The 67,215-nt window shown below is 56.7% G+C and overlaps 6 protein-coding genes across 8 annotated transcripts in view; 4 read left to right on the top strand and 2 right to left on the bottom strand.

The window, feature by feature from the left end:
- ZCCHC7 (zinc finger CCHC-type containing 7) overlaps window positions 1-311 on the top strand; it is a 90,767-nt gene extending 90,456 nt beyond the window's left edge. For both annotated transcript variants that reach the window (XM_068175623.1, XM_068175624.1), the window contains exon 9: window positions 1-311. This exon is cut by the window's left edge and continues 995 nt beyond it. The gene's annotated coding sequence lies outside the window, so the exon portion shown is untranslated.
- A 14,638-nt stretch (window positions 312-14,949) lies between these two features.
- GRHPR (glyoxylate and hydroxypyruvate reductase) lies at window positions 14,950-19,510 on the top strand. Its single transcript, XM_068177488.1, has 9 exons — window positions 14,950-15,075; window positions 15,320-15,450; window positions 15,531-15,603; window positions 16,005-16,121; window positions 16,285-16,373; window positions 16,990-17,094; window positions 17,652-17,787; window positions 18,132-18,262; window positions 19,368-19,510. The coding sequence occupies exons 1-9, from the start codon at window positions 15,011-15,013 to the stop codon at window positions 19,487-19,489; spliced, it is 969 nt and encodes a 322-aa protein (XP_068033589.1). The 5' UTR covers window positions 14,950-15,010; the 3' UTR covers window positions 19,490-19,510.
- Window positions 19,511-22,706: 3,196 nt separating this feature from the next.
- On the bottom strand, window positions 22,707-28,952 carry ZBTB5 (zinc finger and BTB domain containing 5). The gene is made up of 2 exons (XM_068175616.1): window positions 28,841-28,952; window positions 22,707-26,849 (listed from the first exon to the last, which is right to left on the bottom strand). The coding sequence occupies exon 2, from the start codon at window positions 26,843-26,845 to the stop codon at window positions 24,821-24,823; it is 2,025 nt and encodes a 674-aa protein (XP_068031717.1). The 5' UTR covers window positions 26,846-26,849; window positions 28,841-28,952; the 3' UTR covers window positions 22,707-24,820.
- A 202-nt stretch (window positions 28,953-29,154) lies between these two features.
- POLR1E (RNA polymerase I subunit E) lies at window positions 29,155-37,492 on the top strand. The gene is made up of 12 exons (XM_068175798.1): window positions 29,155-29,286; window positions 29,381-29,484; window positions 30,832-30,908; window positions 32,323-32,408; window positions 32,979-33,034; window positions 33,400-33,544; window positions 34,413-34,520; window positions 34,912-35,008; window positions 35,200-35,333; window positions 36,053-36,134; window positions 36,260-36,391; window positions 37,145-37,492. The coding sequence occupies exons 1-12, from the start codon at window positions 29,226-29,228 to the stop codon at window positions 37,302-37,304; spliced, it is 1,242 nt and encodes a 413-aa protein (XP_068031899.1). The 5' UTR covers window positions 29,155-29,225; the 3' UTR covers window positions 37,305-37,492.
- Window positions 37,493-52,200: 14,708 nt separating this feature from the next.
- DCAF10 (DDB1 and CUL4 associated factor 10) overlaps window positions 52,201-67,215 on the bottom strand; it is a 15,064-nt gene continuing 49 nt past the window's right edge. Inside the window, exons 1-8 of one of the 2 annotated variants that reach the window (XM_068176563.1) lie at window positions 66,942-67,215; window positions 66,352-66,465; window positions 64,764-64,961; window positions 63,363-63,565; window positions 63,134-63,244; window positions 62,081-62,226; window positions 60,490-60,834; window positions 52,201-52,212 (exon numbers count right to left, since the gene is read on the bottom strand). The exon at window positions 66,942-67,215 is cut by the window's right edge and continues 49 nt beyond it. In XM_068176563.1, the coding sequence (XP_068032664.1) occupies window positions 60,490-60,834; window positions 62,081-62,226; window positions 63,134-63,244; window positions 63,363-63,565; window positions 64,764-64,961; window positions 66,352-66,465; window positions 66,942-67,215 (1,391 nt within the window). In that variant the 3' untranslated portion in view covers window positions 52,201-52,212. Of the gene's footprint in view, window positions 52,213-60,489; window positions 60,859-62,080; window positions 62,227-63,133; window positions 63,245-63,362; window positions 63,566-64,763; window positions 64,962-66,351; window positions 66,466-66,941 lie in introns of both variants that reach the window. The other variant, XM_068176562.1, reaches the window with a different exon arrangement.
- SLC25A51 (solute carrier family 25 member 51) lies at window positions 53,475-56,780 on the top strand. Its single transcript, XM_068176564.1, has one exon. It carries the CDS (start codon window positions 53,510-53,512, stop codon window positions 54,350-54,352), a length of 843 nt encoding a protein of 280 aa, XP_068032665.1. The 5' UTR covers window positions 53,475-53,509; the 3' UTR covers window positions 54,353-56,780.

The following is a 67,215-nucleotide window of genomic DNA, read 5'->3' as shown; positions in this document are numbered from 1 at the left end:
GCTCAGCTTTTGGGGCTCCATCCTCTCCTTACCAGCTGGTCAGCAGAGCAGGAGTGAGCAGCTGGGCCTGGAACAGAGTTTACATCTCACGCTAAATCTGTCCTTGTTCCTTTTGATGTGCTGGAAGAAACAGGAGTGGAGTCTGAAGAACATACTTGGTTCCAGTCACACTGTGCTAAAATTTAATTTTTTTTAAAGACAGTTATTTTTATACACTGGAATTCAGCATGTTGTTTTAAGGTTTGTAAGAACAAAATGCTTTATCAAAGGACTAACACAAATAAAACTTTACATGAGAAATATTAAAAGAATGGATTTGTTCCTCATTTCCTTGCATTCCAAACATAATTGAAAACAGCATCGTGATCTCTTTCCTGGCTGCATCACCACTGGCAAGAGTAAAGGAAAAAAGTAATGCATTCGTACTGCACTGTTGTCAAAAGGAAATTATCCATACCCTGCTGCTCTGTGACGTGCTCTGTGCTGTACCACTCTCCTGGTAACAGCACAGTGTCACTGAGCTGCAGCTCCTCTCCTCCTGCAGCAGTCCTGTGTTAAAATCAGAGACATTTATACCCTGCAAGGGTAGCTGGAAAGGGATATGGGCACCCAAGAAAAACTTGAGGACTCTGATTATGGCTGTGTTATCCCATGCCAGTACTCTCTAAAGTCATCAGGTTTTTGTTTAGCAAACTCAACAGTGAGAACACAGGTGTTCTGGTGACCGTGTCATCCTGTTTCAGAGGTATTTGTGATATACACCTGCATAGCATTTGCAAACCTAATGTCTAGCTTTGCTTCAGCATGTTTTTGGCAACAAAAATTAAGTTTTGCTTAACTTCATTTATTGCTTGATTGAAAAATTCCTGATGATACTGAAAAGAAAATCAGTTTTAGCCCTATGGAAAAAAATATTAAGTTAATTAACATCTCTTTTCCCAGATGCTGTGTTGTACATCCCTTTTCAGTTTTGAATTCTGTGTTTCCTGTGAGCAAAAGTCAGCACTGGCCTGTAGCCAAAGCAGCACAAACCTGGCAGACAGGGAGGAGGGTTGTTTTCAGTGTCTGCTTTGGTCATCTGGCCAGGTAAGTGTCTTGAGGTGAGTGCATTTCCTGCACCTCAGAGAGGTGCCTGTCGGTCATCCATGTGCAGTGCCCGAGGGTGGAGCAGGTCAGAGTTCTTCCTACTCCTCCCCTGAGCGCCAGGTCCCTGCCAGCGAGGCAGGAGCCAGACCAGGGGGAGCCCCTGCCTCTTTCTCTGCTGCTCAGTGGACTCAGACAGGAATATTTCACCTTGGACATGGCTGTGGGGTCGTTCCAAGCCTGCTGTGCGCTGCGGGCAGAGCCTGCCTGCCTTGGGCAGGTGAGGGCCGGCAGTTCAGGCACAGTGACTCACACTGGTGGGACCACGGAGGTCTGGCTGCCCACTGTAGCTCCTGCCTGTTGCCTGCTGCCAGCACCAGCAGTGACTTGTGGTGGATCTGCCTCTGGACGTCACCCCGAGTCCTGCAGGTACCCCGCAGAGCCTTTGTAGATGTCTGCAGCTTGTGATTACTTCCAGTGAGTAAAAGATGGAGGCAGCATGATTTTCAGGACCGTGGGAAGGGAAAAAAAGGAAAGCAGTGACCCTGGAAGCAGACAGGGTGAGGGAGCATCCTCCAGGCCCCAGGCCAGTGTCTGGCAGGTGGGCAGCAGCATTGGCACTGGGGGTAAAGAAACAAGATCCTGCAGTGGCACATCTGGCCTGGGGCATCCAGGGGGTGAGTTTGGGTCCTGGCAGGGAACAGCATCAGCTCCAGGACTGTCCAGTGTCAGGCTTTGCACAAATCTGCACCCAGCAGGGCATTCAGGGGAAACTGGCAGGTCTGGATAGTGCCACCAGTGAGGAAAGAGGGACAGGGACAAGGCTGGCTTGTTGCTGGAAAACACCTGGGTGTGACATAAACTGGTGGCTGCAGCTCTGGCTGGTACCACTCAGAGCAAAGCGGGTTGTGTCCAGCACCAGCTGTCACCAGCAGCCAGTGCCACCCAGCACACCCTGTAAGGCTTCTGTGGGCAGCTGATGGATCTTAGAGAGTTCAGCACGAGAATAAAGCTGAGGAGACTGTTTACGTTCAGTGAGGAGGAGAGGACAAGTAAAATGGCAAAAAGGGCTGGATTTCCCAGCATCATCAATATCAGCGCGTCAGGTGCTGTGAAAGGGCAGTGCTGTGTTGGAATCCTGCGCCAGGCCTGGCAACTGGCACACTGAGCTGCTTCAATCGAGCTCTGCTTTATTCCATTGAACCACAGTGTTCCTCAGCCTGTCACTCCTCCCGCCTGCTTCCCCCCCTCCTTTAGAGAACTGTCAGTCCTTACTCCAGAGATGCCTGGGACTGAAAAACATGCTCATCCCAGGAGAGGACGGTGTCTCGAGGTCGCAGTTGATGTGCACTGGTGAGGCAGCATGAGGAAACCTACATTGCGTGAATAAATAAAGGGCCGCAGCTCAGACCCAGCACTGCAGAGGAGACAAGATGGATGGATCAGAAGGTCACAGTCTTGTTGGGTAATGGGGGCAGGTGTCCCAGGAGTGAAGAGGGGAGAAGAGAGTATCGGGTCCATCATTTGTTGCAGCCACTACACAGAGAGGTTGAGGAAAGAAGGAGTGCTGTGATTCGAGGTGTCTGTGTCCATGGCACACCTGTGGGAGGGAATTGGATGTGTCTTCATGACATGGCACAGGTCTGGATTTTCCTTGAAGTGTTCCTTTCCCCAAAGTCTGCCTCAAATCATCAGTCTCTCTGTGCAACTGCTGTTCAGCCTGCAGGGATCATCACTTAACCACAGGTGTTCAGGGCCACACCGTAGCCAGCACCAGCAGCCCGTGGTGGCGACACCGACCCGCGTGCCCAGGTAGGGCTCAGTCCCACTGGCAGACCTTGTGTCACCTCAGGTGTCACTGAGCAGCTGCTTGAGGCGCTGAGCAAAGCTGGGTTCACTCACCCCAACAGGCAGGCACTGACACAGGAGCTGCTAGCAAGGATGGGCACTGCCATGCTGCACCTTCGAGATGGGACAGGGGGTGACAAGGGCAGAGCGGGGTCAGTGACAGGCGACCGTGGCACCACAGGGCACAGCAGCCAGTAATGGCACGTTTTTTGCATTGCAAAATGATTATTAGCACCTCAGTTCATTATCAGAGCAAATTTAATTTTTCAATGTAAAGGAGCCAGTTGTATTTATAAAGGAAACACTGTTGATACAGCCGGAAAAAATTAATTCATGACAAATGTAAGGAAAACTAATAGTCTTTAACCAGGGCAATATTTGACTGTGTCTAATTGTGCTTTGCGAGGTTTGAAAAGTCCTGGCAGAAATTCTTGCAGAGGCATTTTGCACTTCACTTGATGAAACTGCATTTAAACATTGGGGGTTTTTTGGTTTTTGTTTTTTTTTTTTAATTAACCTTGTGCCAGTCTGGTCAAATTATAGAAATACTGCTGTGGAAAGCTGGTATTCTCTGGTGTATTTGTGCACTGGCAGGGGCGTTGTGTGCATTTGGGAAGGTCCTGTCTAATCCAAATCCATTCAGACAGAAAACAAGAGGGAGCAGAGGCAAGGCCAAGTGGCCGCAGGGAGCTGCCAGGCAGGAGGTGCTCGGGCTCAGCACGGCCCGTGGAGCCTGCAGGCAGGAGTGCCCACAGCCAGAAGAGGAAGGTTTAGCAGGCACCAGGGCGTTTGGGATGGGGGAGGTTTCAGAGACACGTTCTCCTCTGTTCACTGGCAAGAACACACAGACGCAGGTAACCTTTGGAGCTATGGGCTAATTGCACGTGGCCGGAGCAAGTCCAGCACAAGAGGGACAAGCCCAGCTGAGGCTTCAGCTGTTTCCTGGTTGGGTCAGAGCTCCAGGGGGCTGTTCCTGCTGGATTCTCCAGAGGTGTCCACATCCCAGTTGTGCCCCAGCCCCACTATGGCACCAGCCACGTCCTTTGTGTGAAAGGCTGCAGCTCTTCCAGCCGACAGCAGCAGGAGACCCGCCTCCTCCGTGCGCTGAAATCCCGGGTGCAGGCAGGCCCAGGCGGGGCACAGGCTGGGGAGCACTGCCACGTCTGAGCTGGGGGCTCTCGAGCAGCTGGCTCCAGCACCTGCAGTCCCACTGCTGCGGGAGGGCAAACCAGAGGGTCCCAGTTAGTGAAAGCACTGGGCAGGACGGCCCCGGCTGTTTTCCTGGAGGGGTGCAGGTGTTGCAAAGGGGACATTGCCCCTGTAGTGTCCTCCCCCTTCAGCCCTGCGGACGGTCCCAGCCTCTCGCCCTCCCACCGCACTCGGCTCTCCTCAGGACAGCTTGCAAATGCGCCATCTCCTCAACTCAGCTGCCAACTTGAAGCCAATTTGCATTGGATAATTATTTTCAATTAAGTGATAACAATCGTGTTCTGAACAGAAATAATCTTGTCCAAAGGCCAAACCGTTTATCCCGTCTCGGAGATGAGGCTGCCGCTCCGTGCGGCCCCGGCAGCGCCGTTATCGCCCGCGGCGCGGGGGCTCGGCGGGCGCCCAGGGCGGCCCCGCTGGCCCCGGGGGCGGGTGCGCCCCGCTCCCCGCGGGCTCCTGCTCTGCACCCGCGGACGGGTCCCCCGAGGAGCCGAGAGGCGCTGCCGCCCGTGTGGCTCCGTGGCAGAGGAGCGGTTCTGGTGCGGAGCTCAGCCCCGCACGGTCCCGGCCGCTCCGCGCTCGGCGGGCACGCACTCGGCACGGCGGGGCCAGCCAGGGCAGCCGAGGCTGGCCGCAGCTCCTGCCAGCCGCTCCCGCACACGAGACGCCAGCAGGCTGGCACCTCCGCTCAGCATCCTCCCTGGCGAGGAGCCCGGCCCCTGCGGGAGCCACGGGCGTGCCCCGGCTCCGGCCGCTGCGTGCCGCGTCTGTGCTGCCTGTGCCGGCGTTCCTCGCTCTCCAAAGCAGCGCCAGCCACTGAGGGTCCCTCGTGCGCAGGCAGGGGTGAGTGTGGGCTGGTGACAGTCCCTGCAGAGCCTGTCAGCCATCAGTCTGTGACTGCTGCCACTGGAAAGAGCAAGCGGCGCTGCTGCCGCACAGCGCCGCGTCAGCCAGAGCCTCTTGTGCCCCCGGGGAGGAAAGGACCCCCCCAGCCACGGCACCTGTGGTCCCACAGGAGCCGCATTAGTTCGACACTGGAACTGGGAGGCTCTGGCCAGCTCCAGCACGAGAGAGAGGAGCAGTGCTGGAGGCAGCTGCCGCCCTTAGAGGCTCCAGCTGCAGCAGGACGCGCAGCGGCTGGAGCAGAAGCCAGGCTCTGCCAGCATGGCCCACCCCGGAGGGCTGCCCCACGGCCTCCTGCCGCTCGCCCCCACAGCGCTGCACGGAGAGGTGGCGCTGGTGGCTGCCCTCAGAGCCACCAGAGCCAGCCCTGGCCAGCGGTGGGGCGGCTGGGCTCGCATGGACTCATGCTGCACTTTCCTGGAGTTTTCAATACGCCAAAGCCCTGTCAGTTGGGAAGATTGGACTCCGGAGCTCCTGCAAGTGAAAAATAGCAAATCCAATATCTTTTTAGTGGTGTTTTTATATTCAAATTAGACATAATCTCCATGAATAAAATTACTGTTCCCAAAGGGATCATGCCCAATTTAAATGTATAAAATGTCATTAAAAGGGTGCTGGCTTGCTATTAAAATTTAACTCCAGCAAACCCCCAATGTCATTTGTATTATAGTTTTACAATTAAGCCAGAGATGTTGGAAATAATAGTTTTGATGTACAATCTGTTACCATACAGTAGGAGCACATTGTTCCTCAGAAGCTGCAGCCGGACCTATCGCTGGCACCACGGCCACCAGCCGTGGCTCCTGGGGACAGGGCACAGCCCTGGCCCTGCCGAGTGCCAGCAGGTCCCTGCCCCTCCCTGCCACTCGCAGGGCCACCATAATGAAACGCAGATGAAAAATCAAAACTTTACAATTCTAATCAAGATTTGTAGAGACAGTATCTTTTTATTGCAGCTGGACGCATGTGAGGGATATTTCTCTTTTAAAGGACATGCGTGCTTCTGAGAACTCTCAAATTTTTTTTATTACTTTTAACGAATTTTTACGTGCATAGAATTTTACAATAGATTCATGCGTATTTATTCTGCTGATTTTGTGTTACACTTATAGCTAGTTACACTTGTACTCAGTTTTTGTTAGAAAGTACAGAAAGAACTCTTAGGTCACTTTGTGCTGTTTGTTTCAAGGTCTGAAGAGTTTTTCTTATCTTTTATTTTTTTAGTTTGGAAATTTGTATTTTTTCTCTTTAGTTAGGGTAGCTTTGTTAGTGTTGTAGCTACTAGACTAAACAGTATATTTTACTTATGTTAGTAAGTTCAAAGCGGTACATTTCACTTAAATCTAAATGGATTTTTACTCTGTTAAATTTTTACTCTTGTTTCATTAACAGCTGCAGGGATGTGGGTCTGCTGGCAGGATGCACACGTGGGGCTGCATCCTCCTTTGTTTTGGGACCATGCCAGACGGAGGATGTGGATCCCTTTCCCCTTCCCCAGCTCTGCTCTGGGTTTGCCCCAGCTCTGTCCCACCAGAGCTGTGTGCCGTGGGCTGCTTCTGTGGGGAGCTCAGCACCATTCTCCAGGGCAGTGATCCCCACAGGGACCATCCTGGGGGCTGCTTCACCCTCACAGACGTGGGCACTTGTGAAGATCAGCAGCTGTGGGGTGCTGGCCTGCACATCCCAGGTGAGTGCTCTCCCTTCAGGTGAGGGCTCCAGAAGCAGCTGGGAGCAGCAGCAGGAGGAAGGGATGCAGCAGAAAAATGTCTGCTTGGGGCCCTGATGCCCTGTGCCTGGTCATTATTTCATCTTTAACCCAGCACCAGTTCAGCTGGTGGGAGCTGTGGGCTGTTTTCCACATGGCAGGGCAGGGAGATCAGGGAGATCAGATTTACTGGGTGCTCTGATCATGGCTGGTGAGCTTTCAAACACTCTGGATGTCCCTCAGTTATCAAGAGACCTGGCAGAGTCTGTTGCCTCTCTCCCTTAGGGCTGGAGGCCTGTTGGTCCCTCAGTGTCGTGTGTCACCGCCCAAAAGCAGAACCAGGTGATCCTAGGAGGTGGCAGCCACCAGAGCAATGGCCTGTCCTGTGCTGCCCCAAACCCTCACGGTTCTTCCCCAAACACTGGTGGTCCTGCTCCCCTCAGCTGGCAGGCTTCTCAGCTTTTACAGCTGAGACGATGTTTCCTAAATGTTTCCTACAAACACCAAGAACACAGAGACCTGGTGAAGGCTGGCAGGAGCCGAGCATTTGGTCGGAGTCTGGAACCTGTGCTGCCCCTGTGTCCCTGACTGAAAGGCAAGATGTATTCCATTTCCCATCTGTATGGCAATTGTCTTCTGTTAAATGCACTGTTTTCTGTGGCAGGCACATTATTCTCCCTCTCAGGATTTTTTCACAGAGGAGCACAGAGAGAAGAAAGAGAAAACAATTTCTATTTTTGCTCCTTGGAATGTGTTTGGAGAATTGTTTACCTGGGGTGATTGCTTGGTTCTGGTGAGGATTTTTTAAGCTGATGGCCAATCCAACCCACCTGTGGCTGCACTCTCAGAGAGGATCACGAGTTGTGAGGAGTTAGATATGGTAGTTAGAACAAGTAGGTTTGTAGTTTTAGTATCTCCTTTAAACAGTATATTAATGCATTATAGCATAGTTATAATAAAGAAATCATTCAGCCTCTGAGCTGGAGTCACACACCAGCATTTCTCCCCACCAGGTTCACCTGCATTTACAATAGTTTTCCTTATGTCTTCCATAACCAGTCCTCTCTCAGAGAGACATCTGCTGATAATGGGCCGTTGAATGTCACCGGTGACTGGTAAGAACTGTAACAGCCCAATGTGAGCTGCTCCGCCCAGAGGGAGGAGCCAAGCATTCCTACCTGGATATAATCTTGAGTTTCTGGAACACCAGCACGGCTCTTCCTGCTTTGGATTTCCCAGAGGAACAGCTGCCTCTTCCCCTGCAGGAAGACTGCACCCTTTTCTACAGGATCACTGCTCCAACAGAAAACACCTGCCCCTCCAGGAGGGCTGCAGCCACAATTCCAGTTGGGCTGCTGCCAACACCCTGACCCACAGGGTGTCAGGTTGTGTTCTGACTCTGCCAGTGTTGTTTTGGTCCACTGCATTGTTTATTTTATATTATTTTCCTCCCTAATAAAGAACTGTTATTCCTGTTCCCATATTTCTACCTGTCCAAATTTATAACAATTCAGAGGGATGGGGGGGGGTCTACTTTTTTTTTTTTTTTTTTTTTTTTTTTTTTTTTGCATTTCAGGGGAGGCTCCTGCCTTCCTTAGCAGACACCTGGCTTTCCAAACCAAGCCACCCTGGACAGCTGAAACTGGGCCTCTTCAGCTGGGATCTGCCAGGGAGAAGGAAACTGGAGCAAGCTGCTGGAGCATTCCCAGCTGGCGCTGGCAGTCACCCCGAGTACACGAGCTCCCTCGGAGCAGGGCTGCTCCCACGGCCCAGAGCTGGCACCAAGCGCCCCTGCAGCCCCCACAAAAACCTGCTCCTGGCTCAGGAACAGCCTGTATAATGCACCGAATAATTACTGTGCATTAAAGGGTATAATGCATATTCAAACGTGCATTTGACTTTCAGAGCAAGCAGGTGAGTGAACACGCATGTTATAAAATACACATATTTAAGTAATGTGCAATTAATGGGGCAAAACAGTCAAAACTATTTATTACTTCTGGGAACAGAACAACTTTCCGAGCATTTTAATTACTGCAGCATTATTTTGAAAACAAAGATAGCATTCAGTCTTTCACATTCTCTCTCTTTTCCCCTAAAGAACAGAAAAACTGTGTTAGAATCTATCGCTCCTGTGTGTAGGAGGGAAACACTGAGGAAAAAAAAAAGTATGCAGACCCCTGGGAAGGTTGTGACGGCACAAATTCCTGCAGCAGGAGAGCAATAAATAACTCTACAAAATAGATCTTACATATGTAATATATATTGCATTGTATTATATATATATATAATGCAGAATTTGTAAAAACCAACTCCAGGTTCTATACCCACTCTGGCAAGCTGGAGCTGCGCCCTGAGGGATGTGCAGAGATTGCTGTGGGGAGCAGTGCCAGGGCAGCAGTGCCACAAGGACTCTGCACAGCACCGCCACTGGGACTCGCCAGGGGTGGCACTGCCCCAGCTTGCCCTCCTGGCCAGGTTGCTGGCCACCCCCAGGCAGTGAGAGGTCCCAGCCACATGCCACATGGCACCCACAGTGGCACACCACGGCGTGGGGCCCTGCCAGCCTCCTGTCCTGTGGCCCATATGTCCTTGTCCCAGGTCCTTCCTGGGGCTGCTGGCCCACGTGTCCATGTCCCAGGTCCTTCCTGGGGCTGCTGGCCCACGTGTCCGTGTCCCAGGTCCTTCCTGGGGCTGCTGGCCCACGTGTCCGTGTCCCAGGTCCTTCCTGGGGCTGCTGGCCCACGTGTCCGTGTCCCAGGTCCTTCCTGGGGCTGCTGGCCCACGTGCCCGTGTCCCAGGTCCTTCCTGGGGCTGCTGGCCCACGTGTCCGTGTCCCAGGTCCTTCCTGGGGCTGCTGGCCCACGTGTCCGTGTCCCAGGTCCTTCCTGGGGCTGCTGGCCCACGTGTCCGTGTCCCAGGTCCTTCCTGGGGCTGCTGGCACAGCCCTCAGCCTGCAGAATGGGGAGCACACCTTGGGAGCTGCTCCAGCACCCCCATGTCCCCATGTCTGTGAGGCTGAAGGGGCTCCTTGGCACCACAGTTCCTTCCATGAGCTGTGGCATGGAGAGGCTGCTGGAGGGGACAAGGAAAATGCTGCTTCAGTGCACGACTGAGCTGCACGGGCCAAACAAAAGGGACAGGCTGTGCCCTGGGTGATTCCTACCTGGATTTCCATGCTGAAGCACAAGAATATAATAAAATAATAATAAAATCTTTGTTTAATATGTAATAAAATCTTTTTTTTCTTCCCACACCTTGATGCTGTCACTGCTGGACCCTTTTCAGGCCCAACCTCGCAGCACCCTGGGGACCTGTATCCCACTGCAGACTGTGGGGAGCTTCCCATGCCACACTGTTCTGTCCTCGCTGCCCTTCCCTCCTGCACAGGGACACAGGGCCCAGCCAGCACTCTGGCACCTGCAGCAGGGCCAGCAGCCCAGGGAGGGCAGCCTGTGTCTCCCCAGGCTTCCCCAGTTGTGCAGAGCTGCTCCACACTGCTCCTGCCTGCGCCCAGAGACCCAAATCCCCCTCGCGCTGCGCCGCCCCAAGCACCTTCTGCACAGCCCATGCACGGAGGGAGCTTGGCTTGCACCAGCAGGGAAAAGCAGACACTTAATTAAATAAATTTCTTTTCATTTTCAAGGAGCTTTCTAAATTTATGCTAATAGCTGAGTGCTTCTGAGTCGTAGGCTGACAACACACCAGGTCATATTTTGCATTAAAATACATGAATCCAAAATGAAAATATAGGCAGATTTGGCATCTAGCAATCCAGTGGGGAAATGCCCTACCCAGGCACCTCCAACAGTATATTGCATCTAGAGCAGGTCAGAGTGTGGGCCTGGCTGCTCACACAGCACATGGCCACATGGAAAAGGTCCCTTTTAATTCTTAAAAGAAAAGCAGTTTAATCATTGTGAGGAGCTATACCTTCAGGGTATCATTTCAAAAATACAGGCAGAGATTAGCAGGGATTTGTGAGATTGTGTTTATTCCCAATTTAAGTGCTTTCCATAAATTAATTATAAAAGCAAGCCCAAACCAGTCAGAAGTACACTGGGAAATTCTCAGAGTGCTAGTCATTTTCATGCACTAATATTCATGCCATCTGCCTCCCTTTTTCCTGCATTTTGTCTGAACACTCAGTGGTTATCCCCATCCTGCTTTCCTTTGCTGTGCCCTGTCCCTCTCCCCGCTGCCCGCTGCAGATGCTGCCCCAAGTGCTGCCCTAAGTGCTCTCCCTGAGAGCGTTTCAAAGAGGAAGTTGTGTTTTGGCAATTGGAAAGTTGTCACCCTGCAGGCACAGGCTGTGGGCTCATTCCCATTTACAGGATTCACCAGAACTCCTTGTCACCTGTGGGGTGACAAGCTCTCACCCCACAAGCTGCATGGGGCACTAAGGTTGATATGTCCACTGTGAATTCACTCCAGGCAGAGCTTAGAGCCTTCTTTCAAAGACCTCTTCTAGGAGAGAATTAAAGTATCTCTCCTAGAACAGCATCATTTCAGTTGCTCCCAGGTACAAAATCCCAGCTATGCCTTAAGGAGGATTAAAGAAACCAATGTGGTTGGAATCCCCAGTGGGAACAGTAAGATTTTCCTGTCTACAGGAAACCTCTGAAAATGCTTTAAATAGAACCTTGTAGCAGCAGTCTGACAGCTCAAGCACACTCCTGGACCAGAGGGAAGGGGGGATTTCACCTGGCTGATGGGATTCTGAGCACCACAGGGACACGGGGTCCAGCAGGGACACGGGCACAGCGGGGACGTGGGCACAGCAAGGGGAGAGGGGCACAGGGACACCAAGGACACAGGGGGACGTGGGCACAGCAAGGGGGAGAAGGACAGCAAGGACACAGGGACGTGGGCACAGCAAGGGGGAGAAGGACAGCAAGGACACGGGAGAAGGCCAGCAAGGACACAGGGACATGGGCACAGCAAGGGGGAGAAGGGCACCAAGGACACAGGGACGTGGGCACAGCAAGGGGGAGAAGGACAGCAAGGACACAGGGACATGGGCACAGCAAGGGGGAGAAGGGCACCAAGGACACAGGGATGTGGGCACAGCAAGGGGGAGAAGGACAGCAAGGACACAGGGATGTGGGCACAGCAAGGGGGAGAAGGACAGCAAGGACACAGGGACGTGGGCACAACAAGGGGGAGAAGGACAGCAAGGACACAGGGACGTGGGCACAGCAAGGCCAGCAGGAAGCCCTGGCTGGGACAGGGTGGGAAGAGCCAGGCTCCTGGGACTTTGGGGCCCGGGTGGGCAGCTGCTCCCCCGGCTGCTCTGAGTCCCTCTCCCAGTTTGTGGTGGGTGGTGGAGCCGGGGGGGGTGGCAGGACTGCCCCAGCACTGCCAGTGGCAGTCCCTGTGGCACACAGTGGGACCCGGGGGCTCTGCCAGCCTCACGGGCAAGGAAGGAAAGTCTGCCAGGGAGCGGGGCCGTGCCGGGACAGTGGAGGGTGAGGCACTGCCAGGGCTGAAGGAGGAAGCCCCAGTGCTGGGATGCGCTGTGGTGCTGCCAGGCTGGCTGGCTCAGCTCAGAGCGGCCCCTCCAGCCAAAGACTGCTGGTTTTGCCAGGAATAAACCAGGCAGGGGTCACATGGCCCTGCCCAGCCAGCACCCCTGCCACGCCTCTCGCTGCACCAGGAGCCCGATCTGGGAGCAGGTGGGCAGGAGGGACACAGACACCTGTATTTTTGGGTGTGAAAGGTGCTGCAGGGAGCAGCAGCACAACCAGCCCCCGCCCGTGGTGTGGGGGATGGCTGAAGGGCACAGGAGGGACACCCGCCCAGACCCACCCATGGGGTGAGGGCACACGGAGCCATGGCACAGCCCTGCCGGCCCCACTCCTGCTGCCAGCAGCACTGCTGGCACAAGGGGCACACACGGGGACACCTGTCCTGGGCATATACCACGGGAGGACAGGCTCTCCAGTAACCAGGTGGGTCCCAGCAAATGGGCTCTGGACAACGAACTGGGCACCAGTCCTCAGGGCTCCTCCTGGCCGGCTGCATAAATCCCCAGGGAGCCAACCTCCATCACTGCACTCCTGGAGAGCCACAGCTCCTCCTCAGAGCCCAGAGAGGGTGGGACAGGAGGGATGGGATGGGATGGGATGGGATGGGATGGGATGGGATGGGATGGGATGGGATGGGATGGGATGGGATGGGATGGGATGGGATGGGATGGGATGGGCAGACACCCAGCCATTCTCTGGCTTTTTGCAAGAGACTGCCACACCTGCACGCTCCTGTATCCTCTGGAGAGCTGCCCTCTCTGCCTGGGGTGGCTGGTGTTTCCCTCCAGAAAGGGAGGCTGGTGGCTTCTTCTGTCCCACCCTGACACTGGTCAAACTCCAGCGGTACCAGAGAGCGTGGCATTCCCAACTCTGCCACTGTCCTTCCCACCAGGCAGCAGGAGGGGCGTATGGGAGTGTGGAGGTGTGGCAGCCCACACCTGCGTGGTAGAGATGTGTGGGAGCATAGTGGGTGTCCCTCCACCCACTCCTCTCCCTCTCTTACAGCCCTCTTTGAAAGGTTTTCAGTTTCCCAGAGGTGGGACAGCCAGGTCTGCCTGCAACAAATCACAAGGTGCAAACAGAATTACGCATTTGCCTGAGTGTGTGGGTTTTATCCAGAAACCCCCAAAATGGGAAACAAGGGATGTTACCCAGAGCCAGGGTGACCCTGTGGCTCTGCTGCCAAGGGCCCCCAAGAGATGCAGAGCAGGAGCACAGCACCACCACCTCCCCTTCAAGGGGGACCAGGAAGGGCTGAGGAACTCCACACCTGAAGTCATGGTAAAGGAGACCATTTACAGGTGCCTTTAATGGGTAAAAACACGTTGTGGCCAGAATTGTGCACTTTGTTTTGTAAATAAACCCTCTCTGGGGCCTCTGTCTCTCTGGTGCCACTGGGAGCACTGCCACAGAGCTTGGAGGTTGCTGCAGTGTCTGGGGGGGTGACTCCACCACATCCACTGGGACTGGGAAGCGGGAGCTGGAAAACCCCAGCAGGATGAGCCTGGAGGAGTCACACTGGAGAGCAGTACTCCCGACACTAATCCAGACTGATCAGGGAGGCAGATAAGGTGTCAGCTGGAATGATACCCAGCTCGGCAGCATAAAACAAACTTTCAAGCAATTATTAAAAAGTAAAACCAATTCTGTTGGCATAATCTGACAACATGCTGATGGTGCATCATGATAAAGGGAAATCCCACCTGGAGCAGCAGAATGAATCCCACATGGAGCAATATTCTGGTGTATGGACCTCAAACTCCATGTTTCCTCTGCCCGCAAATGTGTTGTCTTTACCTGTCTGCCTCTGTGCTCATTCCAAGAGACAGCACAGCTCTGTTAGCTACCGAGATCACCATTCCCTTGGGCTCCCCTGCCCCGTACTGCAGTCTCAGAACACCTTCGAATCAGGTCTCCAGACAATTTAAATCTGGGCTAATTAATGAGCAGTTTCACAGCGTAGTGAGAGGGGGCAGTTGCCCATCCGTAGCCTCTGGGACGCCCCAAAGCTGCCACTAGAGGCTGTGGGGGGGAATTCACGCCAAAGGAGCTCTAAGGATGCTCAAAGGAGCACCCGATGTGGTGTGTGTGTGTGGGAATGTCCACACCTGTATGTGCAGGTGGGTACAGGTGTGTGCACACAGACCTGTGTGTGAGTGTGTGTGCACAGGTGTGTGCATGCAAGTGGATGTCACAGCACCAGCGGATCCACCGGGCTGCACAAGAACTCCGGCACCACGGACCCCCACCTTGTCCCCAGCCCAGAGCTCTGAGTACCACCTCCAGGAATTCCCGGGACACCTCCAGGGACACCTCCCTGGGCAGTTCCAAGGCCTGAGCTCCCTTTCCATGGGGGAATTTCTGCTGCTGCCCACCCTGAGCCTGCCCTGGCCCGGCCTGAGGCCGTTCCCTCTCCTCCTGTCCCTGTTCCCTGGGATGATCCCAAATCTCCCCGGCTGTCCCCTCCTGGCAGGAGCTGTGCAGAGCCACAACGTCCCCCCTGCGCCTCCTTCTCCTGTGCAGGGATGTCCCCACGCCCGTGGGTGGCCACACCTGCCCGCTCAGGTACGGGCGGCCGAACGCAGGGCGCGACCCCGCGGGAGGCGGGCCCGGGGCGGAGCGGCGCCGGGGCGGCGGGCGGGCTGTTCCGGTGTGCCCGGGCTGCTCGGGGCTGTTCCGGTGTGCCCGGGCCGTTCGGGGCTGTCCGGCGCTGGCGGCGGCGGTGGCAGCGGCCATGTCGGTGTTCGTGACGCGGCGGATCCCGGCCGAGGGGCTGCGGGTGCTGTCCCAGGCGAGCGGGTGAGCGCGGGGCGCGGCGAGCCCCGCCGCAGCGGCAGCGCCAGCGGCGGTCGGTGGCCGTGCCGCCGCGGGGCCCGGAGCCGGTCCCGCTGCGGGCTCTGGTGCCGGTCTCGGTGCGGCGCCGGGTCCCGGTGCGGGTTCCGGTGCCGGTCCCGATGCCGGCGCAGGTCTCGGTCCCGGTCCCGGTCGGTGCCGGTGCCGGTGCCGGCGCCGGTGGGTGACGGGGCCGGTGCCGGTGCCGCAGGTGCCGTGTGCAGCAGTGGGACTCGGAGGAGCCGGTGCCGCGGGCCGAGCTGCTGGCGGGCGTGGCGGGGGCTCGCGGGCTGCTCTGCCTGCTCTCGGACCGCATCGACCGCGAGGTGCTGGACGCGGCCGGTGCGTGCGGGGCCCCTGCTCCCCCCGGCCAGGCCCCGGGCCCCCGGGACAGGCACGGCAGCGCCCGTCGTGTCTTACAGGGCCCGGCCTGAAGGTCATCAGCACGTTGTCCGTGGGCTTTGACCACCTCGCCCTGGACGAGATCAAGAAGCGGTAACGCTGCCCCTCTCCTGCCCTGCTCCGACCCTGGCCCGGCTCTCACCCCCGTGCTCCGTTCCTCCCCCCTGCTCTGCACCCCCTGCTCTGCACCCCCCTGTTCTGGACCCCTTCCCCCGACCCACATCCCGCTGGTCCCTTTTGGCAGGTGGGCTTTCACAGAGCATGGGGCTGGGTGGGGTCAGCTGCCTGCACCCCTCCACTGCTGGATTGTGGCTGGGGTCACCCCCGCCACGCCAGGGCTGGAGAAACCTTTGGGTGCTGGGCCGAGGCAAGAGAAAGAGAGTGCCGGGAAGGGCTGAGAGCCGCAGGATGTCCCCGGGAGCCTGGGACAGGCGCAGTGCTGGCAGCCAGCCTGGCGATGGCAGGGAAGCACCCAGAGCCCGCTCTGGCTGCAGGGGGATCCGAGTGGGCTACACCCCGGACGTGCTGACCGACGCCACCGCCGAGCTGTCCGTGGCCCTGCTGCTGTCCGCCTGCCGCCGCCTGCCCGAGGCTGCCGAGCAGGTCAAGAGGTGAGTGCCCGCCAAGGGCTCCCGCTGGCCCCGCAGTGTGCCACACGGGCTGGTGACGAGGGGCCAGGCCGGGATTTCATGCAGCTCACACCGAGCACCTGGTGTGGGGCTGGGCTCTGAACAGCTTTCCGTGACCCTGTTCCTGTCCCGCTCTCTCTGCCAGTGGCGGCTGGACAACCTGGAAGCCCCTGTGGATGTGTGGGTATGGCCTGTCCGAAAGCACCGTGGGCATCATCGGGCTGGGCAGGATAGGTGAGTGCAGCTCAGAGGGCAGATCTCTGTGTCTCCAGCAGTGGCAGGGTGAGCTTGGAGCCTCACCCTCAGCCCGGGCTACTGGAAGGTGGCCCTGCTGGAGGTGGGAGGGTTGGAATGAGATGGCCTTTGCAGTCTTTCCCAAGCCAGACTGTTCTGGGACTCTGTGACTCAGCCAAGGTGGTGGCCTGGTGCTCACCTGTTTAAACCCCATGGGCACAGCGAGGGGAGCCTGCAGAGCCTCTCCCTGCAGCTGTACTGGCTCGCCAGCCTCAGCCTTAGAGTCTCAGGTGTTCATGTGCTTCCACGGCCTCCAGCCCCTGCAGCAATCTCTGCCTCCTCCTGCTCCTCAGTTACACAAGCACAGTGCCAAAGTCCACGCTCGGCACTGTCCAGCTGTGGACTTTGCCAGCAGGCAGCCTTCCTGTCCTTGCTCCCCAGGGCAGCCACGGGGGCAGTGCCCACGGGCCCCTTTCCACAGCAGAAGGTCTCCAACCCCACCCCGCAGCCAGGCAGGGCTGATCCCCCTGCATCAGTGCTTCAGTGGCTCCAGGTGCTGGTCCCCACGCGTGCTGTGGAGCCAGAGCAGCCCGACACCTTCCTGCCTCGCTCCTAGGACAGGCAGTTGCCCGGCGCCTGAAGCCGTTTGGGGTCAGGAAGTTTCTGTACACCGGCAGCGGCCCGAAGCCAGAGAGCGCGGCAGAGTTTGGGGCTGAGTTTGGTAAGGACAGCACTGGGGCAGGGCTGTTGCCAGCCATCAGTCAGGGAGCACCATGGCTGGGAGGGCTCCAGGGGGTGCCGCTCACGGGGTTTGTCACCTGCAGGGTGGCAGTGGAGGGAGGGCACGAGCTGGGGGGTCTGGGGGGCTCCGGGGCATCGGCCGTGTGAGGGGGCAGCAAGGGAGGGAGTGCCATGTCCCAGACATGCCCCAGGTGGGCGTGACAGGGGACCCTGCCTCCTGCGAGGGCTGGGCACGCAGGGGATCATCAGAGCAGTGTGAGTATTCCAGGCTGCAGCTGGTCCTGCCACTGCTCCCCTTCCCTGTGTCCCTGCATTGGTGATTTTCTGTCAGCTTCATTCCCACAAGGAAGCTGGACGCAGTGAGCAGGAGCAAAATGTGACAGCTGCTCCAGGAGGAGGGAGGGTCCCGTGGGCTGCCCCGGGGGCTGGGGACACCAGGGTGTCCTGCTGGGGGGACAGCAGGGACTGCAGCTGCCCCTGGAGCTCTGCCGAGGGAGGGGCTGGCTGCAGTGCCGTGTTCCCCTGCTCTCCCCTCAGTCTCGCTCACCAGGCTGGCCGAGGAGTCAGACTTCGTGGTGGTCACCTGTGCCCTGACGCCAGCTACCCAGGGCATGTGCAACAGGGACTTCTTTGGCAGGATGAAGAAAACTTCTGTGTTCGTCAACACAAGCAGGTACTGGCAGCACAGACCTGTGTCTGGAGGGGGGCTGTGGCCCTTCCACAGGTGTGGGGGGATCTGCTGGGCTGTGAGTCCAGGCAGCACACGCAGCCTTCATGGCTGCAGCCACTGGGAGCATTTGCCAAGGCCCCTTGGGAGAGAGCCAAAGGCACGATAAATTATTCAGGAGCACCCAGCTCTTCCCCCACTGTGGGCAGCTGGAGCTCGATGCTGGGAGGCTCAGGCTCATCCAGAGAGGGTCTGACCCGTGCTCAGGCAGTCCTGGGGACGCTGCCTCTGCTCCTGGCGCCGGCGGGGCCCTCAGCAGTGAGGCCAGCCCGTCGCCCTGGCGTTGGCAGGGGGGCAGTGGTGAACCAGGAGGACCTGTACGAGGCGCTGGCCCACGGGCAGATCGCAGCCGCCGGCCTGGACGTCACCACGCCGGAGCCACTGCCTACTGACCACCCCCTGCTGTCCCTCAGGAACTGCGGTGAGTGCCCAGGGCTGGCAGACCCCTGCAGGGGCTGGCAGACCCCTCCTGCAGCAGCTGCTGTCCCGGGGCCCCAGGTGTGACAGGTGTGACAGGGACCCCTGGGCCCCATTGCTCAGCTGGTGCCGCTGGGCAGCAGAGCACAGGACAGGCAGGTCAGGTGTATGCAGCTGGGCTAGTGTACAATGCAGGGAGCTGCTGTGGGGTCAAAACTCACCAGCATGATACCAAACAAGTGTGGGAGCTGCTCTAATTTTCCAGAAAGCCATTGAGATAACCTTTGTGATGGCTCTTCATTCAATGTGTGAAATTCGTGGAGGATCTGCTATCAGCAGGTACATGAAAGAGAAGCCAATTCCCAGCTCAGGCCCTGTCCAGCTCAGGTGTTCTGAGGCTCCTGGGCACGTACTGTGATGGAAAAGCTCCCCAGTGACTGAAAGTGGGCTGCTGAGTTTGCCTGGAGGAGTCCTGGTCCCAGGAGCGCTGCTGGGCTGCCGTGGGCATGGGCAGCCTGTTACCTGGACAGTTCCAGGCTCTGGGAAGGTGGGACATGGGGCAGGTGGGCAGGTGTAGGTCCAGCACTGAGACCTGTCTTCTCTGGAGGAGGATGATGCAGGTGAGGAAGGATGGCTAGGAAGGAGCTTGTTTGGCCAGTGTCTCACAGGATGTCCTCCCTCCATGGGGAGAGGGTTTCTAGGGTAGGAAAAGTATGTTCCAAAAAGAAACCATGGGCACATCCATGAAAATTTGGAACTGCCCATGACTGTCTCTTTCTGAAATACAAACTGTAGCTGTTGTTCTGTTTTGCTAAAACTCACTTTTCGTTTGTTTGCATTGTTTCTCAAAGTAGGCAGTGTGAGGAGTGATAAGAGCAGAGACTTTCTGGAGATATTTGCAGGACTTGGAGATCTGAGAGCTCTGAAACAAGACCAGGCAGGACATAATTCCTGCACGTGTATCTACTGAATGCTTTACTTATAGCAGTAATATTGCGTATTTATTAACACACAAATAGCGTCCACCTGGAAGCTGTACATGTGACAGCCCCAGAAGGGGCTGCTGGGGCAGGGTGAGGGGTGAGCAGTGTCCCTCCCTGTCCCTGCAGTGATCCTGCCACACATCGGGAGCGCCACGTACACCACGAGGAGCACCATGGCCGTGCTGGCAGCCAAGAACCTGCTGGCCGGGCTGCGAGGGGAGCCCATGCCCCACGAGCTGAAGCTGTGATGGCCAGGCCCTGATGACCAGGCCCTGCTCCAGCGACGTGTCCCCTGCCCTGTGGTGGCCAGGAGCCATTAAAGAGTAGCAGCCAACGTGTGGTGCTGATGTTATTTGAGAACAGGGCATGTGGTGGGGCACGCCGCAGGTGCCAGCAGGCCATGGGGAGGGGCTGGTCCTGGGCTGGGGAATGCTTGCCACGCTGGAAGTACCATAAGGGAGCTGCTGCAGCATCTGTCCTCAAAAGCTGGCTCCTGGTCACAGCGAGAGGCCAGGAGTGCCTTCCCTGGGCTTGTAGCCAGGAAGGGAGGAGAGGTAACAGCTTTGTCCATGCAGGCTGCTGCTGCCCAGGAGCTGCTGCCAGCTGTTGCCAGCCCACACATCAGGTGGTCCTATGGAATCAGTGGCACTGCGTAATCCTCTGCCTGGGGGGTCTAAAAAAAAGCACAAAACAGGCTTGTGCAGCTCCCCGGGAACCTCCAGCTCTGCCTTTGTATCCATAACCAATCCCAGGCACAGCTCCAGAGTGGATGGCAAACCGGAATTCACTGGGAGGTTCTGCTAGCCCTTTGTAGGTTCTGGCTGCAGCTGCCCTCGTGTTTCTCAGATGTGCAGCGACATTTGTTGGTGCAGAGGAGAGCCTGGGCTGGGCTTGAGCCTCCAGCAGCCAGGAGAGCCTGAGGGGCACATCTCAAGGGCTTTGGGGATTCATGTGTCCTGCAGCCGCTGTCCCGCTTCCAAAAATGGGGGCTGGAACCTGAGCCCACCTCTCCGTGCCGCTGATCTCAGAGTCATGGAATGGGTTGGGTGGGAAGGGACCTTATGGATCATCTCATTCCACCCCACCTGCCGTGTGCAGGGACACCTTACACTAGCCCAGATTGGTGCAGGCCCTGTCCAGCCTGACCTTGGACACTTTCGGGGTGTGGACAGCCACAGCTTTGGCGAGCCTGGGGTCCAGCTGGCCCGTCCTGCAGGACGGGGGTAGATCTGCCCTGCGGTGTGCGCTGGCCTTGCCATGACCCCTCCCCGTGTGCCCTCCCATCATGGGTGACCATGTGGCAGAGAGGATGGCCCTGCCACTGCCCGGTCACAGCCGTGCAGTGCTGCCCACCCCAGCCACCCCACAGGTGTCCCCACGGTGTGACCTGGAGGTTGCTCTCACCAGTCTTAAACCAGCTTCGAGTGCTCCCAGTCCTCATGCCAGGGAACATGCTGAAGAGCACACCTGGACTCAGGTTCCTTTTGAGCCATCAGCCATCAGCCATCCTCCTCCCCCTCCTCCTCCTCCCATTCCTACTGCACCACTCGGTGCTGCCCAGGCCCACAGAGGGGACACAGCAGCCCCTGGGCCATGTCCAGGTTGGACAGTGGTGACAGTGGCTGACCCACCCCCCTGGGACGGGTTTTACAGGTTCTCCCACCGCTGTGTCCCAGGACAAGCCCCACTGCCCCGCAGCCAGCCATGCCTTCTCCCCTGTGCCCTGACCGTGGCAGGGGACAGACAGGGGACAGTGCTTTCTGGGGACAGCGGCGCAAGGGGGGGAGGCAGGAGCACGCAGCGGGCAGAGGGAATTGTCCCGGGGTGAGCAGCTGGCAGCACCGTAACCCTGGCGTGGGGAGGGAGCCCGAGCCCAGCACACAGCTGTAACAGAGCTGGAGCTCGCCCAGCACACTCCTGTCCCCTCCTGTCCCTTGTGCCAGACCCTGCTGGGATCTCCTGGATGCCCAGTGAGGCACTCTCGATAGCAGCAACGGCTGCTGGAAGCTGCCCTGCATCACAGGAGGAATTCTGACACATTTATCAATAACTTTTGATTCACAAGCGTGGCTGATTGCCTTGTGCTGGCCTGTCAGACATAGTTCTGGAGGTTTGTAACCTGGACTGAGAAGGAAAGACTTGTGGCCGTGGTGGTGGGGAGGAAGGGAGTGTGCTCTGGGCACCCCAGCTGGCTGGGGAGTTTCCAAACAACCCGGTGGAAATGAGGAGTGACTTTGCTGTGAAAAGCAGGGCGAGTCCAGTGGGGGAGCTCACTGGTCTCCAAGATTCCTTACTGCTGACACTGAAGATTCTGCTGCTGGTGGAGCTGCTGTGACACTGGAGGATGGTGACCAAGCATCTGAGAGGCTCCTGGTGACAACAGGGACTGACCTGGTGTCTCAGCAGGTGTGTCAGATTCCCCAGGTACATTAAGAAATAGGGACGAGCTGGTAAATCAGCTGCCACAAGGACTGGAGCACTGGGCTCAGGTGTCCATCCCAGAACTCCTTCAAGACAAGCACCTCCTGCACCTGTGGCACCTTCCCATGAGGAATTCAGAGAGCAGCAGTGACCACGGATCATGAATTTTACAGGTACTGTGTAAATATTATTTCATTAACAAAAGTAATACAAAGAACTTTACTGGGGACAAAATTATTACCAAGGTCAGGTTTTTACAATCCCTTGTGCAGTCACAGTTTTGTCTGTACAGGCTGGTGTGGAGAGCACCGAACAGTGAAGGCAGGCAGACACAGCCACACAGAAACGCAGGGTTTATTTCCAGGTGTTTGGGAACAGACACCCCGACAGCTCCATGCGAGATCCCACGTGCAAAGTTCAACTCTGAGCGCAGTGCAGCGGCACAAGCTCTCCAGGCTGTGGGGTGGGACACCCTTCAGTGGAGCCCCAGGTGTTCACTTGTGCTATTCCCAGGAATTTATTGCTTCAGGAAGAATCAGAAAGTTGCGAGGCAGCTGCAGGCTCCAGGCCTCACTGACAATGGGATTTAAAGCTGCCGCTTCTGAGAACACTCCCAACTTTTCCACAAAAAAACAATACAGAAGTCCCCCTGCACTGATATTCCACATTAAAATTTTTTTAAAAAACACTTCAAAAGTCCAGTTAAGTGTTTATCTGCTCATATTAGTTCCTAGTTAGTCTCACTGCGCAAAGAGATGCTTTATTCCAAAACACTGTAACAATTCAAAAATGTGGATGTGCTCCGGGAAACACGAAATGAAAAAAACCCAAGCCTTGTTAAAAAGCAAAACACTAGAAATGCAATGAAGATGAAACAGTGTTACTTAATAAAGCAACACAATAAAATATTAAAAGCACAAAATACTGCATTTTATTGATGTTTGTGAGTGTTTATGCAGCTCAATGCTGTTAGTCCCCAATATGAAATTTAAAACAAAACACAGCATATCCCCCTGCTTTAAAAAGTGTTATTTTAATGCTTAAAAAATATCAAGAGCCAGAAGTATGACCATTAAGTACACCCTATAACCAAATACTAACATTTTAAAGGAATTAATCCAACCATCTCCTGTGTTTCTGCATTGCTCAGATGGTCAAGGTGCAAACGAAACGCTGACAGGGCAGGTGCAGAGAACCCTCTGTCTCACCTGAGCAGAAAGAACTCACTGTAGCCTGGACCCAGCCCCTGCTTGGCTGAGCAGCATTTACCATCAGCAGAAATGCTCTGAAAGCTTATTTTAAAACTTAAGTATGCTGAGCACAGTTCGTGTGCACCTTTGGCAAGGAAGAAAGGAGACTGCAGGCAGTGTTAAGTGACAGTGGCACCAGAGAAGAGGAAATTAAAAGAGATTTACATGACTCACATGGAAAACGACAAATTTCTGCTCGTGTGTACGTTGCCACATTTTAAAAATTAAATTTACATTAGCTTTTTTTAAAAGTAAGGGGAAAAGTACTTTTATGACACTAGCTTAAGTGGATTTTACAGACTGTGAGCCAGCTGTGCCCTGGCAGCCAGGAGGGCCAGTCACACCCTGGGGGTGTCAGGTGAGGGAGGGATTGTCCTGCTCTGCTCTGCACTGGGGCAGCCTCAGCCCAAGTGCTGGGGGCAGTTTGAGCACTGTCACACAGCAGACATTAGGCTGTTAGAGACTGTCCACGGGAGGTCACGAGGCTGCTGAGGGGTCTGGAGAGGAAGCTTTTCGAAGAGCAGCGGAGGGCACTTGGTTTGCTCAGCCTGGAGGAGAGGATGCCGAGGTCAGGCCTCGCCAGGATCTTCCTGAGGAGCAGCAGAAGGGCAGGTACAAATCTCCTCACTCTCGTGACCAGTGAGAAAACGGCTGCAGCTGAATCAGGGCAGGTTTAGGTTGGCTGTCAGGAAAGGTTTTTCACCCAAGGGGTGGTCTGGCACTGAACAAACTCCCCAGGGACAGGGTCACAACCCCAGGTCTGCCTCAGGTGAAGAAGTGTCAGGCAAAGATGGGATTGTTGGGGTATCCTCTGCAAGGCCAGGAGCAGGACACAGTGACCCTGAGGGGTCCCTTCCAACTGAGCATACTCTATGAATCTGGGCAATGTGGCAAAGGAGGACTGCTCCTGGCCTAGGAGCCATTTGATCCAGGGACAGGTCCACAGCTGCGAAGGGAAGTCACTCAGTGCGCAGGGCAGGAAACTGAAGCCTGGAGATAAGAGAAAAAGACAACGTGCTCACGCCGTAAGGGGCACCAGGTGGACTCTGGGCATCTGGGAACAGCGAGATGCTGCCTTAAGTGGCAAAAAAAGCCATCACAAATTCCCTCTCCTTCAAAACAACAGACAAAGACAAGCTCTGTTCAAACTTCTGCGTATATAGAATTGTAACATAGGAGATACAAACTGGTTAAAATACTGCTAGGAATAGCACAAACAAGAGACAGTACTTCACTTACCACTTAATACTCGTTTCTACAGAAAAAAAAAAAAAACAGCCAAATATCCAGATCTTGCTGTATTAAAGTTATATGTACACCTGGCAGTCCAAAAGTTTCTTGTCTGGGATTTAATTTAAGCACCGTGATTACACAGCGTCCTTTACTACAAAACAGCCAAACATACATTCATAATTCTAGAACTATTGTCGTAAGTAGCGTATTTTAAAGCATTATGTCAGACAGGTGCAGCCTAAGCTGTTTTTCTCTTTTAAAGGTAAGGGGTCTGCAACTCCATCCTCACGTAATGCAGTAACTCATGTTACAGTAATCATTTAAATGCTTCCACTGTTACAAAATGCTTTAGAGAGAAGAAAAAAACGAAAAAGAAAAGCGCACGTCAGTTTCTGGTTCTCAAACCGTGCTATTTCAGGAGACCCCCGTGCTGTCGCCCCTCTGCCCTGCAAAGGGGGTCTTTGCCGCGGGGGGTCGCATCCCCACCCCCGCCGTGGGGGTCACATCCCCATCCCGCCGCGCGGCTCCCGGCGGCGACACCCGCGAGGTAGGTACCAGATATCCCCAATGGCAGAGCCAAGACTGTGTTTGGCACCGTGGCACGCCGGTGTGCGCGCGCCTGCCCGCCGCGGCGTCCCCGCCGGCAGCGGGGCTCCTCCGCGCCGGGGTGGCAGCTTACAGCAAGCTGCTGGGCAGGTTGCTGCTCTGCCACCTAAGGCAGGTGGTCTTAGAGTGTTTGTAGAGGTGGCTGGACTGGCTGAAGCGCTTGCCGCACTTGAGGCAGGCGTAGGGCTTCTCCCCCGTGTGCACACGGATGTGCTTCTTGCAGTCCGTGAGCGTCAGGAAGGTCTTGCAGCAGATCTTGCAGGCGTACTTGCGCGCGCCCTCCACCACCAGCACGTTGTGCTCCGACAGAGCCTTCTTGCACTTGGACAGCACGTCCGCCGAGGCGCGGGTCAGCTGCGGCGGGCCCGGCTGCGACAGGTGCCCGCCCTCGAAGGAAGTGCTCCCGTTCATCATCAGCTGCGACCCCGATGAGCTCTCCTGCAGCTGCGAGCCCCGCACGGAGGTCACCACGGGCATCTTGGGGGCGATGCGGCGGTAGCCAGGAAAGCCACCGGCTCCGCCTCTCACTGAGCCCATCATGGCCCGAGACAGCGAGTGCAAGCCCAGGCCTGAGCGTGGGAAATCCATGCCGAACTGCTCCGCTGCTCGGTAGCCGGAGGTCTGCACACACGGCAGACCCATCACATCCTGCATGGGCCTCACGAAGTGGGAGTCCGTGGGCTCGCTGAACGGGTTCTCCACGTGCGAGACGGCAGCAGATGAGTGGCCACCGGCAGGCCCCGACTCCGGGCTCATCAGGTAAGAGGCATCATTGTCCATCCTGCAGTCGCTGGTGGTGTTGGGAATGTTGTCGTCGTTGTTTTGGCTGGTGCCAAAGCCACCTCCCCTGCTTTTATTCAAAAAATTTGAAATGCTGAAAGAAGACTTGTGCTCCAGGTTGTTGGACACCTCCATGATGTGGATGTCTCCCACCCTGTCGGTGCTGGACTGAGGGTCCGAGAAGCTGCGGTCGCTGCTCTCGGGACTCAGCTCTATCTTCTCTGCGCTCACCACTCCTCCTTCCACCTCCACCGACTCGCTGCCCTCCGCCTGCGAGGTGACGTCGCTCACCTCGTCCTGAGGCTCTGGGGAGCTCAGGGGCTCAGACTTCACCACCACCCTCATGTGGTCCTTCTCATTCAGGCTGACGTCTGGATTTTCACATGGGAAGTTGCTCTTCTCAGCAGCAGCCTCCTGGTCGAAGGTGGTTTCCACTTGCGTGGCCTGGGACGCCATTGACATCTGGGAGATGTTCCCCTCGCCATTGTCTGACTGGCTGGGCACTTGGGCATCCTCCTGAGCACCAAAGGACTGGTCGAATATGATCGCGTTGTCCTCCTGGTTATCGGCAACCGCGTCGGCCTTGGAGTTGTCCACGATCTTCAGCGAGTCCGGAGAGAAGAAATCCTCCCGTGAGTGGACGACGGGCTGCCCGCTCTCGGCGGCCACGTCGGCCACGGGCTCGTCCATGGCGGGCCGGATGCGCTGGCGGGCGCGCTCCTCGGAGGACTGCTTGCGCTTGTGCAGGCGGCGGATGGGGAAGGCAGCACGCTGCTCCAGCCCGCCCCGCAGCGCCGGGCCCAGCGTGCCGGGCGGCTCCTCGGCGCCCTGCGAGGAGCCCAGCGCCGAGCTGACGATGCTGAGCCCCAGCTGCTGCAGCATGAAGGAGCGCTGCAGCCGCGCGCTCTGCTCCTGCGCGCGCTCACTGGGCGGCGACAGCGGCAGCGTCCGCGTCGTCAGGTAGTGCTTGCAGGCCTTCACCACGGAGTTGAGGTGCAGGTGCGACGCGGCCAGCAGCACGTCCATCACGTTGCTCTCGCCCAGCATGAGCGTGGACGTGTACATCATGTCGATGAGCGCAGCGAAGGCCTCGGCCGTCACCACCTCGCTGTCCAGCTGGATCATGTTCATGCTCTGGTCGCCCTCAGCCACGGTGAAGAGCGCGCGGAAGTGCGTGCTGCAGGCGGCCAGCACCGAGCGGTGCGCCTTGAAGTGCCGGTTGCCCACCACGATGACGCAGTCGCACAGCTGCCCGTGCAGCCGCTGGTAGTTGAGCTGCTGGAAGACCTGCTCAAAGTGCCCTGGGAAATCCATGATCCTGCAAAACACAAGAGAACCACCGTGTGTGCCACCGGGCTGGCCAGGGCTGGAGCAGCTCAGCTGTGAGCAAAGCGTGAGCGAACGGGGGCTGTCCAGCCTGCGGAGAAGGCTGCAGGCTGACCTCACCGTGGCCTCCCAGTTCTGAAGGGCTACAGTGAAGGTGGGACAAGACTGTTTATGAGAGTCTGCAGTGAAGGAGAAAAGGGGCTGGGTTCAAATTGAAAGACAGCAGCAGAAGATGGGGTTCTTCTCTGTGAGGGTGGGCAGGCCCTGGCACAGGTGCCCAGAGCAGCTGTGGCTGCCCCTGGATCCATGGCAGTGCCCAAGGCCAGGCTGGACAGGGCTGGGAGCACCTGGGACAGTGGGAGCTGTCCCTGCTGTGGCAGGGGGTGGAACAAGACAAGGTGCCCTCCCAACCCAAACTGCTGCATGCTCTCACGGCTGAAGGGCTGGTCATGCTGCAGTGAACCTGGCAGTGAGGACAAGAGTTGACAGCTGAAAGACAGGCAAACAGTAACTGCTCTGAGTGTGCCACCACCACGTGGGCATAGGAGCAAAGCCAGCAGTCTGGAGGACAAGGAGGAGCAGTGAAAATCCAGGTTCTGCCTCAGAGATGACCTCAGCACCACCCATGTCACAGGCAGCTGTGCTGGAAACCGGACAGCGTGGGTCACCTCACACCCACGAGTAAAACATTTACTGCAGGTTTGTAAAGCAGTCTGATTGCAACAACAGCCTGCTGCCCCTCTGACACGCTGCTGACACACGTGGGTGACCTTCCACACGTCGCAGGGACATTCTTCTTTAAGATTTTTCATAGAGGAGCACAGACAGAAAGAAAGAGAAAACAATTTCTATTTCTGCTCATTGTTTTTCCCATGTGGAATGTGTTTGGAGAATTGTTTACCTGGAGTGATTGCTTGGTTGGGTTCTGGTGAGGATTGTTTGAGCCTGGTGGCCAATCAGATCCACCTGTGGCTGCACTCTCAGAGAGGATCACGAGTTGGGAGTTAGTTAGATATGGTAGTTAGAAAAGCAGGTTTGTAGTTTTAGTATCTCCTTTAAACAGTATATTAATGCATTATAGCATAGTTATAATAAAGAAACCATTCAGCCCTCTGAGCTGGAGTCACACACCAGCATTTCTCCCCACCGGGTTCACCTGGGTTTACAATATCCACAGGAGCACCGGGGCTGCTGGCAAAACAAGGCACTGCCCAGGGAGCCCGGCAGGCAGCAGCCGGGGGCTTCCTTCCCTAATTCTCACCACCAAACGTCAGTGCTGTCTTAGCAGATCAGTCCCAGGGCCACGGGGGTGAGCCTCGGCAGTGTCTCGAGCTCTCCCCGCGAGGTGTGAGGCCCAGTGAGCAGAGAGGCTGCAGGCCCCAGGCACACACACGAGTTCTGTGCTACGTTTGTGGTCTGCACCAGACCACAAAGCAGCCCAGAGGAAAGGGCACGTGGCCAGAATCACACTTTTGAGGAGGGATCAAATGGAAGGCCATCCTCAAACATGGACGTGTTTGCTGCTTTCCCCTCCCTGCCCACCGCTGCCTTTGCTGGCAGCTCGCCACGGACTGTCCTCGGAATCCCAGCGTGTCCTTGGACGGAGTCAGAATAGGGAGATCCCTCACCAGCTATCACCCGGCACACTCAGCACGGGAAAACTGAGTAATTTAAAGCCTCTGAGAAGTCCGGAACACTGCCCGGCATTGGATACCTGGGCTCTCCTGCCGGACGGTGCTCTTCCCAAGACACTGCCTGATTTCCCCGGTTTTTCCCTTTGCGCATCACCGGGAACAGCCAGGATGCGTGCCCCTCCCGAAGGAGCACCTGCCTCCCAGCGCTGCATCAGCACCGGCGAAGACGCACCCGGATACTCCGTCCCGTGCCGCACACGGGACAGAAAGGGGAGACCGGAGAGCCCCGGTCCCGCCCGACGCTGGGGTCACCGGTCTCCGCCTCCCCGCCGCCCCCCGCCCCGCTCACCTGCGGTGTCCGTGCGGGAAGGGCCGTGCGAGGCTCGGGATCGGGACTGAGCTCGGGACTGGGACTGGGACTGGGACTGGGACTGGGACTGGGACTGGGCTCGGCCCCGGCCCCGCTCCCGCCGCTCCGGCCCCGCCCGCTCCGCCCCGCCGCGCCGACACAGCGCGTCACTTCCGGCCGCTGGCGGCGCGGGCCCTGCCGGCAGCCAATCGGCGACCTCGTTACTTCCACGCCGCGGCAAGGCCGCACCTCGCCCAATCGCGGCCGAGCTTATTGCCACGACGGGAGGAGGTGGCGGAAGAGGCGGAGGAACGGGAGGAGCGGGACCGGGAGGCACCGGCATCGGAGCGCGCATCCCCGCCGCACCGCGGCTCAGCCACTCGCAATGGCCACCGCCACCTGGCGCTACCGCGGGGACCCCGAGGCGGAGCGGCCGGCGGCGCTCGGTGAGCGACACCGGGCCGGGGGCGTGGGGCGGGTCACGGGCCCCGCTCGGGGATCGCGGACGGCCCCGGATCTCACGAGCTTCCTCTCCCGCAGTGCGGTTCGCCAACGGGAGGCTGGAGCGGCCCGACTCGCTGCGCTTCACCGCGTACCGGAACCGGGACACGGCGCACCCGCGGAAGAGGCACCGCAGGATCGTGGTGAGGGCCCGCCCGCGGCGGCGGGGCGGCTCCCGGCGTCGCAGGAGCACTGGGATATAGCGGTAGTGACACACAGTGGGGCAATGGCCGGATAACGGGCTGAAAGGGACAGATGCTGTTAACTGCCCCCGTGGGAGCGGGGCCGGGCCCGGACCCGGGCGCTCCCGGAGCTCCCGGCTGTGATCCCGCCCAGCAGCTCCTGCGGAGCGCTGCCACCCCGCTTGCCCCCGGGGCCGTGGCCTCAGCAGCTCCCTCCCGCCGGAGCGAGAAACTCCTCCCCGGCAGGGTGGGCAGGCCCTGGCACAGGGTGCCCAGAGCAGCTGGGGCTGCCCCTGGATCCCTGGCAGTGCCCAAGGCCAGGCTGGACACTGGGGCTGGGAGCAGCCTGGGGCAGTGGGAGATGTCCCTGCCGTGGCAGGGCTGGCACTGGATGGTCTTTAAGGGCTCCTTCCAGCCCAAACCAGTCTGGGATTGTGTGAAAAGCTGTGCTGAGCTTTGCAGCAGATTAGTTTTAAACAATCAGAGTTTTTCCAAGCACGTTGCACAGGGATGTGCTCTGGGTGCCAGGAATGTCTCTGGCACTGATGTGGACAGTGCAGGGTGGAGCTGGCAGAGCAGGGACGAGCTGAGCCACTGGGAGCTGCTTCCCAGCTGCTGGGGTGCATCTGACAGTGAAACCCGCCGTGCTCTGCTCACACTGGGAAATCTTCACCCGAGGTGTCTTGGTTCAGCTCAGGTACATCACAAGGGGGACTCTCAGTGAGGAGGGGACTGGGGGTACAACCAGAAGGTGCTTTCTGATGCTGCTGTTAATCTTTACACCCACTCCACTCAAAGAACAAACGACTTTCCATCCCAGGTCGCTGGGGGAAATTCACTGCAGCAGAGCAGAAAAACCAACACATTCTCATGATGCAGATGTGTTTGGGGGGCTGGGGCACTCCTGGCAGTGCTGGCTCTGGCTTTTCAGTCGGTGGATTGCAGGCACTTGACAACACTGCGGCTTAAATGAATCCCTGGAAGCACATTTTAAACTGAGGTGCTGGGGGAGACCAGGCGCTGTGCAGGTCTGCTGTGCTGATCCCCTCTGAGTGCAGAGCAGAGGCTCGGGGGTCCCTCAGCCCTCTCCAAGGAGCTCTCCTGCTTTCCCAAGGAGCTCTACTGGGTTCCCTCAGCCCTCTCCAAGGAGCTCTCCTGCTTTCCCAAGGAGCTCTCCTGGGTTCCCTCAGCCCTTCCCAAGGAGCTCTCCTGCTTTCCCAAGGAGCTCTCCTGGGTTCCCTCAGCCCTCTCCAAGGAGCTCTCCTGGGTTCCCTCAGCCCTTCCCAAGGAGCTCTCCTGGTTTCCCAGGTCTCGGAGACGGAGCGGCTCTGCTACGTGGGGCACAACTTCGGCAGCCAGGTGATGAAGTGCAACTCCCTGTGCAGGTAAGGGGCAGGAGCGAGGAGCAGGGGGCTGCTCACCCAGAGCTCCTGCCCCCTGCCCTGCCTCAGGGCTCCCTCCATGGGGCTCGGGGTTTGGGCAGGGAGCTCTGGCTGTCCGTGCACAGCCGTGGAAGCTGTGATGTGTAAATCACAGACCGGTTTGAAAACGCCTTGTCAGCTCTGGGGTGAGGGTGTGGAGTAGTGTAGCAGCAGGATGGAGCTCTGTTACTAAGGAACTAGGATGGAGAAATTGCCTTTATCAGCAGCTGGTCAGCGCTGAAGGGGCCATCGTTGTGGGGCTGAGATGTTCTGCAATTCTGCACAAGGACCTGGCTTCCCTCCTGCACAGCCTGTCAGGACATGCCCACAGCAGCCTCTGTTCTGTCTGAGCACTGACCCCAGGAGAGATGCACCCTCAGATGGAGCAGTGTCCAGTCTGAGAGGCTGCAGCTGAAAAACGAGCACCGAGTGTTTGTTAGTGCTTGGGTTTGGAGAGATAAATGCCGTTTAACAAATGTGTGTGGTACAGGTGTTAATTCAGTATTGTTCATGGACACACCTAAGTGCTCCTACCTCTGAGCACTGGTGAACTGGTGGTTCTGGGGGCTGAAGTGCTGCTTGCCTGCACCTCTGGAGATCCTGAGCTCTGGGAGGAAATTGGGAAATTTGACTGTTGTTCAAGCTATGGCCATCAAGTCCTGGGGTAGCAAAAAAAGGCAAAGGAAAACAGCAGAATTCTGGCACCTACACTTTACCAAATTCAGTTGTTTTTAAGACTTCTGCATTTACTTAGAGTATCAAGTCTTTCCATTTTTATATGCACACATGCCTTGGGGATAACTTGGTTTATCATAGTGCTGTATGGGCAAGGCAGGAGAGCTGCCTTGGAGACTGATAGTAAAAGAGTTTTAAAATCATGGGGATTTGGGGAGTTAGAAGGAAAGTTAGGCTTGGTAGGCCCTGGGAAAGTATAGGCCTTGTGCTTGCTAGAGCTGCACCTGTGTGACCAGTATGTGATAAATGATGGAATTGTTAGATGTGATGATTGTTTGGTAGTTAAATATAATTACTGTTTAATTGTAAGAATAATCATGGGAAACTGTGGTCAGGGGCTTGAGAGAGATCACGATAAATTAATGCTTGAATAAAGTGAATGTATACAATAGAACAATGTAAGTTTAATAATTAATATGTAAGTTACATAAAGATAGACTATAAAATACGTTCAGCTCCAGAGCCACGTGGGAGTCAGATTTGGGTCTGCACCCCCGATTCCCAGAGCTCTGCAATAAAAGCACCTGCACGGAATCATATCCCGTGAAGATGTGTGCTCCTGAATGCTAACAAGACCACTGTGTAATTTAAATGATTTCCACTGCTCTGCCTCTCGCTGATCAGCTGCCCCCGTTCTCCCCAGGTACTTTGTTGGAGTGCTGGACAGGAGCTCTGGGCAGATGGAGGTCTACAATGCTGAGATATTCAACATGCAGCCGCTGCTCTCAGGTGGGAGGTGTGGGAGTCACGGCTGCTCGGTGGCTGTGTCCTTGTTCCTGCCTCGCTCCTGTGGCAGGGAGCAAGGACAGCTCCTGCACTTGTGCGTGCTGGGACAGGGGAGCACAGCGGGCCCAGGCTGGGGGTTCAGCAGGGAGTGTGGAGGGTGGGAGTCACTCACAGGGTGTCCCTGCTCAAGTGCAGCCTTGTCTGGGTGCATTCTGCTGAGGGTGGCTGAGACCCAGCAGGAATTGGATCCCTGAATAACAAAAAACCCACAGGTTTTATCCAGCAGGACTGCTTTTTGTCACTGAACCCAGGATAAGAACCCAAAAGATCACATCTTTTGGTGGCTGATTTTTGCCCTGTGCAGCAGGACGTGGGCTGGGCCATAGCCCATGTATTGCACCCATGGGCACTGAAGAAGAAGCCTTTTTTTCCTGGGTTCTCATATTTGGTGTGTCCTGTAATGAGCCAGGTGACATGGAGGAGATACTGTGGCAAGTCTGTCAGTCACAGAGCTAAAGGAGCTCCCGTCCTGGCTGCTTCTGCCCAAGCACACTGACTTTTGTTGTTTTGTAGATAACATGATACCTGACGACACAAAGGAGTATCAGAGCAAATCCTACAGGGAGAAGGTAAAGTTGGAAGCTGTGTCACGTCCTGCTGGGACAGTCCAGCTGACGGGGCAGATGTTCGTCTTGAGCCTGGGAGGTTTGGTGTCCTGCAGGGTAAACCTGTGCAGGGCCAGCATTCTCCCAGTGTCCAGGAGGCAGCACAGGCATTGCCTGGCTCAGGAGCACTTTCCTGATTTTCCTGGTTTCCTGGCTTTCCTGGTTATTTTAGGCTGGTCACCACCCCAGTGACCTCCCGCCCCTCGCAGACCAGCGCATCCTGCGGGTTTTGCCACGGGAGGAGTTTGAAGTGTCTGTGGAAGGAGCAGCGGGGTTTGTGTTCTCCTGGGTGCACAGGGTGTTCCAGTGTGTGTTTCTGCCTTGTGCAGATGGATTTGTGCATTGAGGCCTTCGGAACCAGCAAGCAGAAGCGAGCCCTGAGCTCTCGCCGCATGAACGCTGTGGGCAGCGACATCGTGAGCACAGCTGTGACAAAAGCAGCTGCAAACGTTATAGATACCAGGGGAGTGACAGGTGAGAGCATTCTGTTTCAGGGTGTAAACAGGACACCCTGAAGTGCCTTTTTCTGCCTGCCCACGCCAAGAGTGGCAGGAAGAAGAGGGGTTTTCTTTAAGTGATGAGGAAGTAGCTGGTTCAACAGCTGAGATGGGTACATGTAAGGAACTGCTTCCTTCTGGTCCTGCTGGACTTGGTGTTGGAGTTACCTGAATGAGGGGTCCCTGTGACATCAGTGTCCATCCTGCCTGCTTTGGAAGCTCCTGGGGGATGGGTGTTCACTGGCATAAAGGCAGTGCCTTCAGCTGGTCTGAGCTCTGTGGCATGGCTGTGGAAAAGGCACCTTCTTGCCTCAGAGAGTGGTGCAGCCTTGGGACACATAACAGCACAGTGTGGTGTCACCATCCCTGCAGGCTTCCAAGTTGTGGCAGGAGAGAGCTGGGGCTGCCCTGACTGTGGACATCTGGGCGGAAGGATAGACAAGACCCCTCCAGAGCACTTCTGGGATCCTGAGAGTGTCACTGGCATGAACACGAGAGATGTCTGTTGACTAGGCCCCACCACCTTTTGTTCCAGCGTGGATATTGAGTGTGCTCTCAGAGCTGCTTTGGGTGTCACCAGAACGCAGGTGCCAAAACCGTGCTCTGCCCACATCTTGGTGCCCTTCTTTCCTAGATGTTTCTCTAGTCTGGACTGGCGTTTCTAGATTTTTATGACCATAAGGTTCTTGATAGAGGGTGTAAATGTCTAAAACTCCAGTTGTGACTACAATAGTGTTAACCCATTTGAGTAAACTTGCTTCTAAGGGAAGGATTTGGGTTATGTTGCTGTTCTCTGCAATTTGGTTATCATGATTCAAATGCTTCTGTCCCTGTTCCCTCCCAAGCTCTGATGCAGGACGTGGCCCAGGATGACGTGCAGAACATCTCTGCCTTCCTCCCGCCGTGCCACGAGGACGCCGACGGGCCGGAGCACGTGTACAGGTTTGAGGACAGTATCTTTTCTGTGCCTCTGTGGTTTCAGTCTCCGTGAAGCCATCTGGTGTGTTGGGGGCGAGTTGAGCCTTTGCCCCTCACAGGCCAAGAGCTGGCAGCAAGGTAATGCTGCCTTGGGGTTTTGGGGCCTGCAGTGCCATGTCCTGCCTCTTTCCTGTGGAGAGCAGGATGCTCTGCCTCCTGGTGGGCAGCATCCCACGGGAATGTCGCTGAGCTCAGCTTGCAGAAGTGAGCTGTGGGTGTGCCACAGTTTGTCAGAGGCCTTAGTTCCTGGACAGGGTCCATCCCCTTGCCCTGCCCACTTGTCAAGTGAGTGTGGACAGAACTTGCCCTACCCAGGGAAGAGGAAGGGAGAGGCCAGGCTTGTTCTTTTCCTTAAAATCCTGCCAGTCCTGTCTCCTGCCGAGTACGAGGCACTGCGGGTGCCAGCGGCTGCCCTGGCCAACGTCACCGCGGAGGAGATGGCCAAGAGAGCAGAGGAGAGAAGGTAAGGCCACTGCCAGTGGCCACGTCCTGGCTGAAGGCCACTAGGGCTGCTGCTGCCAGTGCCACGGCTCAGGGGCACTGGGAGGACATGGGATCCAGGCGTGGCAGAGCAGCCCCTGCCTCGGAGAGTGTGGGGGACACTTGAGTACACAGCAGCAAGGGGCAGCTGAACTCCCCCTCTCTCTCCTGCAGCCTCTGCTCCTTTGTTTTGGAGGAGCTGAAGTTCCTGCCCACTGATGAGAAGAGTAGGGACCACAAAGCCCGATGCCTCTGGTTCCTGGACACGCTCATCAAGTTCAGTCAGCAGAAAGTGATCAAGAAGAAGCGTAAGAGAGTTTTCAGCTCATAAACACATACTTTTGGGAATGTCTTCGTCATCCTTTGCTCGTCAGCTGAGTGTGTGGGTCGTACCTCTGCCATACTCAGGGTCCTGCTTTTGAAACAGCACCACACAAAACATTTTGGTTGAGATTTTCCAGACTTGCCATCTTCCTTAGAACTTGTGTGCCTTTGTCAGTCCTTGGCAGGGCTGAGGGAGGAGGAAGTGGCAAGCCTGGCTCTAAATATCTTCCTGCATTGCTGGAGACACAGCAGTCACCCATAGGACTTGTCTAAGGAGAATGTGGGAATGACTGGACTTGGTGATAGCAGGGACTTGTTAGTGTGCTCTCAGCTTTAACAGTATTTTGTGGCAAAAGAAATACATGCATAGGAGTGTGTGCATTTTTGATGCATAGTATGGAACTGGGAGACTGCTTTTACTGAGAAAATAAAAGCTGTTGGGATTCTCACAGGCCTGAAAAATTCAGAGACCTAGAAATCAAGCACCAAGGTTCGTTTTAGGTTTGTTTTGTTCCTGGGAAGAGGCAATAAATGGTGGGACTCCTGGGGCTGGACTCAATGATCCCTGTAGGTCCCTGTCCCCGTGGGTATTCTGATGTTCCATGCTGAGTGTCAGGATGATGCTTGTGCTGCTGTGGTGGGTGGGCAGTGCAAGGTAGGGTGTGTGTTCCTCATTCCATTGCAAAGCCCTTTTATGCCCTAGATCCAATGGGTCCTGAATGCCCACACATCATCAGCAAGAAACTCATGAAGAATTTCACCTCGCTGACCTACAACAATGGCAGGTAAGGGATGGTGTCTGCTGCTCTCGAGGCACAGGTGTGACAGAGCTCAGCGTGAGGGGCCACAGACATACCATCAGGAAGCCCCTTAGACTCCACATCTCACAGTTCTCCCTCTTGCCACACAGCATCCAGAATTTGATCTCTGCATCCATGAAGGCTAAAATCACCGCATACGTCATTGCCTTGGCTTTGCACATTAACAACTTCCAGACGGATCTCACCGTCCTGCAGAACGACATGAAGCTCTCAGAGAGCAGGTGAGCCATCCTGTTCCTTCACACCTGCTGGGATCCTCCTACAGAAAGACCCTGGGAGAGCTCTGGAATGTCTCTGGACATGGGGAGGGCTTTAATTTTCCAGGGAGGGATAGGCAGTTGTCTGTGGGTGCAGGACCTGCATTTCCCAGGAATCACCTGGCAGCTGCAGCTCTGCTCCAGCTGTGCTCCTGTCCCTGGCCCTACAGAGTTGATTGGATCATTTGGCTTTCTGGCCAAAACTTCAGGTATTACTGGGTCTTACCAGAGCCCTTGGTCACTGCTTGGTTTTCAAGCTTCCTCATCGGTTTTGATGCCACCACTTACTTTGCCCACAGTTATCCTCTATTCTTTGATCAGAAATGGTGAGTTTAGTGGGTTTAAGAGCAGTCTGCTGTTAGTTTCCATCCATTTTCCTTCTTTCTTTCTGGGACTAAGCTTTGCCAGGAGTCCTGTTGGCTTTGGCAGTTGATGCTCGGGATTGGGTTGTGCTGCCCTGCCGCTGGGAAGGCGGGGCCTCAGGTGCTGTGGGGAAAAGCATGGAGGGGGCTGGGACCTGCTGGAAAAGCCAGCAGCACCCTGTGCAGCACCCAGCAGCACACTGTCTCTGCCTTGCAGCGATGATGCTCCCAGCTGCTGCCCCCATGGCACCCCTGTGCACAGAGGCACTTCGGGCCCCTCCCGAGGGCTGTGGGCCCCTGCAGGGTCGCGCACGGGGGGCTGAGCCCCCCTGGTGGCATTTCTCCTGTTTTCCAGGATCCTGGACATCGCCAAGGCCCTGCGGCTCAGGGTATCCAAGGCCAAGGGGGCGCCAGGGCTGGACAGTGACCAGAACCACAAGCTGGGCACTCTGTCCCTGCCCTTGCCCACGCAGAAGGCACCAGAGGGACAGCGAAAGCGCAAGAAAATGAACTGAGAAGCCCAGGGGGTCGGGGAGGAGACACAGCTCCTCCCTCAGAATGTCATGGGGATGCCTTCATCTGCTGAGCTTGGGTCCAGCATTAGCCCTCACTCAGCTGAAACCCAGGCTGAGGGTTTCACCTCATTAAAATGCTGCTTTTTTTCTATTTATATAGAAAAAGCTTTAATAAAACCTTTTTTTTTTTCTTTTTAGTTTGTCTGGGTGGGTGTGAAGTGGAGGTTGTGCTGGAGCACAAGGGAACAGTTTGAGGTTCATGGTTCAAGGTCAGAAGTAAGGAGACAAAGAGTGTGACTTACATACACCTTTCTGTTTCTCTGGAGTGTCAGTGTAATTCTGTGTTCAAAAATGGTAAAGATGTTCACAGTTTTTGTCACTTTTCCTATCCAGGCTATTTTCCTGGGGGAGCGGGAGTTCTGTGATTTGGAGCTGGTATTACCTTCACAGAGAGCAATGAGTATGAGTCCACAGCTGTCACTTCCCAGCCCTTTGGAGAGACACTTCAGTCTGGTTCCTCTGAATTGTCACTCCTGGGTGATCAGCCTCACGGGAGCTGTTTACTGAGTAAGGCTGTGGGAGTCAGGAGGGCTTGTGAGAAACAGCATCACCACCAAACGTGCGTGGAACAGGAGCATGGAATGCCAGAGGACATAATCTCTCTGGGATGTTACTGCTTCAGACGGTAATTTGGGTTTGGTGTGTCCTCTTGGGGTTTATGTATCTCCTGACACGCCTCAAAGAACCACTTCTCACACCTGTCATTAACAGTGGCACAAACATCCGTGTTCTGGGGAGGGGACCGCTGCTGCTGTGGGAATTGCAGGCTCCAGGTCCTCAGTAGGGCTGGTTGAGGTTGGAAGGTACTTCAGAGGTCTTTTTGTCCACTCCCTCTCCCTTGCTCCAAGCAGGGCCACCATAGCCAGGTGCCCAGCTCTGTCCAGGTGACTTTGGAGTGTCTGGTTACAAGAACTCCACAAATTCACAGTGAAGCAGTGTTTCCTGATGTTTCCTTTGCTCCTTGTGCTCGTGGCCTCTGGCCTGTCCCTGGGCACCTTCCCTGCAGGTCTTTATAGCCATGGTCAAGGTTCCCCTGAGCCTTCCCTGCTCCAGGCTGAGTTGCCCTGGTTACCTCCACTGTTCCTTGTAGCAGTGATGCCCCAGCCCCTTCAGCATCTTCCCGGGCTCCCCAGTGTGCCCGTGTCTGCAACTGAGGAGCCCAGAGCTGGGCATGGCACCCCAGGCCGAGCACAGGAGGAGCATGAGCTCGGTTCCGATTCTGCCCAGACACTGCTGGCCGCTGCCACAGGGGCATTTCTGCTGGACAAACGCACCAGTCGTGTCCATCCCTGACCTCCCAGCACCAACAGGGACCGCCGCTGACGCAGCAGCTGCAAAGTGAGCAATTCCCAGGTGCACGGTGCTGCCGGCTCCAGGGGGAGGGTTTCTCCAGGCTGGGCAGCCCGGCGTGCTGGGGTCCTGCCAGGAGCACTTTCCCTGCACTGCTGCCTTTTCCCTAACCTGGAAGTGAAATTTGAGGCAATTTCATTAAGGAGGTAATATATAAAAGGGGATCTTTATTTGGGGCAGTTATGGAAAGATGTCCACCCTCAAGGGATGAATACAGTTTTTGTAAGTTTAGCAAATTAGCGTAATTGACAACACCAATTAGGAGGACAAGAGGTGATGGAATTCCCCCCCAGGGCAGGCCCCTTCTCTGGAGCCCTCCCTCAGCACTGGCTGTACTTTGTCCATGAAATGGATCTCCAGGAGTTGCTCTCAGCCTTGGTAGCCAGGAAGAACCAAGACAGCACAGGGGCTTTGTACCCCTGGGGCTTGGAGCCCTGGAATTTGTTTTGTCTTTCTGCCTAGGGAAAGGGCATGGAAAATGGGTGACACAGCTACAAATGTATGTGTGAAGAATACAGAGAACATAGAAAAAAAAAGGCAAAATCCAAAATGGCATTGTAATGAAAAAAGTTCCTGATACTCCCAGGCAGGGCCTTCCTAGTTCCCATGGCAACACTGAAACAACTACTAACTCTAGCTGAGTACCAATATTGAAGTGTTAATTAGCTAATTGCTCTGTTTTTTTTTTCTCTAAACTAGCTGGATATAACTAGCCTCCCACCCCCATGCTGCCATTCTGGGACTAAAATGCAAATAAAAAAACCCTTGGGATCATGGGAGTGTTTTTAGGGGATAAAGACACCCCTAAATAAAGAACTAAACACAGTAGCGGGGGCTAGACAAATGCCCTAGCTGAGGAAGAGGGAAACAAATCCCCTGATTGACTTTTGCCTGTCATCTTCACCTATGAAAGACAAGAGTAGAGTAGGCTGTGGGAAGCGGAGACAGACAGAACTTTCTGCTGCTGCCACAAAGGAATGAGAGGGGACAGCTCTTGTTCTGGACTCCAGCAACAGACTCTGCATGTCTCCTTCCTTTCGGCTACCTGGGAAAGCTGCAACAGCGGGGGCGAGCTCCGTCCGGGCCTCCTGCCCAGCTGATCTTTTTAATAAAGAGCTGAACATTAATAAAGGCATTAGCCATGTTCATTTCAGCATCACTATGGACCTGCTTGCTTGTAAATTACCCCAGCAGCTGCCTCAGTGGGAAAGAGGGAGATATAAGCAGCTGTTTTCCCAGCAATCTGATTTCAGTGAAGTGCTGCTGAAGTTGGTGTGAGGAGGGCCCCGTGCCTGAGCTGTCAGCTTCCACGCATGGCTCGCAGAAGATGCTCCCGTGTCTGTGGCAGCCCCTGCCCAGCTGCTGGGGGAGCAGGGGCCCGTCCGGGCAGCAGCCACCACTCGGGACCCCAGGGTCTCCTCTTGGTGTGAGTGAGGCCGTGCCGGGGCTGGTCAGAACCCACGGCGGGCAGAGGGTATTAGGTGTATATGGGATAATTCATGCGTATAAAAACATTATATATATATATATCTTATACATGTATTGGTAAGAAACACTCTTTTAAAAGATTTTTAAGCGCACAAGTCGGGTGTCGGGGATTGCCTCAGTGTGGAAACCACCTGGAGAAGAGGAGGGAGAACCTCATTTACCAATGAATGAACGTGGCCAGCCCGGAGATGGGTCGTTCCCCAAGGTGATCCCAGGAACGATGAATATCTGATAAATATCTGGGACTGAGATAGCCGGAGCCACCGGAGATACATCTCGGGGAGATACATCTCAATACCGGATTCGGGAACGATCATGGGTGCTCATCACTCCCTGGACATGGTTTTGTTCAGCTCACATGGTTTTGTTCAGCTCGTCGCAGAGAAAGAACTCCACAGGAATACGTGCAGTCCTGAAAGGAAGAAAAGGGACTCTGCCTTGGGCAGGAAAAATCGTATAAAAACCGCTCAGGCAGACAGGGGTGTGAACACAGGGGATCCTCTGCTGCAGCGGTCAGACCTGTGTCTCACCCAGCGCCGATCCTGGGCTCGCCACTGACCCGTTTTGATTGGATTGTGGCTATCTCGGACTGAATTTCAGTCGCGTAATAAAAATCTATTTTTATTAAATATTAAATTTGGCTCGACTAATTTTTACTAATAACAAGGAGAAGGAGGGGAAAGGGGGGAAGGAGGGACGCCCCACACTGGGCTGGGGCCAGAGCAGCCACAGAAACGCTGCCAGGGCTCACCCTCCAAGAGGGAACGGGGCAGAGCAGGGCGGGCACACGACACCGTGCCAGGGTGTTCCAAAACCCAGGTGCAACAGAAATGGTTGGGAAATTGAGACTGAATGTCCTGCTTTTCTGAAAACACCGCTTTCTCTGATTTTACAGCCAACAGCTCTAAGGGACTGCAGGTTCTGGGCAACAGAGCATGAGTGTGCAAAAGGAGACTGGGACTGCCCAAAAGCTGCTTGAAAGGAGCCGGGTTTGGAATTCTGACTGAGAAGCTGTGGGACTGGGGTGCTCAGAGTGCTCTGTTTCACCCACCTGACTTTCCTGCTCTGGGCGTCTGGAAGACCAGAGGGGAGCATCATTACCAATCTGGGGGCCCTCATGTCCTGACCTCCTTTCAGCACTCTGAGTCTCACAGTGCCACTGTGTCCTGCCCCACACCCTGCACGAAGACTTATTGCATCACTCCACTCTCTGGAGAGAAGAGTGAGGTCAAGTTTCTAACAAAAAAAAAAAAAATGTGCTGTACACCCAGCCCCTGCTTCAGAGCACAGCCCTGGAGGAGGAACCTGGTGTCTGGAGCCACTGTGGGCAGTGCTGGCTCAGCAGCCTGGGCGAGCTGGGGACAGACAGGACACCTGTCCCTGTTTGGTCACAGGACACCTGTCCCTGTGCTCAGAAACACCTCCCTGGGTCCCCTCTGTGCACAGTGACGTTAAGGCAGGCACCATCACACAGAGCAGGACGCTGTGCTGCACCTGGCACTCAGGGCTAGCTGCAGGCTGATTCACCACCAGCAGCCTAAGGAACAGGCTGAGGAACACAGCTAAGAGCAGGTGGTGTCACCTGTCCTGCCACACAGATCCCCTGGGGCTGCTGTGGGAGCAGCAGGGGCACGCACCAGGACAAGGGCTCGGCTCCCTTGTGGATGTCTAGCCTGGCCTCACAGAGCAGTACACCTTGCTGTCCGTGGTCAGGCTGCCCGAGGACAGGCACGACAACTGGAGGATGTCCTTGCCCAGCACGAGGGCCTGGGGCTGCAGCGTGTGACCAAAGGGAACAGCTGTCCCTTCTGCAGCCCTGTGCACCTGCACCCTCCCGGGCTGCCCAACCGGACTCACTGGCACTGCTCAGCACAATCTGGCTTCCTCAAAGAAAGCAGTTAAATATTTACACAGCAGAGGTGCTCAATATTTTCCAGACAAACAAAATCACATCTTAAATCCACATCTTAAAGCGTTAAGAAACAATTACAAATTGCCTTTGCCTAGCCCACTTTGACAAACAGCAGAGATCAGAAGATAATTAAATCACACTTCCTTTTATTTGCCCATTCCCGACAGCTGCTTCCTTCGGTCTCTCAGCTGCTGGCGGAGCCCAGCGAGGTGTGGCCATGGCCCACGTCCATCGGGCTCGCCCGGCTGCCTGCGAGGCCACGGCCACGCAGCTGGCCCTGGGCTGGGCAGGGACCCGCAGCTCTGGCCAGCTCGGCCGTGCTCCCACTCAGGCTGCAGGTGGGCTCAGCCCACCACTCACAGCCACAGTTCCTGCCGATGGGTACTTCTGCCTCCTACCCCAGCTGGTAATCCCTGCCCAGCAAACTCCCACTGACAGCTGGGCAGGGAATGCTCCCCTTCCTCCCCACCTCCAGAACTTCTGTCTGCAGTCGTTGACTGAGGGTGAAACAGAGACTTTTGGAGTTCACTTAAGTTAACAAAATGAATTAAGCATTTATATTCTAGCTTGTAGAGTTACGTGTTGAATTTTAACTTTTTACTTAAGAAACCTCTGCCATGGTACAAAGGGCATGAGAAAATGCAAATTTCTGAAGTTTCTTGCATAAAGAAAAATACCCAGGGATGCAAAGAACCCACATAAAGAAGCTCCTGTGTCTCCAAGCCCATCAGGACTGTCAGGCGTTCACAGATAAGCACCAAAGGACCGAAAGCCCACGCACAAAGAGGAAAAGTTCAAAAGTTCAGTCATGAGGAAGACCACGATCTTCAGCCTCAGAGACCACCGAGGGGTCCCCATGCACACCGAGGGGTCCCCGTGCGACCACCACGGCAGCCCATGCGTGCCCAGAAGGGCGTGGACCTCTTTAGCATGAGAGGCGAGGCCAGGCGGGGCCAGGGGCTGAATATGCATGGCAGGTTGTGCAATGTGTTGCATATGGAACGCCTTTGGGAATAAAGGTGTGGGTCAGGTGAGGCTTGGGGCACAAGGTTTTGGAGAGCTATCTCACTTGTGCCGGGCGCTGACATACATACCCACTTCACGACTACCCCAGGGTGTGGAGTCTGTTTATTTATTCTGCATATCGCTTCACTGGAATGAAAAATGGGCCCAAACCCTGGGCTGCCCCAACCCTTGGATGGTCCTGCTCTGGGCAGGTGGCTGGAGAGGAACCTCCAAGCCCTCCAGCAGTGCCAGCACTGGGGGTTTTGGCAGTGAGGGTACCCAGCCCTCACCACCACCATCCCGTCTGGCACAGGCACAGGTTTGAGAGCTGTGGGCAACTGCAGGCTGAGATGATGATAGCCTCAGTTCAGTGCCCAGCGTGTGCCCCAGCCAAAAGCCCCTCCTCTCTAACCCCTGACTGAAGCAGGCACCAGCCAGGACTGGCCATGGTGAGGGGCATGGCCAGGGGTGGACACTGCAGCCCCAGCCTCTGCAGCTGGGCTTTCACAGGCTCGAGCGGGCCTGACTAGGTGACTCCAGTGTCACCAGGGACAGCAGGCAGTGCCAGCAACCTGCCTTTCCTCTGGGCTGCTCAGCCACAGGAAAGGAGCTGGGGAGCAGCAGGGACAGGGAAGAGGGCTCACAGCCCTTTGCTGTCCTGTAGGCAGTGCCCAGTGTGGGTCGGGTCCCTACAGGTGCTTCCTTCCAGTTCCACCTGCCCTCAGGAGCAAAGGAGTGCTCTCCCTTCGCAGCCCTGTGGCCAGCTGGCCAAAGCCTGGGCTCCCCTGTCCTGCTGCAGCTCTGGCTCCAGGTGCGTGCGAGGGGCGTGCAGCTGCCTGCTCTGTCACCTGCTGTCCCCCGCGGGCTTCCACAGGGCGCCTGGAGCACAGAGCAGCAGTGGGGCGGGCAGGGCCACCTGTGGGGAGCGCTGGCCACTGCTGGCCGCCTCCACCTCTGCAGCACCTCACCCTGCTCCTCGCGTGCCGGGCAGCAGCTCCAGCCAGTCACAGGGGCCAGCGGTGGCCAGGGCAGCCCCGGGCTGCCGAACTCACCCCCCGCGCCCACCAGAGCCGGCACCGGCCCCTCCAGCCCTGAGCAGGGACAGGCGCCTGCAGGGTCCTGCGTGTCGTAAGCACATTTCTCTCTTTCTCAAGATTTTTCATAGAGGTGCACAGAGAGAAAGAAAGAGAAAACAATTTCTATTTCTGCTCCTTGTTTTTCCCATGTGGAATGTGTTTGGAGAATTGTTTACCTGGGGTGATTGCTTAATTAGAGTCTAGTAAAGATTGTTTGAGCCTGATGGCCAATCAGATCCACCTGTGCCTGGACTCTTGAAAACAGAGTCACAAGTTGTTAGTTAGATATAACAGTATAAAAAGTATGTAGCTTTAATATCTTCCTTTATAGAGTATACTAATGTATTATAGCATAGTTATAATAAAGAAATCATCCAGCCTTCTGAACTAATATTAGACACCATCATTTCTCCCCATTAAGTTCACCTACATTTTACAATACCTGCGCGGTCCTGGTTTTGGAGGCCAGGCAGGGCTGCCAGGAGGCCTCTCTCCAGTCTCTCCAGGCCCACAGCTCCATGCCAGGCTGGCTGGGCCAGTCTGTGCTCCAAGCAGCCCAGGTGCTGCTCGTGGCAGCCCTGCAGCTGCAGCAGCCCAGGCTGGGCAGGCACAGGTGGCACGGCAGGAGCCACCACAGCTCCAGCAGCAGGACACAGACCTCCCTCAGCACCTCTGGAGGCCAGGACAAGGCCACAGAATCACAGAACCACTGACAGGGGAAAAGACCTGTGATGTCATGGAGCCTTTGGCCAGTTGTCAGCAACCAGCCAGAGCACAGCACAGAGTGCCACATGCAGGCTCTCCCTCAACACCTCCAGGGACAGTAACTCCAGCACCTCTCTGGGCAGCCCACTCCCAAGTCTAATTGCCCTGAGACAAAATTCTTCCCGATGCCCAACCTGACCCTCTCCTAACACAGCTTGAGACTGTGTCCTCTCATCAGTGCCTGTCCAGCCAGCAGAGGAAGGGCAAAGCCTGACCGGGGGTCACAGGGACGTGCAAGTCCACGCTGGATTCACGCCTGTCCAGGGCACAGCTGACCAGTGCTGCCCAGACACACGGACGCTGGCCACTGTCACCCCTAGCCCCCCAAGCTCACTGGCCAGCAAGGCCACATGAGCTGTTCTGGGCTTTCTGCTCTCTCAGGGCAGTCAGAATTACATCGCTTAACCAGGGGCTTTTGGACACAAGCCTACCTGCGGATCCTGCCAAGGACACGGGGCTCCTGGGGAAAGGTGTGACCCACTCTGTGCCCCAGCAGGGCCCTGCAGCCAGGAGAGGGACCAAGCAGAAAGCACCCACGGCCAAGCCCCCGCTCACCAGCCGCCCGCAGACCCAGCCCCGGCAGGGACAGGGATTCGTGGCGGCGGTGCCCCGTTCCTCACCACCACAGTGCCACTGGCCCGGCACGGCATGGCACCCCAGCGTGGGCGGCGGAGCTCGGCGGGACACGGAGCCTTGCCGCGCTCGCAGGGCCCGCGCCGTGCGGGGCAGCGCGGGGCTGAGCCGCGCGGCCTTGGGCGGCGGTGAGCAACGCAACCAAAACGGACCGATACCGTTTGCTGCCGAGCTGGGAAAACGAACTCAGCTCCGCACCGGCACACACACTCCGCCCGAGCTTCCCGTCCGCTGCGGGGGCACTGCGGGCACCGCCTCGCGGGGAGCCAGGGATTGGCTCCGCGTGGCCACGGGGCCGGACTGGGTCCCAACGGGGGCACCGGCGGCCGCAGGACGGGCAGAGAGCCAGCCCGGCCCGGCCCCGTGCGGAGCGGAGCGCGCCCCGGCCCGGTCCGGCCCGGAGCTGTCCTGGAGCTCTCCCGGAGCTGTCCCGGAGCTCTCCCCGAGCTCTCCCGGACCTGTTCCGGACCTGTCCCGGAGCTGTCCCAGAGCTCTCCCGGAGCCGTCCCGGAGCTCTCCCAGAGCTGTCCCGGACCTGTCCCGGTGCTGTCCCAGAGCTCACCCGGAGCTCTCCCGGACCTGTCCCGGAGCTATCCCGGACCTGTCCCGGAGCTCTTCCAGAGCTGTCCTGGACCTGTCCCGGTGCTGTCCCGGAGCTCTCCCGGAGCTCCCCCGGACCTGTTCCGGAGCTGTCCGAGAGCTGTCCCGGACCTCTCCTGGACCTGTTCCGGTGCTGTCCCGGAGCTCTTCCGGAGCTGTCCCGGAGCTCTCCCGGGACTGTCCTGGAGCTGTTCCGGACCTGTTCCGGAGCTGTTCCGGAGCTGTCCCGGAGCTGTCCCGGAGCTCTCCCAGAGCTCTGCCTGGCCTGTTCCGGAACTGTTCCGGCGCTGTCCCGGAACTGTTCCGGAGCTGTCCCAGAGCTGTCCCGGAGCTCTCCCAGAGCTGTCCTGGACCTGTCCCGGTGCTGACCCGGAGCTCTCCCCGAGCTCTCCCGGAGCTGTCCCGGAGCTCTCCCAGAGCTGTCCCGGAGCTCTCCCGGAGCTGTCCCGGTGCTGTCCCAGAGCTCTCCCGGAGCTGTCTCGGACCTGTCCAGGAGGTGTCCCGGAGCTGTCCTGGAGCTGTCCCGGAGCTGTCTCGGAGCTCTCCTGGACCTGTCCTGGAGCTCCCCCAGACCTGTCCCAGAGCTCTCCCAGAGCTGTCCTGGACCTGTCCCAGTGCTGTCCCAGAGCTCTCCCGGAGCTCCCCCGGACCTGTTCCGGAGCTGTCCCGGACCTCTCCTGGACCTGTCCCGGTGCTGTCCCGGAGCTCTTCCGGAGCTGTCCCAGAGCTCTACCGGAGCTGTCCCAGAGCTCTCCCAGAGGTGTCCCGGTGCTGTTCCGGAGCTGTCCCGGAGCTCTCCCGGACCTGTCCCGGAGCTGTCGCGGAGCTCTCCCAGAGCTGTCCTGGACCTGTCCCGGTGCTGTCCCGGAGCTCTTCCGGAGCTGTCCCAGAGCTCTACCAGAGATGTCCCGGACCAGTCCCGGAGGTGTCCCGGTGCTGTTCCGGAGCTGTCCTGGAGCTGTCCTGGAGCTCTCCCAGAGCTCTGCCTGGCCTGTTCCGGAACTGTTCCGGAGCTGTCCCGGAGCTCTCCCGGACCTGTCCCGGAGCTGTTCCGGAGCTGTCCGAGAGCTGTCCTGGACCTGTCCCGGTGCTGTCCCGGAGCTCTTCCGGAGCTGTCCCAGAGCTCTACCGGAGATGTCCCGGACCAGTCCCGGAGGTGTCCCGGTGCTGTTCCGGAGCTGTCCTGGAGCTGTCCTGGAGCTCTCCCAGAGCTCTGCCTGGCCTGTTCCGGAACTGTTCCGGAGCTGTCCTGGAGCTCTCCCGGACCTGTCCCGGTGCTGTCCCGGAGCTCTTCCGGAGCTGTCCCAGAGCTCTACCGGAGCTGTCCCGGACCAGTCCCGGAGGTGTCCCGGTGCTGTTCCGGAGCTGTCCTGGAGCTGTCCTGGAGCTCTCCCAGAGCTCTGCCTGGCCTGTTCTGGAACTGTTCCGGAGCTGTCCCGGAGCTCTTCCGGAGCTGTCCCAGAGCTCTACCGGAGCTGTCCCGGACCAGTCCCGGAGGTGTCCCGGTGCTGTTCCGGAGCTGTCCTGGAGCTGTCCTGGAGCTCTCCCAGAGCTCTGCCTGGCCTGTTCTGGACCTGTCCCGGTGCTGTCCCGGAGATCTCCCCGAGCTCTCCCGGACCTGTTCCGGTGCTGTCCCAGAGCTGTCCTGGAGCTCTCCCAGAGCTGTCCCGGACCTGTCCTGGAGATCTCCCAGAGCTCTGCCTGGCCTGTTCCGGAACTGTTCCGGAGCTGTCCTGGAGCTCTCCCGGACCTGTCCCGGAGCTGTCCCGGAGCTCTCCCCGAGATGTCCTGGAGCTGTCCCGGAGCTCTCCCGGACCTGTCCCAGAGCTCTTCCGGAGCTGTCCTGGACCTGTCCCGGTGCTGTCCCAGAGCTCTCCCGGAGCTCCCCCTGACCTGTCCCGGAGCTCTTCCAGAGCTGTCCTGGACCTGTCCCGGTGCTGACCCGGAGCTCTCCCCGAGCTCTCCCGGCGCTGTCCCGGAGCTCTCCCAGAGCTCTCCCGGAGCTGTCCCGGAGCTCTCCCAGAGCTGTCCCGGACCTGTCCCGGTGCTGTCCCAGAGCTCTCCCGGAACTCCCCCGGACCTGTCCCAGAGCTCTCCCGGACCTCTCCTGGACCTGTCCCGGTGCTGTCCCGGAGCTCTTCCGGAGCTGTCCCAGAGCTCTACCGGAGCTGTCCCAGAGCTCTCCCGGAGGTGTCCCGGTGCTCTCCCAGAGCTGTCCCGGACCTGTCCTGGAGATCTCCCAGAGCTCTGCCTGGCCTGTTCCGGAACTGTTCCGGAGCTGTCCTGGAGCTCTCCCGGACCTGTCCCGGAGCTCTCCCCGAGCTGTCCTGGAGCTGTCCCGGAGCTCTCCCGGACCTGTTCCAGAGCTCTTCCGGAGCTGTCCTGGACCTGTCCCGGTGCTGTCCCAGAGCTCCCCCTGACCTGTTCCGGACCTCTTCCAGAGCTGTCCCGGAGCTCTTCCGGACCTGTCCCAGAGCTCTACCGGAGCTGTCCCGGACCAGTCCCGGAGGTGTCCCGGTGCTGTTCCGGAGCTGTCCTGGAGCTCTCCCGGAGCTCTCCCAGAGCTCTGCCTGGCCTGTTCCGGAACTGTTCCGGAGCTGTCCCGGTGCTCTCCCAGAGCTGTCCTGGACCTGTCCTGGAGCTCTCCCAGAGCTGTCCCGGAGCTGTCCCGGAGCTCTCCCAGAGCTGTCCCGGAGGTGTCCTGGACCTGTCCCGGTGCTGTCCCGGAGCTCTCCCGGAGCTCCCCCGGACCTGTTCTGGAGCTGTTCCGGAGCTGTCCCAGAGCTGTCCCGGACCTCTCCTGGACCTGTCCCGGTGCTATCCCGGAGCTCTCTCGGAGCTGTCCCGGTGCTGTTCCGGAGCTGTCCCGGAGCTCTCCTGGACCTGTCCCAGAGCTGTCCCGGAGCTCTCTCAGAGCTGTCGCGGAGCGCTCCCAGAGCTCTCCTGGAGCTCTCCGAGAGCAGTCCTGGACCTGTTCCGGACCTGTTCCGGAGCTGTCCCAGAGCTCTTCCGGAGCTGTCCCGGTGCTGTCCCGGAGCTCTCCCGGACCTGTCCCGGACCTGTTCTGGACCTGTGCCGGTGCTGTCCCAGAGCTGTTCCGGAGCTGTCCCGGAGCTGTCCACAAGCTCTCCCAGGGCTGTCCTGGAGCTCTCCCGGACCTGTTCCGGAGCCCTCCCAGACCTGTCCCGGACCTGTCCCGGACCTTTTCCGGAGCTGTTCCGGACCTGTTCCGGAGCTGTCCCGGGGCTCTCCCAGAGCTCTCCCAGACCTGTCCCGGCGCTGTCCCGGAGCTCTCCCGGACCTGTCCCGGAGCTGTCCCGGAGCTCTCGCGGAGCTGTTCCAGACCTGTTCCAGAGCTGTCCCGGGGCTCTCCCAGAGCTCTCCCGGACCAGTCCCGGAGATGTTCGGGAGCTGTTCCGGACCTGTCCCAGATCTGTCCCAGAGCTGTTCTGGAGCTGTCCCGGACCTGTCACGGAGCTGTCCCGGAGCTGTCCCAGACCTCTCCCGGAGCTGTTCCGGACCTGTCCCGGACCTGTCACGGGCCTGTCCCGGAGCTCTCCCAGAGCTCTCCTGGAGCTGTCCCGGTGCTGTCCCGGACCTGTCCCGGTGCTGTCCCGGAGCTCTCCTGGAGCTCTCTAGGACCTGTCCCGGAGCTCTCCCGGAGCTGTCCCGGAGCTCTCCTGGACCTGTCCCGGAGCTCTTCCAGAGCTGTCCTGGACCTGTCCCGGTGCTGTCCCGGAGCTCTCCCGGAGCTCCCCCGGACCTGTTCCGGAGCTGTCCGAGAGCTGTCCCGGACCTCTCCTGGACCTGTTCCGGTGCTGTCCCGGAGCTCTTCCGGAGCTGTCCCGGAGCTCTCCCGGGACTGTCCTGGAGCTGTCCCGAGGATGTCCCAGAGCTGTCCCGGAGATGTCCCGGAGCTGTCATGGAGCTCTCCCGGAGCTCTGCCAGACCTGTTCCGGACCTGTTCCGGAGCTGTTCCAGAGCTGTCCCGGAGCTGTCCTGGAGCTCTCCCAGAGCTCTGCCTGGCCTGTTCCGGAACTGTTCCGGAGCTGTCCCGGAACTGTTCCGGAGCTGTCCCAGAGCTGTCCCGGAGCTCTCCCAGAGCTGTCCTGGACCTGTCCCGGTGCTGACCCGGAGCTCTCCCCGAGCTCTCCCGGAGCTGTCCCGGAGCTCTCCCAGAGCTCTCGCAGAGCTGTCCCGGAGCTCTCCCGGAGCTGTCCCGGTGCTGTCCCAGAGCTCTCCCGGAGCTGTCTCGGACCTGTCCAGGAGGTGTCCCGGAGCTGTCCTGGAGCTCTCCCGGACCTGTCCCGGAGCTCTCCTGGACCTGTCCTGGAGCTCTCCCAGACCTGTCCCAGAGCTCTCCCGGAGCTGTCCTGGACCTGTCCCGGTGCTGTCCCGGAGCTCTTCCGGAGCTGTCCCAGAGCTCTACCGGAGCTGTCCCGGACCAGTCCCGGAGGTGTCCCGGTGCTGTTCCGGAGCTGTCCTGGAGCTGTCCTGGAGCTCTCCCAGAGCTCTGCCTGGCCTGTTCTGGAACTGTTCCGGAGCTGTCCTGGAGCTCTTCCGGAGCTGTCCCAGAGCTCTACCGGAGCTGTCCCGGACCAGTCCCGGAGGTGTCCCGGTGCTGTTCCGGAGCTGTCCTGGAGCTCTCCCAGAGCTCTGCCTGGCCTGTTCTGGACCTGTCCCGGTGCTGTCCCGGAGATCTCCCCGAGCTCTCCCGGACCTGTTCCGGTGCTGTCCCAGAGCTGTCCTGGAGCTCTCCCAGAGCTGTCCCGGACCTGTCCTGGAGATCTCCCAGAGCTCTGCCTGGCCTGTTCCGGAACTGTTCCGGAGCTGTCCTGGAGCTCTCCCGGACCTGTCCCGGAGCTGTCCCGGAGCTCTCCCCGAGCTGTCCTGGAGCTGTCCCGGAGCTCTCCCGGACCTGTCCCAGAGCTCTTCCGGAGCTGTCCTGGACCTGTCCCGGTGCTGTCCCGGACCTGTCCCGGTGCTGTCCCGGAGCTCTCCCGGAGCTCCCCCGGACCTGTTCTGGAGCTGTTCCGGAGCTGTCCCAGAGCTCTCCCAGACCTGTTCCAGAGCTGTCCCGGAGCTCTCTCGGAGCTGTCCCGGAGCTCTCCCGGAGCTGTCCCGGACCTGTCCCGCAACTGTCCTGGACCTGTCCCCGTGCTGTCCCGGAGCTCTCCCGGACCTGTTCTGGACCTGTTCCGGAGCTGTCCCGGAGCTCTCCCGGAGCTATCCCGGAGCTGTCTCGGAGCTCTCCCGGAGCTCTCCCGGGGCTGTCTCGGACCTCTCCCGGAGCTGTCCCGGAGCTCTCTAGGAGCTGTCCCGGAGCTGTCCCGGAGCTCTCTAGGAGCTGTCCCGGAGGTCTCCCGGAGCTGTCCCGGAGCTATCCCGGAGCTATCCCGGAGCTGTCCCGGAGCTCTCTAGGAGCTGTCCCGGAGCTGTCCCGGAGCTCTTCCGGAGCTGTCCCAGAGCTCTCCCGGAGCTGTCCCGGAGCTGTCCCGGAGCTGTCCCGGAGCTCTCCCGGAGCTGTCCTGGGGCTCTCCCGGGGCTGTCCCGGAGCTGTCCCGGAGCTCTCCCGGAACTCCCTCAGGCCGTTCCCGCCAGCGCTCCGGCCGCCACTCACTGGTCTCCGCCCCGCCCTCGGGGGCGTGGCTAGAGGAACAGCGCCGCCTGATTGGCCAACGTGAGTGGAGGCGTGGCCTGTGCCGCGTGGCTGGTTGACACAGCCGGGTGCCCGCGCCCTCCGCCGGCCCCGCCCCGTGCGGCGACGTGGGTGCGTCACACGGCGGCGCGGTGACGTCAGAGAGCGGCGCGAGGCCGCGCCGGGCCGGGCGCTTGTGGCGCCGCGATCCCGCTGCCGGTGCGCTCCCGGTGCGCTCCCGGCGCGCCCCGCTCCCGCCATGGCGGCGCCGCCCGCAGGTGCGTCCCGCCCGCCCGCCGCGGGCTCTGCGCGGCCGCGCAGGCGCCGGGGGAGCGGTAGTCGCGGTTCCCTGGGCCCGGCCGCGCCGCAGCCGCCGCCGGGCTGACCTTGGGCCCGGGCGGCGGAGCTGGGATCGCGCCGGGCAGCGCGCGGTGCGCGGGTGCGGCACCGCGGGGCAGCGCACGGTGCCGGGGGCTGTCGGGAGGGCCGGGGGCGGACGCGGCCCCGGCGGTGCGCGGGCAGCGCGGGGCTCCGGCTGCCGCGGCCCAGAGCGGGAGGCCCCGCCGGAGCCTTCCGGGACACTGCTCCTGCCTCCGGAGCGCGGGGGTGCCCAGGGGACGGGGACGCTGCTCGCATCGAAGGCAGCGGGAGCCTCGGGAGCAGTCGGCCGTCCCGCTCTTTGCCCCGTCCTTTCTCTGCCTTTCTCCCCCCGCCCTTTTCTCCTCCCTTTCTCCCAGCTCCTTTCACTCTCGCCCAACCTTTCCCTTTCCTTCCCCCTCTCTTCCTCCCCTCCTCGTTTCAGTCGCTCCTCATGCCAGGCGGGGCTGTTGTCCCCAGACACCCCTCCAGATCCTGGGGCCTCGCGTGTGCTGCTGGCGCTGGGGGGGATTTGGGGCTCAGGAGCGCCCGCGGCCTCGCACGGCTGTCACGGGCCTTCCCCCGGCTGAGCGGGGACTGGGGCACCTGCAGAAGCACCTTTTCATAACTGTTAAATAAATAACCCCATTCTTCTGTCCAACAGCGTTTGCCAAGTAAACGTCCCTGCCGTCCTCCTTCAGACTGTCTGGTCACACTGCCTCTGTCCACATCCTTCAGGACCCTGGGCCTGGCTAAATTCAACTTGTGAAACGTCTCAGCGGGACGCCGGGCGTGGGGGCTGATGCAGAGGACGCTGCATGGCAGTGAACTGGGACTTGTGCAGGGTTTCTGCACTGTGTCACTGAAGTCACCCCTGTGTGGGGGCTGTGCATCCTTTGTGGGTGGCGGTGCTCAGCTGCTGGCCGGGTTGAACCACGACAAAGTGTGGTTTGTGCCACAGGGAGAGGCAGAGCGCAAGGATCGGGTTTTGTGATGCACGTGTTTGATTTAGTTTTGGTTTTTTATAGGTCTTTTGGCAGCCTCTTGTTCGTTCGCACGGTGTCTTACTAGTGTGAGGGCCAACCTTCCACTGCTGGAATTCGCAATTCCGGGGGAATTTATTTCTGCTTAAATTCGGCACAACACAGGAGGGAAGAAGTGCTGCTTTTTCTGGTGGGCTGGACGTGAGCTGAAATGGCACGAGAGCTGTCAGGCCTGGCTGATTGCTGCCGTCCCCGCGGAGCCCTGGGGGCCGTTCCTGGCAGGGTGATGCAGTAGTGGCCGCTGCTGCGGGGCAGCCACAGCCGTCTCCGCCGGCGCCATGGCTCCGGCCGCCCCCGAGGAGGCGGCGGGCTCCTCGGGCAAGCACTACGTGTGCGGGCTGTGCGCGGCCTTCACCAACATCGCGGTGACCTTTCCCATCCAGAAGGTGCTGTTCCGGCAGCAGCTGTACGGGCTGCGCGCGCGCGACGCCGTGCGCCAGCTGCGCCGCGACGGGCTGCGCACGCTCTACCGCGGCATCCTGCCCCCGCTGGTGCAGAAGACCACCACGCTGGCCCTCATGTTCGGCCTCTACGAGGATTTCTCGGCGCTGCTGCTCAGCCAGGCCCGCGCCCCCGAGCTGCTGACGCGCAGCGTGGCGGCCGCGCTGGCCGGCACCACCGAGGCCGTGCTCACGCCCTTCGAGCGCGTGCAGACGCTGCTGCAGGACTACAGGCACCACGACAAGTTCACAAACACTTACCAGGCTTTCAAGGTGCTGAAGGCCTACGGGATGCGGGAGTATTACCGGGGATTGGTGCCCATTCTGCTGCGGAACGGGCCCAGCAACGTGCTCTTCTTCGGCCTGCGGGGGCCCATCAAGCAGTGTCTGCCCGAGGCCACCTCGTACAGCTCTCACCTGGTCAATGACTTCATCTGCGGGGGGCTGCTGGGCGCCGTGCTGGGCTTCTTGTTCTTCCCTGTGAATGTGGTAAAGACTCGCATGCAAGCTCAGATTGGTGGCGAATTTCAGTCCTTCTCCAAAGTGTTAGTGAAGATCTGGCTGGAACGCGACAGGAAGGTGATCCACCTCTTCAGAGGAGCCCACCTGAACTACCACCGCTCTGTGCTGTCCTGGGGGATCATCAACGCCACCTACGAGTTCCTGCTGAAGCTGCTGTGACCCCGTCCTGCTCGTGGGGCGTCAGCACTCACAGTGTCCCAGGGAGCAGTTGCCTGTGCATGTGACAGGTAATTGCTCCCAGCCTTCCGTATTTATGGGGTGAATGGTGATGCATTTAAACCTTGGTGCAATTATGATGAACTTCTTAAAGTATTCCTTTGCGGGCAGGTGAGTTTACCCATAACAGAGCTACCACACAAATACAAGGTGTAAAAGAGGAAAGAAAAGTAGTCTGTATCACTCCCAGAATTGCGTTATGCTCTGTGATGGGGTGCACTCCACTGCCCATGTTTAGAACATGAGAATCAAGGAGGAGCTGAAGAAAAACAATTCCATTGCCTGATCATCTTCCCAGCCTCGATTTTGGAACCGCATTTCCAGATGTTTTGGGGTCCTCATTGTGTAAAGCTCAAAGGACAGGTTCAGAAGGGGATGACTGAGGTGCAGAGCTCCCAGCTGCACCTCAGCTGCTGCAGCCGCCGCAGGTGCGGCCTGTGGTGACCGTGTCCTCCAGCCGTGGCACCGACCTCAGCCCAGGCTGGACCTCCCTGTGTGTATGTGTGCGTGTTTGTACGTGTGCCTTCCTGGGAAAAGGGAAAAGTGGAAGGAATGGAACAGCAAACTCACTAAAGCTTTAAAGTGTCCTTCCTCGTTAAAAAACATGGAGTTTGTTCTGCTTTTTCTGAGGACTTTTTATTTTTTAATTGCTGCTTTTTCTGTTGCCTCCAGCTACAGGATCAGGGAGGTGTCCCTGTCTGTAAGGCTCACGGGACACTCCAGCTCCTGCAGCTGCTCAAGCACTTCACACACGGCGTTTTGCACTGCCACGTCTTGTCTTTTCTCAGCTCCCTCTGTGGAATTACCAATCACGAGATGTTTGTTCCCAAAACTCGGGGTTCTGCCTGCTTGGTGTGTTCTGTTAATGGTTCTGCGACACAAGGATGGCACAGGCAAGGTGAGAGTCCTGGGTTACCTGCTTCAGTGGAGGTCTGTAGGTATAGTGGAGATGAGAAGCCAAAGATGACCTTGGAAGCAGGGAGGCAGGAACGGTGGAGTGCTTGGACATGAGTGTCAGGTCTTCTGTAGGCAGGCATTTAAAAGGACTGACAAAAACCTGTGTCTCACAGACAAGGGAGGTGAGAGAGAGAAGACTTGAGGCTTTAGATACAGGCACAGAAGAGCGAGCACAACCCTGAGCTAGATGAGGGTCCCAACAAAAAGTGTTTGAATCTCCCTGAGGGCTTCCTCTTTAATTAAACTATACATTCACATATAAACCAAAACACTGTGGATGATGGGGAGCAGCAAAGCTTTCAGAAACTGCTTTGAATTTAGTCTTTTCTTAAGTCTTGGAGGGGCTATTGCTTTTCTGAATTTGAGTTTTCCATTTGCTAAAACTGTCTTCCGAAATTGATCCTAATCAGTGTGTTCTAATCATACAGTCCTGAGCTTCAGAGACAGAAGTGGGTGGGCACAAGCACGAGTTCCTGTATCCCAGTGGTGATTATATCCATCTAAATAAAATGTTTACTGGATGTTTGTTACTGGCAGAATCTGATTTTTATTGGTGTACCTTTTTTTTTTTGTAATCTCTCCTTGATGGAATAAAAAAAAATCTGCATCCTGTTTCTCTGTGGAAGATGTTATATGCTCCTGTCATGTCAGGGAAACCAAAGTGTCGAGGGTGACAGTTTGGCACAAGCTCGGAGCTGGTCAGTGCCCAACCACCCCAGCAAAAATGAAATAGTGGAGCCCTGGGTCTGAAGTTGAGTCAATTTTGACTCTTCCTATGTCACTTTCAGAAAAACCTAATGTAAAAGGTGACACACACACTTGTGAATGGCAGCATCTATAAGCACTTGGAAGTGTTTTTCCTCTTAATTTTAGGGGGCAGGCGAGAGCCAGCATGGCTCATTTTAACATAAATAAAATACATTTCAATTCAGTGAATTATTAAATGTTTATTATGCAAGCAAGAGAAACTGTCCACAAATAGTAAGTTACTGTAGGGCTGTAAGTACAATACTTCCAAAGCAGTTCTGATACTTCATATATGGTATTAAAAGGCTACAGTTTTTACTATGAAATCTCAGGTATTTCAAAATACTCTACATGCACAATTTGTTTCTGTATTAAAAACCTTATACTTAACTGAGGATATTTAGTGCTTTAGAAAATGCACCTTTAACTAAGATCAGCCAATGAGAAGTTTCTGTTTCCTGCAGGTTAAAAACATGATGGGTCGTTGACGTCTTCCTTTCTCTCCAACTTTTTACAATCTTGTAAACTACATTTTTGAAAGCTTTCGTTTGGCAAGTGTATTTTTTTTTCAAAGAGTTTTTATGTCCTAGAGCAACAGACCCATGTATTACCATGTCAGAACCTTCTCCACATTAGTGCTACCCAAATAAAAATCACAACACAAACAGAAACAAACCCCACTAAATTAACCAAGACCCGTCCCCATCTGCCCGAAAAAACTGACGTTTACATTCTAATTCTGGTAGTAGGCATTGAGCTGTCCTTACCCCAAGACTCCACGAGTGCAAACAATCGTGTGTGTGTGTGTGTCTGTGTGTGTGTGTGTGTGCGTGTGTGTGTGTGTGGGCACCGCTGTGCTTTTCCTCTATCCCCATGGTGCGGCAGTGCCGTCCCTGCGTGAGCCCCGCGCGGTGCCACCCCGGGTACTGCACGGCACCCCCGGGCCGGGACAGAGCAGAACCGGCCCCGACCCCGACACCGCCCCGGGACAGAGCAGAACCGGCCCCGACACCGCCCTGGCTCCCGCGGCCGCCGCCACCTCCCCGCGAGGCTCCGTGGCTGCCTGGCTCCGCCGCCGGGCGTTCTCCCGCGGGGAGCTCTCGGTGTGAAACCATCGACAACACCGCACGCTCGGCAGTCACTGAGCTTTGGCCCCAGGAGAAACGCCGCGGAATTAATCCAGTGCTGCCACACCAGGTCACAGACTCCCCTGGTGTGAGCCACCCCTCCCCTCTGCCAGCACAGTCCATCTCCCTTGGAAATGTTCCCTTACAGTTGTTTCACAGTTTTATACACTTCTCGAGGTCGAGCATTCAACTTTTGAAACACAACTAGAAGATAAACTATTTTTTTTTTGTTTTGTTTGACTACCTAGAAATAACCCAAAGCTCACCAACACAACTTCATTGTTTCAGTAATGCTACTGAGAGAGAACTGAAAACACTTGCACCACCACATGACTGTGAGGCATGTCAGCTGTAAGCCACTGAGAAGTGAACTTCACAGGTAAAACATGGTAAAGCCTTCATGGAAAACTTCCAAGTTTGTTGAAAAGGAGTAATCAATCGAATGACCAAAGTCTAAGACTACCTACTTACTCTAATTCAAACTTAATACAAATGTCATCAGAAAAACTAAGTAACATTTCTACAGCATACATGTACAGATTCTGTCATTTTATGCATCTGTTGGACACGCTACAAAAGCATCAAGGTGACCAAACCCCTCCACCAGGTGAGCTGTCGGTCCCAAAGCCAGGCAGGGCCTGTCAGCCAACCACAGGTGCTATCAAGGAGTGGTGACACACCCGTCACACATCTGTCACTTCGGGGTAATGGTCCTCTGTACAAGGTGAGTGTCCAAAGCTCAGCACAATACTGGTGTCAAACACAGCGTATCATGAGGTAGAATTAAAAAGGTAACACTCAGTGCATATTCACAGGCATAGCGTTACAGTCACTAGGGATCCACCAGTCTGAGGAGTTTCTGACAGGAAAAATAAAAACAGCCTTGGAAACAGACAGACAGACCCACCCAAGAACCACCTCGGTCCTGTGGGTGCTCCTTCACCTCCAAAACACTGTGCAAGCCCTTGAGAACCCCAAGGTTCTCTCAGGTGTCCCTGCAGTCCCTTCCATGATGTGTAATAAAACATTAAATAGGGTGAGAAAACAGTAGCCTGGCAGTGGGACAGCAAATGCTTGGGGAAAAGCTGCTGTAGTCCTGGGCAGGACCTGGGTTTTTTTTTCCCCAAACAGCTTGGCCCATACAAACTCCTTGTAGCTCTTCCTTTGCATAAAAATCTGTATCCCATTCCTGTCCCCAAGTTCCCTGCACACTTCACTCCCAGGGCGTTGAACCACAGCCAAGGGAAACACTGAGTGCTTTCACAGCCCAGCAGACCCACCTGCCCCATGTGCAGGCTCAGGCCAGCAGAAGGGGTGTTTGCCCCCAGAGTACCTAACACACAAAACCGAAGGCTTCATATTACCAAATAAATTCTCCAAAAGAGGAAACTTGGGATTTTCTTCTCTCATAATGCAGAGAAGGCTTAAGTTTCAATGATTTCTGCACCAACACCAGGGTATACTACCTACATAAATACAAAGCTACAGGAAGGTCCTCAGGCTTACCTTTCCAGCTCTCTCACGTCCATAAATGTTGTCTTTATCCCCAAATACATTTTGCAAAAGGCTTTGTAAGAGTCAGCTTTGAACAAGTGTGCTCTGCTGAGCCAGAGAGTGTACCTGAACACCAGCAGGTGACAGTCCTTTCAGGTAAAGTTCCCTGCTGAACTGAGTGTGTGACTAGTCTGCAAAACTTCAGTGAAAGACTAAAAAACCCTCATCTTGGAACAGGTAAGTGATGAGAATGCTATCAGCTGATATGGATGTACAATACCTGTGCATTTACAAGGTTAGCTCTATTAACTCGAGGGCTGAAGTCTGCCATTCGTACTCTGGGTGTGACCACAGAATCACAGAATCCCCTGAGCTGGAAGGGACCCACAGGATCACCCAGTGCCACCCCTGCCCTGCACAGACCCCCGCAAATCCCCCTGTGCACCCCTGCAGCGCTGCCCAAGCTCTCCTGGAGCTCTGGCAGCCCCGGGGCCGTGGGCATTCCCTGGGAAGCCTGGGCAGTGCCAGCACTCTCTGGGGAAGAGCCTTTCCTGCTCTCCAGCCTGAGCTGCCCTGGCCCAGCCCCAGCCCTGCCCTGGCTCCTGTCCCTGTCATGGCAGGACAGGGACAGGATCTCTGAAGAGATCGGTACCTGCCCCTCCACTGCCCCACAGGAGGATGTTCAAGAGCACCATGAGATCTCATCTCAGACTCTTCCGAGCTGAACAAAGCAAGTGATCTCAGCTGCTCCTCACACAGCTTTCCCTCCAGACCCTCTCACCAGGGAGAGTTCTACAGTGTTCCACACCTGATGATAAGCCTGGTTAGATCCAGGTAGATCCCACTGCTGACAGGTTTGCTTTTAATCCCCTCCCAAACTGACAGCACATGTGAAGAAAGGCTCACCTGGCAATACTAGGGACACATCCAAATGAATTTCTCCCACAGCTAGAGTGCAGGCCAGGTGTGTGTGGGAAAACAGCCAGGTGGGAAACGCCCAAACATCAACAAAAAGCCACCATGATTCAGATGTGGGATGATGTGGGCGGCCCCCTGCAACAGACACCTGGCAGAGGAAGGGCCAGAGCTGCCCTGCTGCACAAACCCAGAGGGATCCTCTGGGCCAGGGTCCCCCGTAGTGCTAAGTGGTGGGCTCAAGGGGAGCCTGCCCGTGCAGGGGTGGGCCTGGGTGGCCTCCAGTGGTCCCTGCCAGCCTAAGCCACACCGGGACTTATTTTTCTAGCCAATGACAACCACATTAACGTAGATATAAAAGCAAAATTCCTTTTTCTATTTTTTTTTTGGTGAGAGTAACTAACCATGTTGCTTATGTAGACAAGCAGTCCGTATCTACTAATCACCACAGAGTTGCTTCAGTGGCAGAAGAGGAAGCACAGGTGAGGCAGTCCAGCTCCTCTGCGACAGAGGTACCTGGGCACCCTGCCGGGGTACCTGTGCTGCTCCAAACAGCCCACGGGAGTTGCGCTGAAGGAAACAATCAAGTATCAGGGTACAAACACAGCAGGACAGCAGCCCGATGGCACGGGATCAGCAGGAGCAGAGGTCTGCTGGCGGGGCCGGGCTCACGGATGCAGGACCAAGATCCGCACGGTGCTGGCCTGAAAAATCCTTCCATGGCACGTCCCGAGAGCACGGCAGCCGTGACCTCTGGACTCAGAGGTGTTGGAGAGAGCACACTTCCACTCAGCTGAAGTAGAAACCCAAAAGGTCCATCCACAGGGGCTGCTGCCGTGCCTAGAACTTTGGCTGGTAGAGGGAGACGCGTCCGCTAAGGCACCCCGAGGCGATCTGACAGTGCGTGGGGGAGAACTTGGTGGTGAGCACCACGTCGCTGTGGGAGTAGAGCGAGCGGATCTCGCGCAGGGGGCTGGCCTCCCGCGGCAGGCAGTCCACCAGCTCGCTGCAGTGCGTGTCGAAGCCCAGCAGGCGGATGCCGAAGCCGTGCGGGGACGAGATCATGCGGCCGTCGGGGCTGAAGCAGAGCTCTTTGATGTAGCCCCGGCCCACGTTGGCCTCCTCGATGCAGTGTGTCAGGCGCAGGGAGCAGCGCGGGGACACGGGGCGCACCGGGGCTCCTTCCTGGAATTCATAGACACAAGTCCACTAAAGGGAGAGGCAGAGAAAGGGACACTGAAAGAGAAGTAAAGCACTGCAAACACACATTCCCTCCCCCTGCACCTCTACAGGTGACAGCAGCTCGTGTGAACAGGTGAGGGCACAGGAGGGCGATGCTCCTGCTGACCTGCTCCCCAAGGAGCACCCAGAGCAGGCCACTGCCTCGGCACCTCCCTCCCTGTGAGCCACCCAAGCAAAGCAGCTGCCCAGCATCACAGCTGCTGTTCGGATTAAATGGGTGCTAGATATAATCTTTCCAATCTAGGTTTCATCTGCAGAGAGCAAAACCTAATCCTTTGGCAAGGCACCTGCTCTAATTTAGTAAATATTTAAAATAAATCTATAAAGTCAGATGCAGCTGACTGTAACTCACTGGCATTTATGCCTTTGATTTCAAAAGGAATGGAATCTTGAAGCAAGCAGATAACAGATTTTTGAAGGTTATGAAGAGCTCAACAGCCAGTTTGTTATTTGTGAGACACACTAAGGATCCCTGTAATTTCATTATGTAATCTCAGAACAAATGTAAAAGAAAAAAAATCAATGACAAAGTTTATAGCTTGTTGATTCCACTTCAGCTCCAAGACAAGCATTCCTAGCTCTGTGTCGTGCAACCTTCTGAAATAACCAAAACACAAAAAGCACCAATGAATATTAATAAAACAGAGTAAAGCAGACTCCAGGACTAAGAGAAATTATAACTCAGTCAATCATCAGGACCGACTGACCCAATGTAACATTTTGCATGTCACAAAAGTTCTGTGCTGTATAGCAGTTTGATTGTTGCAGAACCAGCATTAAAATTTAGAATTTATAACCAATCTGCTAAGCTTCCACTCAGTGCTCTACACGTGTGTAAAGGGGTGCCATTACAAATGGTGACTTTCTTCAACAACAGCAATAACAAAATCCCAAATAAATACACAGTGACAAAAGAAAAAAATCCCACCAAAACCAAATGAACCTCAATTTACATCAGCAATCAAAGTAACTGAACCATTTATTATTGCCCCAGTACTATTCTCTACTGCTGGTTAAGTTAGAGGAGCAGAATCTGCAGCTTGCAGCCGAACTGTCTTAGCTGGTCTTACGACTTCCTGCATCAAGGAAAAGGCTTGAAGCAGGTTCTACCAGGAAGATTATTAAAAAAAAAAAAAACCCCAAACCCAAAAGCACATATTTTAAAGAAGAAGACGAGGTAATGTGTTACCTCCTGGTCATCTGTGCTGCTGGAGCAGCGCAGCAGCGTGGCCCAGCCCTTGGGGTGCAGCTGCAGCGACGTGATGCAGTTCCCACGGTCTCTTTCTCCAGGAACCTCTGGTGTTAACACCTCAAGGCTATTTCTAGGTGATCCCCCTGCACGGGAATTAACTGTGAGTGTCAGTGAAATCCACACAACAACCTTCACCTCTCTCACCAGCCCGGCTGCTGAAATGGGGTCACACCTGTGGCAGCTGCACAGGACAGACCTTACCATCAGGACAGGGAAACTCAGAGGGTCACAGGAACCCTGAGCCAACACCCACGGGCTCAGTCCTCACTTCAAACAGCTCCTTTTTATGAAATCTGAGTGCCAAGACCTGCACTGAACCCACCACACTGACAACTACATTAGCCTTCCACACTTAGGCTTTCTGTTAGTATCACAGCAAAATCTAAAGATTGAGGTCTTTATAAGAATTGCTGATTCCCAAACTTGTATGATGTGCTGTCCAAATTCCTCCCGACACTTGCTCAGCTTGCAGCTTTTCTCCCTTCTTCCCCTCACCCCCAGGTAAATCACTCCCTGGCACCCAGGTAAGCCTCCTCTCAGCAATGGTGCTTCAGCATCTCACAACCATGAGTAGCTAAAAATCAACATTATATTTCTTAGAAATTGCAAGGGATGCACAAAGTATTCACCCATTTGCCAAATTCATGCTGATTCTCTGGATTTTTCCCTAAAAGATCATTCACACAAACTTTGTTCAGAGGAAAACACATGGAAAAGGGAGCACCTCTATGCAACAGCAATGTATTGACATAAAATACAGATCTTTACTTTTACCAGATTTCTCAGACATAAAACCTGATTAAGATCCCCAGGCTTTGGTGTGCAATGAGATTTTATTGGTTTAATAGAAGTCTCAGCAACACCACTCTTTAAAAACCACAGGACAAAAAATCAGCGCTTCACTCTTGTACCCTGGCCTCTTTTGGATACAGTGAATCAAAGTCCGGGATTTCTTTCCATTTATCTTTTCGTTCAGTGATCTTTCCCTACCTTCTCGTTGGGAGGGCCATGACAAGGTTTTCTCCGAGGGTGGCCCTGAGTTGTTCTGGTGACAGGGTGAACCCACAGCTCGAGGGCCAGAGGAGCCTGACGACGTTATGTCTGCAAACACAGCAGACAGGTGAGCCCACGGGCAGCCCAGCACACGGGGGCTGCTGGCCAGGAGCGCCCCACAGAACACCCCACAGCACAGGACCTGCCACGCCTCACCAGCATTCACCTGAGCTCGATGTGGTCCTCCTGGCTCGTAAAATCGGGTAGCTGCCAACCTCTAAGGACTTGTTCAGGTCAAGGTCGTGCAAAATCAGAAGGTAACCAGAGGAGGTGGAGATCAGCATTTTGGAACAGTCTGGTGTCAGCCTCATTCGCATAAGAAAACGGGTGCGAAAAAACTTCTTGTGGGGACATCCATCCTCTGTGCACCTGGACAGCAAGACAAGCAGGGGACGGGCAGTGGTCAGCCCCATCTCAAGGCCCTGATCATGCCCACAAAGGGTCCACATCATTCATTGTGGTCACCGCAGAACCTTTTTTCCAAGCGCTGTCTTTATCCTGGTTTTTAATGGACCGGGTGAAGTCACACCTTCCCACAACTGCAGCAGTGAGGACAGAACCTCCGTCGGCAGGAAGGACGACGTCCCGGCACTGCAGCACGACAGGCTCCCTGCGCGCCATCCCCTCCGGCCGCAGAGGCGGCGCGAGCTCTTGGCAAGGGCCACGAACCCGCCCCAGCGCCACGCTGCGAGGCCGGCTGCGCCGCCTGCGCAGGAGGCCTGGGGTACCTGAGCAGGTGTACCTGTGCTGCTGTACCTGTGCAGGTGTACCTGAGCTGCTGTACCTGAGCCGCTGCACCTGAGCCACTGCACCTGTGCGGGTGTACTTGTCCTGGTGTACCTGTCCTGGTGTACCTGTGCCGGTGTACTTGTCCTGGTGTACCTGTCCTGCTGTACCTGTCCCGTTGCACCTGTGCCACTGTACCTGTGTGGGTGCATGTGGCCTGGTGTACCTGTGCGGGTGTACCTGAGCCGCTGCACCTGAGCCACTGTACCTGTACCACTGTACCTGAGCAGGTGTACCTGTACCACTGTACCTGAGCAGGTGTACCTGAGCTGCTGCACCTGAGCCACTGCACCTGTGCGGGTGTACTTGTCCTGGTGTACCCGTGCCGCTGTACTGGTCCTGGTATACCTGTCCCGGTGTACCTGTCCCGGTATACCTCTCCTGGTGTACCTGTGCTGGTGTACCTGTGCCGGTGTACCTCTCCTGGTGTACCTGTCCCGGTGTACCTGAGCAGGTGTACCTGTGCCGGTGTACCTCTCCCAGTGTACCTCTCCTGCTGTACCTGCCCCGGTGTACCTGTCCCGGTGTACCTGTAATGGTGTATCTCTCCTGGTGTACCTGTCCCGGTGTACCTGTCCCGGTGTACCTGCCCCGGTGTACCTGTAATGGTGTATCTCTCCTGGTGTACCTCTCCCGGTGTACCTCTCCCGGTGTACCTGTCCCGGTGTACCTGTCCCGGTGTACCTCTCCTGCTGTACCTGTGCCGGTGTACCTCTCCCGGTGTACCTCTCCCGGTGTACCTCTCCTGGTGTACCTGTCCCGGTACTGCCCCACCCCGTACCTGTTGGTGTCCCAGATGATGACGTTGCCGTCGAAGCCCGAGGTGACCAGCAGCCTGGTGTTGGTGTCGTACTCGATGTTCTTGACCCAGCTGGTGTGGCCGTGCAGCGTGCACACTTTGGCGTTGAGCTTCCGCAGGTCCCAGAGCGCGATGGTGGTGTCGTCGGAGCAGGTGGCGAACAGCCGGTTATCCAGGAACCTGCGCGGGGGAACGCGCTCAGGGGGCCCGGCACGGGCTGCAGCAGCACTGCCAGCCCACACAGAGCCCAGAGAGCAGCCACGGACACAGCCCCTCTGATCTCACCGCACAGCTCGTGCCGCCACAGCTCCGCTGCCGGCACGACGGCCGGCGTGCGAACCAGCAGGGCCCCTGTAGCAGCACGCGAGCAAGCGCACAGGCACAGCACGAGTTTGGTGTGCTTTGGGTTTTTTAGGGGGTTTGTGTGCTAATGAACTGCGTGCCAGCCACACGAGAGTCACACGGCCAGCGGAGCACGTGCTCAGACAGGACCCCCGCGGTAACTCGGTCTGCTCCCCCTCTGCACAGCACTCAGCTCGCTGGGGCTGGGAGCAGCACAGATAGGAAATGAGCTGAGCGAACAGAGTCGAGAGCTTACTGAAGCAAATGTCAGGCTTCCCAAAAGCACCGAGTGAAGATGAGGCCCTGTTTGAGCACACACCAACACAAGTTATTTGGTTCAGTGAGAAAATGAACGGATGAAATCGCTGGGTTTGCAGCGTGCCGATCAAAGGGGAGCACCACTGGAATTCAGACATGCCTTCAGTTTCACAAGGACAGGGCACATTGGTTCATGTTAGGAATTCATTCCATGGAGGCACTCAACTAAGAAAAGCCCTACCTGAGGTAAAGGGAACAAGACACCCATCCAAAACACACACAGTACAAATCCTTCAGGCCCAGAGCTACACCACACAGAACAGGCAACAACAACCAACTACCAAACTCCCAAACTCAGGTAAATAGTAAGCAGCTTTGGTGCTGACCACAAGGATCTTGTGCAGTGCTGCAGTGACTGAAACCCTGCTCGTTAACCTGAACAAGGCACACATTTTAGTCCAGCTTTCCTGACAGACGTCCAGCTGATGTAAAACACCGGACTTTTGTAAAAAGCACAACCAGCTTGTGAAAAACATCAACTTATCTGAGGGACATGGCACCCCACATCATATTTGGCTCTTCTGAGTGAAAACTCTCAGAATTTTCTGCAGTTTTCTTGGGGTTTTTTTGTTTGGGTTTAGCTCTTGTTTGAAGTTTTTTGTTGCTTTGTAGTTGGTTGTTGTTTTGGGGTTTTGGAGTGGGCTTTTTTGCTTTGAGAACCTGAGTGAAGAGCAGCTGCAATATTGCTAGAAGATACCCTAAATTCACATCTCAAAATCTATTCCCAGAACCAGAACAACTTAAAACCCCTGAATTTAAAAGGAAGAATACTACATTATAAAAACGGTGATGGATTTAGAGTCGCGCTCTTGCTATTTCCAGCTGGATCCCAAGACAGTGGCGGAGTGAGATTTAAACTACAAAGCCTAGCTACAGGCTGAGTTGTGTCAAAAGGTCCCTCCTGACCCACCTGATGTTATTTACACAGTCTTCGTGAGCTTCAGAGAGAGTCTTGATGTGCTTTGAAGATATTGGGTCAAAGAGCAGGACTTCAGTCTGTTCACAGGCCACGGTCAGCACGGAGCTGCAGGGGGCAGAACAGAAAACTCCGCGTTTGTGCTGGGTTTTGCCCTCCAGCAGCTGCCTGGCGTGCCACAGATTCCCCGTGCCACCCGAGCCCTCTGCCCACACCTTCCAGGGCTTGAGACAGGAAAGGTAACGCTGAGTCAAAGGCTTATCTGCAATATCCATTTGCCCTTTTGCGAATCAGTGGGGCTTTTTTCACGAAAACCTTGCAAAGTACAGATCTATCAGCCCCGGCAGCAGCCGGAGCCGGGCACTGTCAGCAGGACCGTCCCCGCCGGTGCCGTCCTCCCGGGCAGGGAGAGTCCCTGCTGCACGCAGGTGAGGTGGGAGCAGCACAGCAGGACACCTCGCGGCAGGTGCTGAAAGCGGAGCCCGGGGTGCTGCCGGTGCGGGAGCGGTGACACCCGGCCGCCAGGACGGGCCCTGCGCCCCGGCAGCCCGGGCACACCGGGGCGGGGAGCCCGGCACACCTACCCGTCGGGCGAGTACTCGAGGTTGAAGACGGCGCCGTGCGTGCGGGTGCTGAGGGACACGGAGTCCGCGGGCTGGATAGCGCCGTACAGCCCGGTCATGGCGCCGAACGTGTCCCGCGCCGGGTCCACGGCGGCCCCGCGGCCCAGGCAGCGCCCGCGCAGCCACGCGAAGAGCCCGCCGGGGGCGCCGGGCCCCGGGTCGGCGGGGTCGCCGTGGCGGAGGGGCTGCGGCTGCGGCCGCGGCCCCGGCTCCGGCTCCGGCCCCGGGCCCCTGC

This window comes from Anomalospiza imberbis, chromosome Z (genome assembly GCF_031753505.1).
Source record: "Anomalospiza imberbis isolate Cuckoo-Finch-1a 21T00152 chromosome Z, ASM3175350v1, whole genome shotgun sequence".
NCBI classification, from domain to species: domain Eukaryota; kingdom Metazoa; phylum Chordata; class Aves; order Passeriformes; family Viduidae; genus Anomalospiza; species Anomalospiza imberbis.
This window is presented reverse-complemented; position numbering and strand designations above follow the sequence as displayed.

Bases quoted from the DNA above. Each gene is read 5' to 3' on its own strand.
- POLR1E (XM_068175798.1), top strand. From the start codon at position 29,226: ATGGCCACCGCCACCTGGCGCTACCGCGGGGACCCCGAGGCGGAGCGG. The intron at 33,545-34,412 runs GTGAGAGCATTC...TTCCCTCCCAAG, and splicing joins AGATACCAGGGGAGTGACAG to CTCTGATGCAGGACGTGGCC. The intron at 35,334-36,052 runs GTAAGAGAGTTT...TTTATGCCCTAG, and splicing joins GAAAGTGATCAAGAAGAAGC to ATCCAATGGGTCCTGAATGC.
- SLC25A51 (XM_068176564.1), top strand. From the start codon at position 53,510: ATGGCTCCGGCCGCCCCCGAGGAGGCGGCGGGCTCCTCGGGCAAGCAC.
- GRHPR (XM_068177488.1), top strand. From the start codon at position 15,011: ATGTCGGTGTTCGTGACGCGGCGGATCCCGGCCGAGGGGCTGCGGGTG. The intron at 16,122-16,284 runs GTGAGTGCCCGC...TCTCTCTGCCAG, and splicing joins GCTGCCGAGCAGGTCAAGAG to TGGCGGCTGGACAACCTGGA. The intron at 18,263-19,367 runs GTGAGTGCCCAG...CTGTCCCTGCAG, and splicing joins GCTGTCCCTCAGGAACTGCG to TGATCCTGCCACACATCGGG.
- ZBTB5 (XM_068175616.1), bottom strand. From the start codon at position 26,845: ATGGATTTCCCAGGGCACTTTGAGCAGGTCTTCCAGCAGCTCAACTAC.